At 60.0% G+C, this 60,948-nt stretch overlaps 5 protein-coding genes across 18 annotated transcripts in view; 3 read left to right on the top strand and 2 right to left on the bottom strand.

Annotated features, from left to right (window-relative positions):
- The first annotated feature begins 386 nt into the window (after positions 1–386).
- DBNDD2 (dysbindin domain containing 2) lies at positions 387–6,970 on the top strand. Its single transcript, XM_027473105.3, has 4 exons — positions 387–547; positions 4,714–4,869; positions 5,379–5,516; positions 6,373–6,970. The coding sequence occupies exons 1-4, from the start codon at positions 505–507 to the stop codon at positions 6,579–6,581; spliced, it is 546 nt and encodes a 181-aa protein (XP_027328906.1). The 5' UTR covers positions 387–504; the 3' UTR covers positions 6,582–6,970.
- A 1,077-nt stretch (positions 6,971–8,047) lies between these two features.
- Positions 8,048–13,870, top strand: PIGT (phosphatidylinositol glycan anchor biosynthesis class T). Its single transcript, XM_027473100.3, has 12 exons — positions 8,048–8,252; positions 8,945–9,122; positions 9,666–9,793; positions 10,416–10,516; positions 10,633–10,719; positions 11,059–11,146; positions 11,229–11,326; positions 11,599–11,764; positions 11,862–12,062; positions 12,599–12,764; positions 12,901–12,984; positions 13,368–13,870. The coding sequence occupies exons 1-12, from the start codon at positions 8,063–8,065 to the stop codon at positions 13,618–13,620; spliced, it is 1,740 nt and encodes a 579-aa protein (XP_027328901.3). The 5' UTR covers positions 8,048–8,062; the 3' UTR covers positions 13,621–13,870.
- A 1,285-nt stretch (positions 13,871–15,155) lies between these two features.
- On the top strand, positions 15,156–22,659 carry BLCAP (BLCAP apoptosis inducing factor). 2 transcript variants are annotated; one of them, XM_027473076.3, is made up of 2 exons: positions 15,156–15,328; positions 20,937–22,659. In XM_027473076.3, exon 2 carries the CDS (start codon positions 21,020–21,022, stop codon positions 21,281–21,283), a length of 264 nt encoding a protein of 87 aa, XP_027328877.1. In that variant the 5' UTR covers positions 15,156–15,328; positions 20,937–21,019; the 3' UTR covers positions 21,284–22,659. The 2 variants fall into 2 exon arrangements, with proteins under 2 accessions (XP_027328877.1, XP_005023946.4); XM_005023889.6 differs by lacking the exon at positions 15,156–15,328 and adding an exon at positions 16,895–17,640.
- A 3,529-nt stretch (positions 22,660–26,188) lies between these two features.
- Positions 26,189–53,662, bottom strand: SRC (SRC proto-oncogene, non-receptor tyrosine kinase). 10 transcript variants are annotated; one of them, XM_072026558.1, is made up of 14 exons: positions 53,432–53,640; positions 37,447–37,515; positions 35,330–35,579; positions 35,002–35,101; positions 34,528–34,545; positions 32,017–32,115; positions 31,476–31,579; positions 30,402–30,551; positions 29,795–29,950; positions 29,507–29,686; positions 29,349–29,425; positions 29,058–29,211; positions 28,781–28,912; positions 26,189–28,663 (listed from the first exon to the last, which is right to left on the bottom strand). In XM_072026558.1, exons 3-14 carry the CDS (start codon positions 35,568–35,570, stop codon positions 28,455–28,457), a joined length of 1,620 nt encoding a protein of 539 aa, XP_071882659.1. In that variant the 5' UTR covers positions 35,571–35,579; positions 37,447–37,515; positions 53,432–53,640; the 3' UTR covers positions 26,189–28,454. The 10 variants fall into 10 exon arrangements, with proteins under 10 accessions (XP_071882659.1, XP_071882663.1, XP_071882657.1 ...); XM_072026562.1 differs by having other exon boundaries at positions 37,447–37,512; XM_072026556.1 differs by lacking the exon at positions 53,432–53,640 and adding an exon at positions 48,443–48,665.
- A 2,532-nt stretch (positions 53,663–56,194) lies between these two features.
- The window catches only part of MANBAL (mannosidase beta like), an 8,646-nt gene continuing 3,892 nt past the window's right edge, over positions 56,195–60,948 (bottom strand). For all 4 annotated transcript variants that reach the window (XM_027442976.3, XM_027442979.3, XM_027442977.3 and 1 more), the window contains one exon: positions 56,195–58,670. In XM_027442976.3, coding sequence (XP_027298777.2) covers positions 58,563–58,670 — 108 coding nt within the window. In that variant the 3' untranslated portion in view covers positions 56,195–58,562. The remainder of the gene's footprint in view (positions 58,671–60,948) is intronic.

The following is a 60,948-nucleotide window of genomic DNA, read 5'->3' as shown; positions in this document are numbered from 1 at the left end:
TCAGCTGCCCGTTTGGGGAAGAAAAGCAAAAAAAAAAACAAAGCACAGGGAGCGTGAATCACAGGCACGCTCCCTGCCCTGCCACAGGGGCTGCTCCACGCGTGGGGCAGAGCCCCCAGCTCCCCGGCCGGCTGCCAGCAGGCTGCAGAGGGGCTGACACTGCCCAGCCGTGCCCCCCACCCCACCCCGGGGAGCAGAGACCCTCCGGGGGCACCAGCACCGCGGACCCCCCCTCCCACCGCCCGGGACCTCTCCTCTCCATGAGCACCGGCTGCTGCGCGCCGCCCCCCTTTTTCCCCTCGCCCCTTCACCCCAGCATCCCCATCCTCATTTCGGGGGTCCCGGGGGGGGGGGTCTCCCCGCTGCCGGTCCCCGCCCGCCGGGGCCGGGCTCGGCGGCGCCGCCCCGCGCAGCGCCCAGCACCGCCCCGCAGCGCGGCATGGGCGAGCGGCGAGCCGCGGCGGCCCCGATCTGAGCCGGCCCGGCAGCAGCAGCACAAGCCGCATGTCGGGCTCCGGGGCTCGCAGCCGCAACCGGCGGCTGCCCGGTAAGTACCGGCCGCCAAACGGCGGGGGGAGCTCGGAGGGGTGGGATGGGAGAGGTCTGGCAACGCGGTCCCCCCCCCCCCTCCCCGTCTCCCCGTCCCGCAGCGCAGCCCGTGGGTGCTCCTTGCCCCGCAGCGCTGCTCGCCTCGAAGCCTGGCCCTAAAAACGCCGCCCCACAGCCCCCGAGCCCCGGTGCTGATCCCCCTGCAGCCCGGCTGCTCGGTGAGGGGCTGCCCGGAAAGCTCCGTGCCCCGGAGGGGGATGCGCTGCGGGGGCACCTGCACGGAGACAGCCCGAGCTCGGGCACCTGTTGGGCCACGGGTTTGGGGCGCCCCCCGGATCCCCCCCGAGCACCCGGAGGAGCGGGTGCCCCCCCTGCGGTAAGGGTTGGGGTCAGAGGAGGCCGGGCAGAGCGACAGCAAGTGCCAAGGTGTCGGGGGACAGGGTGCCGTAGCCCTGCCTTGCGTCCGGTCCCTCCTGGTTCCCCGTCCTCCTTCGGCAGGAATTGAATCAGGGCCCCGTAAATAGCAGGGTCTTATGACACAGCCTCTGCTGGGGAAAGAGCTCTGGGCGGCAGGGATATTTTTAGTGCCGAGACGCAGGGGATTTGGAGATCGCTCGGAGGAGCGCAGGCGATGAGACCGCTGCTCAGGCAGGGGCTGTGCGGTGCCGCGTCCTCCCCGGCTCCTCACCCCCTGCTTTTCCTAGCGAATGGCTCTGCCAAAACCACCGCCTCCCTCGCGCTCGCCCGCTGCGTTTCCTCTCACCGGGGCCGGGGTTATTTTTTGCTCGGCTGTGGCACGAGGTCAGGCGTGCTGTTTGGGAAGGGCCCGCGCAGGGAATTCACGCTCGGGCATCCCCTCCCCACCGCCGTTCCCAGCTCTCCCCTCCGGCTGCTTCTCCCGAGGCTGAGGGAGCCGAGAGCCCTTGGGACTTCCTCGTGCCACCGTGGTTTTGCTGGGGCAGGGTTGATAGGGAAACACTTGTGAGCTCTGCGGGGTGTCCCAGAGGATGCTGAGGTGGCCGAGGAGCTGTCTCTTGCTCTGCTCCCATCTCCTTGCAGAGGCAGGGAGCGCGAGGTGCATCCCAGCCAGCGGCAGCGGGGTGCCCCTGACCGCTCCAGAGGTGCACGGACACGGGGTTGGCTCCGGGAAAGTGCAGGGAGAGGGGCAAAGGAGGCTGAGCGAGGCTGCCCCAGCTCTGTAGGGAACGAGCCCACGCTCGGCACAGCCTCTCATTTAATCTGCACCCCTCGCCATCGCCCCTCTTCAAAGAAGGTCCTGAAAAACAAAACTCAACTGCCTTGAAACTTCCACGAGGTATCAGTGAGCTGCGGGCTGAAGAAAAGGCCGTCCCCATCCCCTCTTGGCCTGGTGCCTCCACTAACGAGGCTTCTCCCACCCCCAAGCACACCCCTCCCATTCACCAGCACAGAGGGGGGTTTGTGCTGGGATCCCGGGGACAAGGAGGAATGGAAAACTCATCTCCTCCCCGGGGAAACGCAGCCAGACAAGTGAAACGCGCTCAGCTCCCAGCGTGAGCGCCGCCTGAACACCTTTCCACCGCTGCTCCCTCGAGCTCCGTTCTGCTTCGCCCCGCGCCAGCCCCATCCCAGGAGCTGCTCCCCTTCCCTCCCACGGCAGGGAGGATGAGGACGGGGCAGCTGGCAGCGCCTCGCTGCCCAGCCAGCCGTGAGAGCCGGAAGGATCTGCAGGCAGCGGGGTGCTCGGGGCCGGCCCAGGCGCGCGGGAGGTTCAGCCACCAGCGGGGAGGGCCTGGCTCTGAATGCAGATAAGCCTCCGGCCCCTTGGCTGAGCTGGCTGGAGTAATAACCATGACAATAGTAATAAAAGGCAGGCCACCAGCAGGTACTGACAAATCCCCCGCGGTGCACAGGGACCGCATTGTGCGGCCGAACGTGTCCCTCGGTGGGAACATGCCAGCCGGATGAGACAATCCCCGCCGCTGACAGGCAGGGAGCGTGACCGGCCGTCACATGGGGAAGGGCAGCGGCAGGGAACGCCGCTCTCCTTTATGTCCCCAGCCAGGGTTGCTGAGTAGCAGCCACACACTAGCGGGGCTGTTTGCTCCTCCTGTGCCCGGAAAGGCCCGGGAGGAGGGGGAAGGCTCCGTCCCCGACTCTCACCACGGTCACGGGTCTCAGGCCGAGCCCAGCGGCGCAGCTGCCGGTGTGACGGCCACAATGGCATCTCAGTGCTCGTGCCCAGCGCCCCGGCCAGAGCTCACAAACAAGTTCACAAACAGGTCCTGCTCATTTCTCCCGCAAGAGGAATCCCGGCCTGCCCTCCCCGTGCACCCACAGGAATGCTGCCACCAGCACTGTCCCCATCGCGCCCTTCCGATGGGGATGGACAGTGAGAACGTGAACGGCGAGGGTCAGCCACGCTCACAGCACTACAGGCAGCACCTGCCAGTGTTTTAGTTTATTTTGCATAATTTGGAGACTTTCCACCTCACCTTGAGATTAGGGCCCCTTTGGGAAGAGGCTGCACAGAGAGCTGCTCCATCCCCCCGAATCCAGGAGCCTGAGCTGAGACGAGGCGACAGGCGAGGGGTCACGTCCTCCTGCTGATAAAAAGCCGGCACAGTGCGCTCTGAGCCCAGCCCGATGAGCTCTCCTTAGCCCTGAGGAGCGTGACGAACTGTGGGCTGTTTGCCACAGATTTGGCACAGCTGGGCTGGGGGGCAGAGCTTTGACGGGACAGGGCTGGCTCCAGCAGCAGCAATGCACCAGCTCTGTAATCAGTGCCCTGGTCACCTCCGTCCCTGTCCCAGTGCAGCCCCTCCTTGTCCCTGGCTGAGCCCTGCTGCAGGTGGCAAGGCAAAACCTTCCCCTGCGCCCTGTGCTGGGGGGCAGCAGCACCCATCAGCTGCTGGTTAAGCAAAGCTTATCCTGGACCGTGCTTTGGGGTTCAGCTGAAGGATGTCCCTGAGAACGGGGTGCAGAGGGCAGAAGAGCACCGAAGGGGCTCTCGGGATGTGATATTTACCTCCAGGACATCTCCCCAGGCCCGCCGCCTCTCTCCCATTGTGGTCCTACCCCACCAAATGTTGCTGACAGCCCCCCACTGCCCTCGCCCCTGCTCCTGCCAGACAGGGTGGGGATGCTGAGCGCTGGCTGCTGCTCGGCTCCCTCCCTAGCTCGGAGGAGTGGAAGGTTTGGGCTGTGCTCAGGCAAAGCAGGGGATGTTTGTTTGGTTCCCTTGGTTACTGCACTGCCTGCTCCAGTAATCACATTTTCCTTGTGCCGGCCGGGCCAAGAGCTGCAGAGAGGAAATGTGGAACAACTGAGGCCAAACACCAGCCTGGGAACAGCCCGGGTCACCAGCCACGGCCCCTCCGTGGCAGCTGGGTCCTACCTGCTGCGCGTACCCAGCCCCCGAGGGATGCACCAGCTCCTGGGATGCAGCAACAGGCTCACTCCTGCTTTCCTTCAGCAACTGCCCAAGGGCTCCGTCGTTCCCGTGCGAGCCAGGGACTCAAGCACCGGCGCTGAACTGCAGGAGGAATTACAGGAATGAAAATGTTTGTGCAGGCAGAAGCCAAGCTGGCTGTGCAAGCAGGGGATGTGAGCGCGGGAGCCTGCGAGCGTGGGTGCGGCTGTATTTATAGCGCCGGTGGCGGCAGGGGTGGCAGCAGGGGTGAGCATGTGCAGGGCTAACGAGGTTCCTAATCCCTTTTGTTCCTTATGCATTCCTCAGCCCAGCAAGTCTGGAGCACTAACGCCAATTCTTGTTCCAGGGAGTTTCCCCTGCCTGTTGATGTTCACAGGCAGCCCTCTGTTTTGTCGCAGGAAAGATGAATTCCGAACATGTGCAAACCGGGGCTGACCTCACACCAACACCCTTTCCCCCCTCGATAATTTACTTCAGCAGCAGTGCAAGCAGCACGCGGTCCCCCAGCTCCTAGCTGCCCTGAATCTCAGAAGGGAGGTCTGAGGCTCCGGCACAGCAAGTGCTGGTGGTGCTGCCACTCCAGCCTGTCACATCCACTCAGGGTGACTGGATCACTGTGCTCTGAAAAAAAAAGCAAAGCAGAGCAGAGGGGAATCACCCACGCCCCAGCACAGCAGCACCGTGTGAGCTGGGGCAGGCAGGAGGGCTCGGACAGCCCCTCCTGGCCTGACCCTCCTCGCCTTCCTCCCCAGCCGACATGGAGCAGGGGCAGCGCAGCCTGGACACGGAGCAGATGCAGCAGCAGCAGCTGAAGCTCCGGGAGCGGCAGAAGTTCTTTGAGGAGGTTTTCCAGCACGACGTAGATTTCTTCTTCCCTGTGTCTCACCTGCAGATAGAGCACCGGAGACGTGAGTGCTGTGGGCACCGGCACGGGGCTGGGGGTGTTTCAGGGAACTGGCACAGCCGCTAGAGAGGGGTTGGGTGTCCCCAGTCTAAAGGCAGCTGGGGACGTGCCTGTCCCGCACGGACACAAGACCACACACGCTGCGTGGGGGTGTACGTGCGGATTACTCACACCACTTCACCAAAGGCACTGAACTTGGGTGCCCTGTACCCTGGCTGGCTCCCTGCATAGTTACTGCTTGAGACAGGCTCCTCCAGACAGCAGCTTGGGACAGGAGCAGGGGGCGCAGCGAAACAGCAAGGTTTTCCAGAGGGATATTTTAAGGAAAAAGGATTCTCCCGGGGACCTCTTACCAGCAGGTGGAATTCAGTTTCCCACTGCAAGGCTGCCCTCCCACTTTGGGGTCCTGCTCGGCGTCTGTGGGACAGACAGACCTCACCCCACAGGCTACGAGTGCCCTTTGCCTGGCACTTTGCCTTGCACTCACCTTTTTGCTGGCCTCTCTCTCCGCAGCCCCCTTGGGCAGCATCTCCTCCATGGAGGTGAATGTGGACGTGCTGGAGCAGATGGACATGATGGACCTGACAGACCAGGACACCGTGGACGTGTTTCTGGGCTGCGGGACGGAGGAGAGCAGCAGTTCTGGGCCAGGTACAGGCAGCCAGAGCGCTTTGTGGTGCAGCACGGGAGCTGTTCCTGCCCCCAGCATCCCCCCAGCAGCTCATTCTTCAGCCCTGGCCGCCCTGCTCTGTCAGTCACCCATCCCAGCGCTCAGCGTGCCTGCGTACACGCACACCCCCTGTACAAAGACAGCTCCGTAGTGTCTGGCCAACTGTGAGGCTGGCCAGACTTCACCATGGGCTGGTCCCTGCCTCTACCCACCTCCACAGCCCAGAGGTACGGAGCCTGTAAATGTATTTCACTGCAGAAGACCAGAGAGCTCAGACACTTCCCAGAGTCTGCGGGGCAAATTCTCTTGTCCTGAAGCTCCTCCAGAGCAGCCCGCGTCTTGCCATTATTTTCTAGGTCCCCACCATGCTGCAGAGCTCGCTGCACTCAGCGGGGAGGCTGTAGGAGCCCTTCTCTCCCCAGCCAGTTCCCATACTCCAGCAGCAGAGCTGTGCTGAGGTCCCACAAGCAAAGCCTGGGGTGCCAGCACCCCACGCACAGGCGCTGCAGCGAGCCACCAAGGCCAACCCAAACATCTCCCTGCACATCCTGCCGACAGCCTCACGCAGCACGGCTCCGAGCCGCGCCTCACGCGAGACAGAAACGGCTCCGCTGCCAAAAATGGGGAAGGAATGCGAGGCACGGCCTCGCGCCAAGCCGGGGGGGTGAGATGGGGAAGGGCCAACCCGTGGCTCCCGCTGCACCTGAAAGCGGCGTGTGGGAGGGCAGTGCAGCCCGCAGAGGAGCAAGGTGCTTTTGTGGGGATACCCGTGAAGTTCGGGGAGCAAGAAGCCTCCAGAAGCCTTTTTCTTCCTTCTCTTACCTCTCTCTGCTCCAGGGGCAGACGCCAGCCAGTGCCCAGAGGAAATCACCCTGCCGGTGCCCAGCGCAGCCGAGACCAAGTCACGCATCTCCTCCACGTCGTCCGTCTCCACGGATCCCAACAGCTTGGACACCAGCGAGGAGGGGGCCGAGACCCCCGTGGTGCAGTCGGACGAGGAGGACCTGCAGGAGGACAGTCCTAAAGAGCAGGCGGCCAGGAGCTAGCAGCCAGCTCTGCCCCGCTCCCAGCCTCCTCTGTATGGACCTGCCAGCCTGGAGGAAGGAAGGCTGCTGGCACTCTAAGCCCCATCCTGGACTGCTGCCCTGCAGGAGAGGGGAGATGTTTCCCCCCTCTCCCTCCACAGGTTCTCCTGGCAGCCAAGGGAGAAGGAAAGGGGTGTTGTTAGGCTCCCAGAATTAACTCTTCAGGCTTTGCTGCTAACACTCCCTGCTTCATTCCCCCCCCGAACGCTCAGTATCCCACAGTCCCTCCCACACCGTTCCCAGAAAGCCATCCCTTGGGATCCCAGCTCCCCCGGTCGCACTGACAAGGATCCTTTCCGGACAAGCATTTAACAACAGCAGACACAACAATAACACTCCTGTCTAACCCAGCAGCGGGTGCGTGTCTTATTGGGAGACAGGAGCGCTGGGGATGAGGGTTAGGTGCGGGCTGCAGGAGGGAAGATGATGGTTAGGTGGGGACTGCAGGGAGCTATCCCGTGCCAACCAGCTGAGAGGAGTACTTCAGCACACGCAGCACCAGCAGCTGTTGCTCCCCAAAACTAGTACAGGGAGCATTGTCCCGGCTGGAGGCTGCTTTGAGGAGTGCCGGAAGAACCATCGCAGAGCTGCTGCCTCTATCAGTGGTTGCAGGCCAGGAAAGTGCTGTCGCTGCTCCGGCTGTGTCAGCACAACCGCAGTCACCCTGAGGGGGGAAGGAGCCTGCGAGATAAGCAACTGGATCCCGGCAGTGCCATGCACCCCTGCTGCTTCCCAGGGGAGCTCTGAGCTGCTTGCCATGATCCCTCCTGCACCAGGCAGCCGTGTGTGGAGGCTGCTGGGTCTCTGGGGTAAGAGGAGCGGTGAGCTCGATCGTGTCCTTGTCCCAACGCTGTCCCGGCATGACCTTCCTTGGGGTGCCCCCATCTTGCTGGCGGCTGGTGAAGGCAGCGTGCATCCAGCTGGGTCCCTGCCTGAAGACAGCCGCTGCCTCTGGAAAGAGCTCATCAAGGGGTGAGGGGGACCGGGAAACGGAGGGGCAGGCTGGGAAGAGGAGGATGTTGTGGGGACAGGGCTGGGACACGGGGACAGGGCTGGGACATGAGGGCAATGTGAGCCATGAGGATGAGGACGGTGTTAGGGCACAGAATCACCCAGGCTGGAGAAGACCCCCGAGGTCACCCTGTCCAGCCCCTGACCCAACCCTGCCCATTCCTCCGCTAACCCCCAGCACCCAGCTCTGCACCCACACGTCCTTTAAAGACCCCCGGGGACGGTGACTCCACAACCCCCATGTGTGGCACAGCCGTGACGGGGACAGCCCTGTGACACGGTGACATCCCTGTCCCACAGCACTGCCCCATCCCTCGCCCCTCAGGGGCCGGCCCCGGCGCCCCCCTCCCCACTAGGCCCGAGGCCGCCATGGCCCCGCCGCGTCTCCATGGCAACGGACCGGAAGCGGAAGCGCTGAGGCCGGGGCCGCCATGATGGCGGCGGGGCCGCTGCTGCTGCTGCTGCTGCTGGGGGCGGCGGGGCCGGGGCTGGGGGCACCGGGGCAGGGATCGGGGGCGGCGCTGCGGGAGGAGCTGCTGCTGAGGCCGCTGCCCGCGGGGGACGTGGCCGCCGCCTTCCAGTTCCGCACGCGGTGGGACGCCGACCTGCGGCGGGGGGCAGGTAGGGGCCGTGACGGCACGGGAGAGGGGGGGGGAGGTCGGCAGGGGTGTGATGACGTCATGGCGGGGGGAGGCCGCGTGACGTCACGGCGCCAGGCGGGGACAGCTGGTGGGGACAGGGAGGGGGCACCGCGAGGTGTGGGGACACGGGGATGTAAGGGGGATGGGGACAATGACATAAGCAGGCCGGGGATGATGACGCAGACAGGCCGAGCCACGATGACATGAGCAGGCTGGGGACGATGACGTGAGCAGGACAAGCCACGATGACATAAGCAGACCAGGGGATTGTGACATAAGTAAGACGAGCCACGATGACATAAGCAGGCCAAGCCATGATGATGTGAGCAGGCTGGGGACGATGTGAGCAGGACTAGCCGTGATGACATAAGCAGGCCGAGCCACAACAACGTAAGCAGGCCAAGGACTATGATGTAAGCAGGCCAAGCCACGATGATGCAAGCAGGCCGGGGATGATGACGTGAGCAGGACGAGCCACGATGATGTAAGCAGGACTGGCCATGATGACATAAGCAGGATGAGCCACGATGACGTAAGCAGACCAGGGAACGGTGACTTAAGCAAGATGAGCCACGATGACGTAAGCAGGCCAAGCCACAATGACGCAAGCAGGCTGGGGATGATGATGCGAGCAGGCCAGGTTGTGCTGGCCGGCACTGACGCTGCGCGCAGTCTCTCACTACAGGCTCTTCCCGAAGGCGCTGGGGCAGCTGGTGGCGGCGCAGGGCGTGCGGGAGCTGCACCTCGCCCTGACGCAGGGCTTCTGGCGCACACAGAGCTGGGGGCAGCCGCCCCTGGGCGCCCCCGCTGGTGCCGAGCTCTGGGTCTGGTTCCAGGACTCCGTCCCCGAGTAGGTACCCGCACGGCGACACTGCAACCACGGCACCGCCGGGTGTTTGGGGTCACAGCCCGTGCTGGGTGGGAAGTGTGGGCTGCGGGAGGCAGGGCAGGGCGGGCGGCAGCACTGCTGTCCTCTCCCCGGGGCCTTTCTCACTGGGGCTTGCCTGGAGCTGGAAGGGGTTTGGCAGTGTCTTGGTGGAATAATGAGCCCGTAACAACAGGGGCCGTGGCAGAAAAGGCACAAAGGGCAGAGCGGTGCAGAGAGAGAAAGCTCTGGTTTGCTAAAGGAACAAGCAGTTCCCTCACGGGGCTCTGTGCTGACAACCCCCTCGCTGTGCTGTGGGGTTACGTCTTGAGCTCTCATCCATGACTCGCTTCCTTTGACTCCCATCCCATATCTGCCACCGTTCCCTGTCGCACGTTTCCTCTGGCTCAGCCCAGCAGCTCGCTGTGGGTTTGCAGAGCTGCCTCCACCCCGCAAGGGCTGTTGAACGGTGTTGATTTACCACCTGTTATCCCGAGCTGCTGAGTAAACTGATGTTTGTTCTCACAGTGTTGACAAAGCCTGGAAAGAGCTGAGTAACATCCTCTCGGGAATCTTCTGCGCTTCTCTGAACTTCATCGACTCCACCAACACGGTCACGCCAACAGCGTCCTTCAAACCCCTGGGCTTAGCCAACGGTGAGCCCGACCCGTGTGTGCCTGGGGGCCGGCTTCGTGCTCTTTGTCCCCGGCTTGAGTTCTGCCCCGTGGCACTGGGGGAGCCCATGTGCGGGCCCTGCTCTGGCAGCGTTTGTTCCCGAGCTCACAAGTCACTGCGATGAGGTAGCCCTAGAAGGGGAAATCCGGTGTCCCAGAATAAACACCGCACAGGCTGCTGCTCTGCTAGCTCGCCCAGGAGGGGTGGGAGAACAAGCGTTCCCGTTTGGTTCCCTGCCAGCTAGCACTGCTGCCAGCTGCAGCAGAAGGTATTGGAGCACGAGGGCACAGACAGCAGGGGTTAACCTGTTGGAAGCATTTCTTCTCCCTGCTGATGAGACTTACGCTTGAGCAGAGGAAAGCCACAAGCAGCACGTGGCTCCCAGCCCCTCGGCTGTCTCTCTGAAAAGCATTTTACAAAACAGAGAGTGAGAACTGCAGGATTTAAGGCCCTCAGAAAAAAAAAACTGCCAAGAGATACCCTCACCTAGTCTGTCCAAATCACCCTGAACAGAGTAGGATCTATTCCTGAAGGAGTTTGTGGCATTTCGGGCGTATTCAGAGCGTGTCGTGCCTGCTGTTAACCCCCTGCCTGCCCTCCCAGGGACGGATCACCGCCTGCTGCGCTACGCTGTCCTGCCCCGGGAGGTCGTCTGCACAGAGAACCTCACGCCCTGGAAGAAGCTGCTGCCGTGTGGCTCAAAGGTAACGGCGAGTCCTGCTCTGGGGAGCTGGGGGCAGTCCAGCAGCGTACACCGGGAAGTCTCGTGGCCTTGCAGGGAGCAATTTGCAACCAAAGTTTTGCTTCCTCTTCCCCGCAGGCCGGTCTGGCCGTGCTGCTGAAGGCTGAGCGGCTGTTCCACAGCAGCTACCACTCGCAGGCCGTGCACATCCGCCCCATCTGCCGGGTGAGTGTCGGGCTCAGTGGCTCCCTCCTGTGCCTCCCTCCTGCAGCAGCTGGGCCTCTCCTGGCAGCCCAGGGCTTCAGGCACTGAGGAGAGGCTCGACATTTGGGAGCTTTCCCCAGGGCTCTGTTCTAGACAGCTTTAATGCCCCCAAGAGCACACCAGAACCCTTTTTGCTGTGACTTCAAGGTGACCCTGCTTTGCCCAGCTCCCGTGCAGTGGGTTCGGTGGCTCACCTTGTGCCCCGCTGGGACTCTTGCAGTCCTGCTGTAGTTCGAGCTCTCTCCTGCTGCCCTGCCCTTGTGGAAGGTGCGATCAGAGCCACCTCTTTCTCTTCCCCAGGATGCTTCCTGCCTGGCTGTTTCCTGGGAGCTCAGGCAGACCCTCACTGTGGTCTTTGACAGCTTTACCAGTGGCCAAGGAAAGAAAGGTAAGCTCAGCACCAGCATGCTGTGCCCCCAACCTGCCCCGAGCCTGCCTCACGCTGCTCTCACTGACTTTCCTTCCCACAGACTGGTCCTTGTTTAAGATGTTCTCTCGCACCCTTACTGACGCATGTCCTCTGGCATCAGAGAGCAAGGTCTACGTTGACATCTCCCCTAAGAACAAGGTAACACTCCTGGACTTACAGGCACCCTGCTCTCTGCTCAGCCACTTCACGTGGCTGTGGAGCATCGTTGCCTCCACACTCCGCACAGGCTGGAGACCTCCAGGGCTGCTGAAGGGCTGCAGTGCTCTCCTGCCTCTGAGCAGGGCTGCTCTGAAGCGCTCAGGAGGAGCGTGGCAGTGTCAGCAAGCGTGCTGAGCTGGCCACTTCTGAGAGGGGCTTTGCCAGTTACTACAAGAGGCACGTCCCTTTTCATGGCCAACTTGCTTTCTCAGGAAAAAGAGCTACTGGAAGTGACCCCCACTCCAACGTCTTTACATGAAGCTGTTGTGCAGGGAGACAAGAGAACCTACGCGGTCTACGACCTGCTCAGCCCCTCACTCTTCAATTCATCCCGCAGCCTCAACGTGCAGCTGAAGTGGAAGCGGCCCCAAGACAGCCGTGAGTGACCGGGGCGCTGTTCCCCCTGCGCTGTCTCTCCAGGCCCAAAAGCACCTGGTGTCAGCCCCTGATTCCTGTTTCTTTTTCCCTTTTGCAGAGGAGCTGTCAACACCCGTGCTCCACGCTCAGCGCTACGTGAGCGGGTACGGGCTGCAGACTGGTGAAATCAGCACTCTGATCCACAACACTCACCCCTACCGGGCCTTCCCCGTGATCCTACTGGAGACCGTGCCGTGGTATCTGCGGCTCTACGTGCACACCCTGACTATCATCACGAAGGGGAAGGAAAACAAGCCAAGTGAGTAGCTGCTCCCAGCAGCACATGGCATCCGAGGCCCTTGGCACGAGCAGCTCATTCCAGAGATGGTTTAGCCCCTCCCTTGAGCCTCAGCTATAACTGGGGAACAGGACTGGGAAATAAAACATCTTAGGATGTTTTCCCAGCCTTTGGTTCAGCACTCGCCGCAGATGAGGCTTTATTAAGTCCATTCTCTAAGAGTCCCTTGGGCAGTGTTTCATAACCCAGCAAGAATCTAAAGCAAAGGACATTGATTTTTTTGCAGTTAAGGAAGCTCGATGTAAAACTGATGAGTGGATGATGTTTTACATTTTTACCCTTTCTTATGAACACCTAACTTCTGTGGGTCATCAGTGCTAAAGATCAGCCAGATTTAGCTTTAACCCATGCTTTTTGTTACTTGTTACATCTTCACTTGCCCCGAAAACTTTTCCCAGGACAGTAGAAGCAAGAGCACCCACCTAGTGAGATCTCTAGGCAACGTGAGGCTGCACAAGTGCCACTCCACTGCCACTGACGGGTGTCTTTGGGGCTAGGTTATATCCACTACCAGCCAGCGCAGGACCGCAAACGGCCTCACCTGCTGGAAATGCTGATCCAGCTTCCAGCCAACTCTGTCACCAAGGTCACGATCCAGTTTGAGAGAGCCTTGCTGAAGTGGACAGAGTACACGCCTGACCCGAATCACGGATTTTACGTCAGGTAAAGGCATCGCTCAGGTCCTTGTCCCCTTCTGGGCTTTGTGTAGGGCTGGCTACCCAGGTCTCTGGGGCTGGGAAGAACTCGTGCTGTCCCTTTGCTGGCAGGACTGACAGTTGTGTGTCCTTTGTCTCCTTAGTCCCTCTGTGCTTAGTGCCCTGGTGCCCAGCGTCATTGCAATGAAGGACGTGGACGTGGAGGAGAGCCCGCTCTTCGCCTCGCTGTGAGTGTTCCTGTCCCCAGGAGAGAGGGGCAGTGTTGCAGCACGTGGGCTGGTTGCAGTTACCCTATCTGGTCTTCACCAGCCTATAAAGACTCGTGGCTCCTTGGGGAGCTGCTGCGGGACGTTCTTGATGTGTCAGGAACAGCAGCCCAGGAGCCCTTCCGAGGGGGGCTGCTGGCAGGGGGGTGACTACAAGGGGCAGCTGGTGGTGTGAGTCCCCGCAGCCTCTTCTATGGTCTCCCCTGAGATTTGGAGGTCCCGGGGAGAGCCTGGCCCCTAAGGGGCTGTGAGCACCTCCAGAGGCCACCCAGCTCCAGCGCTGGTCAGCACGAAGTGGCGGTCCTGTGCAGGGTGGCACTGACTCTCCTGCTCCCCCTCTCCAGCTTCCCTTCCTCCGATGGCTCCAGCTATTTCGTGCGCCTCTACACGGAGCCGCTGCTGGTGAACTTACCGACGCCGGACTTCAGCATGCCCTATAACGTCATCTGCCTGACCTGCACCGTGGTGGCGGTGTGCTATGGCTCCTTCTACAACCTGCTGACCAGAACCTTTCACGTGGAAGAGCCGAGCCGGGGAGGGCTGGCCAAGCGGCTGGCTAACGTCATCCGTAAGTTCAGGGGCGTGCCGCCCCTCTGAGAGCAGCCGGGGCCGCTGGAGCAGGGCACAGCAGCAACGTGCTGCTGCCTCCTGTCTTTGCTGCCTACATCTCTCCTGGGTCCTACAAGCTGAGAGCTTGCTTCCAGAATTAAGATGGAAAAGGGCCCTGAGCGCAGTAACCACTGAGCTGCACTCGCACTGGATTAGGAAATGTGCAAGCTGTCTGTTTGGGTGAGGAGTAACTTATTTACCAGGAACAATGCTGGAAGTAAACTTGAGCTGTTTTGTACATTTGTGCTGCTCGTTGGTTTTGCTTTCCTGACCCCACAGGCAGAGCTGACCCCAGAAGACACTGCTAAGTGTCCAGCAGACTGCTGTGGTCGGCTAGGGGAAGATGCAGATGGTCTGGGGGTCAGGGGCATGACCTGCACTGCAGGAACGGCTGCGTCTGCTCTGCCAGCACAGTTCTGGTTGCCACATTTCACTGCCCTCCTTCCAGCCTCTAGCACATCTGAGCCAGTTTGCAAATGAACCTCCAGACTGGGTCTGTGAACTATCTGCTTGTCCCCTCTTTCATACCAGGAGGTTATTTCCTTTTTTAAAGAAGCCAGGAGCAGAGCTTTCACTCGCAGTGTTTTGAAACCCCTCCATCTGCTTCCCCTGCGCAGCAACTCACGATCCTCCATCCCTTCCCATGAAGCTCTGCCATATATCTCTGCCTGTCTGTGCCACACGGTGTCCCCAAAGCCTTGAGGAGCCTGGGCTCAGCACCCTGCAGCCCTGGGCTGGGAGCACAGAGCAGGGGCCCCACTGAACACCCTCCCCAGGGTGATTTTGCTGCTGGTTGCAGGGTGGGCTCAGTTCCAGGGGTACACCCTTCGCACCTTAGATGTGGTGACAGGAACAGAGCTGAGTGCGGGCAGGGAAACAAAGCACAAGAACCTCAGCATTGCAATGAATTCCATTGAAACTGCATTGAATTTCATTGACATGAAAACACTGCCGTGAATTGCTCACAGCAACTGCCCGAAAGGACGGTGTGGGGGCTGGGGGTCGGCCTCTGCTCACAGGTAACGGGTAATGGGACCAGAGGGAACCAGATGGCACCAGCGGAGGCTCAGGCTGGCAATGAGGAGCCATTTCTGCTCAGAAGGAGCAGCCAGGCACTGGGACGGGTTGCCCAGGGCGGTGGTGGCGTCGCCATCCCTGGGGGTGCCCTGGGGCGGGTGTTTGGGGACGGGGTCAGCGGGCGGTGGAGGGAAGGGGACACCTGGGGGGGGTGACCCCGAGCAGGAGCTGCGGGCACAGCCCCCAGGACCCCCCAGGACCCCTCCAGGCCCCCCCAGGCTCCAGGGACAGCCGCAGCGCCCCCATACCCCCCCCCCCCATATCCCCCCTTATACCCCCTACACCCCCCCCAGCTCAGGCGCGCTCCCGCCCGCCCCGCGCACGCGCACTGCCCCTTCCCCCCCCACCCCCGGGGCCGCGCATGCGCGCTCCCCTCCCCTTCCCCTCCGCCCGTGGCCGCGCAGGCGCAGTGCGCGCCCCGGCGGACGGAGCGGCCCCGCTGCCGGGGGCCGGGCAGGGCGGGGGGGGGCGGCGGGGCCCGGGGGGGGGCTCGGGCTCTGAGGCGGCTCCGGGCGCTCCTCGGGGCCTCCGCGGCGCGGAGGGAGGCCCCGGATGGCGGCCTGAGGGGCAGCGGGACGAGGAGGAGGAGGAGGAAGGAGGAGGGAGGAGGCGCCGCGCCGTGAGTACGGGGCTGGGGGGGGCCGTGTGGGGCAGGGGGGTGCCGGGGGGGGCTGAGGGGGGGCGCTGAAACCCGGCCCGGAGCCACCAAGGCGGGGTTGGGGCAGAGGGGCCGGGCCAGGCCTGCAGGTCGCCATCCCGGCCCGTCACGGGAAGGGCAGGGGTGGAGATCCGGGGCCGCTGGGGGGTGAGAAATGGGCACAAAGGGGAACGGGGCTGGCAGCGGGTGCAGGGCGCAGCGGGCCCTGATCCTGTCAGCTGCTGCTGGGAAACTGCTGCCTGCTGCTGCCCTGCTGCTGCCTGCTGCTGCCCGACTGCTCACGGCCACAGGTTTGTCGCCTCTGCTGCCCACTGTGCAGTGACCCCCACGGGGCAGGGCGCTGTGCTGGCTGCACACCAGCTGAGCGCTTCCCCAGGGGGACAGGGCCCAGGGAGCGGCTGTGGAGATGGTAAAGAGGGGCTGCAGGGAGCGTCCCCGCTCCTCACGAAACGCACGCTGCTCCGGATCGTCCCCAGCTTGAGAAACCAGAGCGCTTTGTAACCCCCGAGGCTTGGTTCGTCAAGGAGGCGCTGCCCTTTTGGGAAGTGTTCGCAAACCGTCTCGCACCATTGCCGAGTCTCCCTCGGGTGTTCCAAGGCTTGAACTTATCAAAGAGTGGCACAAAGCCTTGGCCAAAAGTTGAAGACTCACTTTTTCCAGCTGAGTCACTCTGGCAGAACAAGCATTTAAAAGAAAAAAAAAAAAAGCATAGAAAAATAGTGGCAATGACTGAAATAAAAGCAGAAGTTAAAACCCTGTTGCTACAAATAAGACTTAACAGTTTGAACAGTTATGGCCCTGAGTTGTTTCATTTGTAGTTTTTTTTTTTTGGGAGGGCTGACATCTCGAAAGCTGGTGCGCCGATATTTTTTGTAGATAAAAAGGCAAAAACCAAACAAACACCCTTGTCACTTGATAGCTCTTTCACCTATTTTTTTCCCCGGCGCTTTGGATGTTGTGTGCTTAGCAGCTGTTTTGGACACCACGCAGTATTTGAGAGCTGGCTTCAAACACGCGCAGGCAGCAGGAAGCTCTGCCCACACAGCAAGCTGCGTGGCTCTGACAAGGTCCTTGATTTAAACTCTTTTAAGCAAACTATGGTACAGGCAAGCCTTATACATAAGAAACTCAGGTGCGAGGCCCCGAGGCATGCTGTAAGTACACCACGCTATTTAACTGGAGAGATTTGTATCTAGACGTGTGGCTTTTAACTCCCAAGCAGGAACTTGGGCTCCTGGGAGAGGGGGAGATTGGCATCGCCACACACAAAAAGGAGTTGTGCAGCCTTTTGTTGCGACTCTGGGTGACTGGGTTGTGTAGCATGGGCAAGTTTTGCCTTCCTTGTGGACACCACTGGCTTAGCAGCTGCCTCAGTGAGGTCTGAACAAGCTTACCTTTTAAGTACCTCGAGTGATTAGTGAAAGCCAGCTGATTATTCTGTCCCGGCATTTGGCTTGTTAAGGACTGAAGGCGTTCTTGAGAAACACGTAAACTTGGTATTGGCCTCCTGATGCAGCACGTCTGTGGTGTGTGAGCACTTCTCATCCTTCTAAGTGCTGAATTATCTCGGAGAATACCAAGGAGCAGCTTGCGAGCTCCTCAGATGGATTTATTGTAAAGGTGAACGATCCATTGCAAAACACGAGGCTTGTGCTGGGCTACTCGCTTTGGACTTGTCCTAATTAAAGTTTTGTTTCTGGGTGGGAAAGGTGTGCCGGGCTTGCCTGGGAATTTGCAAACCCTCCCCACGATCACATGCCAGTCCCACCTGCTCGTTTTGAATGGTCTCGGGAGGGCGGAGGAAGGACCGTGAGCACGGTGGAGACTGATTAATAGGCGTGTGGACAAGTATTGGTGTGCGCCTGCTGCCGAGGCGTGCGGGGAACTCCCCACGCTGCTCCTCTGCCTGCGGGAGCTGGCAGGGAGGCTCCGGCAGCACAGGGAGATCAGAGGGGAACCGCAGAGCGCTGGCTGCGGGCAGGATGGCAGCAGCAGCACGTGCTGTGCTGCAGAGGGGCTCCGAGCAAGTCTGAGTGGCGGAGGAGCTGCGGAGGAGCGAGAGGAGGCAGTGGTGGTGCGACGGAGAGGAACTGGCTGGTAAACACGAGCGGCTGCCAAGTCAGATGACTCGAGCCCTCCTGAGGGGAGCAGGACACCAGGCCGGCTGAGGAACCAGATGAGTCAGGCAGGCAGGGGAGAACAGGAGCAACTGGTTGAGGAAAAGCAGGATGCGGTTGTGAAATGGAGCTCGCAGAGGTGCTGCTGGGTGACAGGTAATTATTGGCTCGGGGACACGCGGTAATCTTTTGCTTGGATCATGAGGAGGGGACAAAGAAAACAAGGGAGGAATGTCTCATTTGCAAGTTTCACCTGCAGATCTAGGTGAGCATCTAGGCAAAACTGCTATGACAGCTTCAGGAAGGGACTCGCTATCCTGGGCACTAAGGAGAGTGCCATTTCCCTAACGAGCTGGCAGTGGGAGACGTGGCGTCTCCCTAGGAAGGCCTCTGCAGCGTGAGGAGCGAGAGCTTGGGAAGGGAACGCTCATTGCCAGCTGCGTACAGGAACCTCCAGCAAAGAACGAGGAAGAGCGTGCGTCTTGAGGAATACAGAGCTGCAGGATTCTCAAGCAAAGGTTACCTTATCTAAGATCTGCCAGATCACACAGACTGCAGGTTTTCAGCCTTTAACTGGTGGGTAGCTAAGGGGCAGAGGAAAATAAAGCTTACTGCAGATACAAGGCTCAGCTGCTGAAACACCTGCGTTTGTTAGAAGTCTGAGAGCTTTGCAGATTGAAGGGCACTGCCATAGAAACTTCACAGTAAAAATAACCACCATTAAATGCTTCTTTATTCTGCAGAGTGCTGTTATTGATTGCTACGAGCAACTGGCTCCTCCAGAAAATATCAATATTTAAGAACGGGTAACCTGTTCTGAGAGTGGCGTGTGTAGGAAGGAGCCTGCCACGATGAGAAGGCCAGGCCCTGGAGTTCAGTGCAGCTGTCACGAGTTTTAATTATACTCATGAAATGTAATCAAGTGCAGTTTGAGAGCCAAAGGCTTGGTGGTTGTAGCATGGTTACATCCGAGGTATTTATGACAACAAGCCTAGATGATTCTGGAGTTTGTACTATGATAGACACGTTGTCCTAGGCTGATTTTCTTATCCATCCTTTGCTGCGGAGACAGCCCGGAGCAGTTATCTGTAGGCACAACGCTAAGGCTTTAGGAACGGGTGACCTGAAGACTGCAGCACAAGTCCAGCAAGAGAAGTGGAGCTGACGTGATCTCAGGGCTGGATTTGGCCGCAGTGTTGCATGGTGTTCATGCAGTGCTTTGCCCTGCCCAGTGTTTAAGGCACTTGGGAGGGAGGCTATGGGAAACGTCAAGTGGAGAGCACTCAGGAGGATTAAGCTGGCCACATCACTGATTTAGCACAACTTGGTTGTATTCAGCGCAGCGTCATCCTGGCAGGACAGGAACTGAGAGATTGGGCAGTGTGGTTCAATTACGAATCTGTTAAATCTGCTCTCTGAGCACTTCCCCTTGGAGAAGTTACCCAATGCTCCAGCAGCACTCATACTCCAGAAAGAGCTCGGTGATGTGCAGAGGCTCGCAGAGAGCATGTTTGGCTGTGGAATAAGTGATCAGCATTCCCAGATCATCTGCTCACAGATGAGGGAAACTCAAGACTTGCCCTTAAAGATGTGAGCCGCATGAGATGGGATTAACACTGGGATTTTATTCCTTTAACTCCAGCCACATTGCCGTGTAAAATAACTTCCTTATTCCTCTGGCTGCCTAACGGAACCCCAGCTGGCCTCTCTGCTGGAGAGCACTCTCTTGCAGGACAGCCAACACAACGTACTCCCCCCAAATACTCTTAATCTGTTTGCCCTGGTGGGGCCTTTGGCCTGCATTCTCTTTCAGTACCACTAGCATCGATCCTGCTGCCAGGAACAGGGCGATGGCAGCGTGCATCCTGCTCCCCACACCAGAGCTGGTCGGTACCAGGGAGCTTCCCGAGCTGTGAGGCACGGGCCTGACCTCAGTGGTTTTTTTGGAAGAGACCCATTTGTGGTTTTCTCTTGGCTTTTCTGTTCAGTCCCTCGTTCTCTCTCCCTTTGCCAGGAAATCCCTTTTCCTGCCAGCAGGAGCCAGAGGACTGTGCTGTTTGTTTACTTTCTCACTCCTTCATCCTACCAACCTTCCCGCCCCCCAGTCCTAATCCGAACAGGCTTGGCTCAGCCCTTCATCCTCCTGACAGCATACCTCGCAGATGAGTATGTTCAGATAAAAGGATTGCTGCCAAAAAAGCTGTTCTGGCCAGGCTCTGGTTAGTTGGGGTGAGGCTGGGGCTGTCCTGCCCATCTTCCTGCATCTTGCCTGCGTGTCCCCGTGATGTGCTGCAGGACAGCAGGGAAGAAGAGCAGGCTTTCCAAGCTGGGCCCTCTTGCAGCATTCCCCTGTGTGCTTTTGCCTTTTAGGGGCAGTGAGCTAGGAGTTGTTCCACAAACTGAGGGAAATCTTATCAGTTACTCTCCCCAGCGATACTGACATCTGCTAACCCGACCGGCTGCTGCTATCCCACACTGCTCAACTCCATTCTTCCGCCCTCTTTCAACAGCTCTGGCTCTGTAAGAACACCTGTAAGGCATTTATTATTTTTAAAACCCTCTAAAATACTTGAAGATGTTTGGCTTAGAAAGAAAAACAACACAGTGTAGTTGATCCAGTTGCTAAAGATAGAAGTGCATTTTCTGGACCGCTAGTGTGCTGCCATCCCTGCTCAGAGAAGCCCTTGAAGCTCGCTGCTTCCACAGGGTTTTGTAATAATCCAAGAAAGGAAATCCTGTGTTTACAGCACTTATGAAAATTGCCATTTTGAGACTGTCCCCTCCCCTTTGATCCATTCGCATGCTTTGTCTTATCTGCCTTTAGCTGATTGGCAAGGGTTGTAAATCCCTTAAGCAGGGACGGTCCTCTCCTTTGTTTAGCAGCACGGACGCTGTCGGGGCTCCCCCGGGCAGCTACGTGCCGAGTTCAAATTTTCTGCTGTCCCCATAGCCGGCTGCAGTGGGGCTGTGCCTGGGGATGAAGCATTTGTGTGCTTAACACTCCCCAGAAGCGTGGCTGAACACCAAACCAGCCCTTTTTGCTTCTTCCTTTGCGCCACCTGTGAGTTTACCTCTCGGTTGCACATTTGTACCGTCACTCAAGACTTTGGACAGCCTTGTAGAAATACAGGTGTAGGGAGGCAGCTTGTTTCCTCTTCTGTTGCTTCCCCCTCCACCTTTCTTCCCCTGCACTATAAAGAAAAGGGTCTCAGGACTGTTCGCCAGGGTAAGAGCCCGAGAAACAAAGCACGCAGGGGATACGCTGCTGTGTCAGCAAGAGGTAATCGTGTCCCCAGCTCCTCCCTCAGGAAGCAGGGAGGGTGACACCAGAATTTCACATCAGGGGTTTGAGCATCAGCGTGTGATGCTTGGGAACGCGTGAACTGTGCAAGAACTGCTGTTGGTCTGTTTGCTGAGTGTCTCTGACAGTCTGACATTTCACATCCCTACAGACCAGCCCACCCGAGGAGCTGCTGAAGACCGCTGGGAGCACACCTGCCTGCTGCTGCCGCAGGGCCCCCACCAGCCGGACACCATGTACTGCCTGCAGTGGTTGCTGCCTGTCCTGCTCATACCCAAGCCCCTCAACCCAGCGCTGTGGTTCAGTCACTCAATGTTCATGGGCTTCTACCTGCTCAGTTTCCTCCTGGAACGGAAACCTTGCACGATTTGTGCCTTGGTCTTCCTGGCAGCTCTGTTCCTCATCTGCTACAGCTGCTGGGGGAACTGCTTCTTGTATCACTGCACAGGATCCCAGTTGCCGGAATCAGCTCATGATCCCAGCATCGTGGGCACCTAGAGAACGATAATCTTCCAGTCTGCTGACAGCTCTGGTTTTGCTTTTTAAAAAAAAAGGGGGGGCTAGGGAGGAGGGGAGGGGGTGCTAGGCATGTGACTGGAGTAAAACCAGCCTGTTTCCTGTAACGTGTGTGTGGACCTGAGTGGTAAATTCCTGACCAGCCCTCCCACTCTGCCTGTGAAATTTGACTTGTTTACTGTGTGAACTCTGGCAGCACCACCTGCTTTTTTAGAAGCAGAAGTCTTTTTTTCTTTTTTCCCTTCCCATATCACTGGGAACGGACACCAGCCCTCCTAACTGAGAACTGGTAGAGGAAAGAGCTGCTGGCCTCTGCCCAGCTGTCGCGTGGTGGTGGAGCTGCGTGGCTCTTGTCTGCATTAGGCCACGGTGGTCTAACTCAGGGCTCCCGGCCCTCTGATTCTGCCCAAGTAGCTACAGGAGCCTCTCCATCTTTCTGTTTGCGGGGAGCCAGCCTTCCCGCCTTGCTGATCAAGGGAAAGCTCGGCAGCTCGCAGATGCACTTGGCCAAAAGCTGCTGGGGCCAGAGGCAGTTGAGTCATCTCCTCCCGCTCCGCCTGCCAAAGAGATGCGCGCACTGCCCAAGTGCTTTCTGAACTACTTATGCTCCGAGGTCATAGCCTGAAAGCCTCAGTTGTGCTGCTGCTTTTATAAAGCCTCACAGGCAGCGGAGACTGCCGCTTCCCCTGCTAGATTTCCAGGGTTTACTGAGGTATTGACTGTTGGGATTAAAAAAAAAAAAAAACTGCTATGCTGCAAGACGTGGGGTTTTCACAGCTGCCACGAGCCTCACCCCACAACGCTCGCCGCTAGCCCGGCAGGCTGCGTGTGGGCAGGGCAGGAGAGGGTCCCGAGGAGGAGGCACAGCTTGGAGCAGCGGCTGCTTCAGCTGCTTTGGGTGACTGTTCTCAGGCCAGGGGTGACAGAGGGTGCTGGTGCTGTGCGCTGGGGAAGGAGAGAGGCCAGAGGGGCGCCCGCTGCCTCCACCTCCCCTGGCAGGAGGATGTCAGGGCTGGGTGGCAGCGGGATGCTCTTACACAGCCGCTGCTGAGAGCTCTGCGCTCACTGCTGCCTGCAGCAGCGGCTCTCGGGGCAGCCTTCCCTGGGGCAAGGGGGTTTGCTGATGAGCAACCTCGGGGGTTAACACAAAGCTCTGTCTCTGCACTGGCCAAGGGTTCCCTCTCGTTTGCCATCTGTTCATCTTCACTTCAGTCTACGAGTCCCGTAGGGGAGAGCAGCACAAGCGGCTGCTGCTGTCCCGAGGAAGTTCGAGCTATGAGGTTGTGAAACTTCCCGAGTATTGTTTGTTCATTGCACAGCTGTTCAAAATGTTTAATAAAGCTTTATAAACTTTGGTCTATGGACTCCTGCCCAGCGTGATGCGTTCGCTGCTCATTGCAGATGCCTCAGCCCAGCAATCACGCGTCTCTGCATTGTTTTGTTCCCGGCGCTGTAATCCCAGCCTCTAGCAGGAGGCAGAGCCTGTCAGCCCTGCAGCTCCCAGCACCGGCTGCACTAACAGGGTAACCTAACCCAGGCTGGGAAACCTACAGGCAACCCCTAAAACTAGCCCATTTTGCACACAGCGCAGGCGGCAGCTTCTGGCTGTGCCCGTATTGGTGTGACAGATCCTCACCGTTCCCTTACTCGCTAAGAAACCCAACCCCAGAGCTGTGTCCTGCAGTCCTGCTGACCCCAAATCCCACTGATCCCAGTGCCAGACGTGCACCCGAGGCTGCCCTGCGGGGTCCCCCCAGTGCTGTCCCCTCGCTGTGGGCAGAGACGGGGCTGGGACCCAGCTGCTGCACGTCCACCCTCGCTCCTGAGGACACCAAGCCCAAATTGGAAGGCGTTCAAGGCATATCAGTGTTTGCCCGTCCAAAAAAACAAGCGTGACACATCCTCAGGAATAGAGGTGGCAGCCCCGTCACCTGTCAGGCTGAGGGGAATCCCAGGAGCTGCCGTGCTAGCTACAGTGTAAATAAAAATAGAAGGGAAAAAGGAAGTCCTCTCATTGGCAAGTTGTGACAACACGGTTGTCTGCACTCTGAGCAACTTTTATTTATTTAAGCTAAAAGGATTTTTTTTTTTTAATTTAAGCTAATGCAGTCAGTTTAAAGCTATATTTTAGTTGCTAATGAGCCAAGATGCGCTCTACTGCAATTTAAATAAGCCCTAGCCACGAAGCCAGACAGCCCTGGGTGAGAGCGAGCCCTGGCTTCGTACACCCAGCCCAGCCCAGCCCAGGACAGGGCTTTGGGCTTCCCCTTCTGCCAGACCTGACCTGGGGAGAGAGGCACTTCAAAAGAGTGCAGCAACCGGAGATCCCAAACTGATGCGTAGGAAATCTGCTTTTTACAGCACTCCCACCCCAAACGCAGTTAAGGGCGCGCTTTGATGTGCACATCGCCCTCACCGGGGCACTGCCTGCCACCTCTCAGCGCGCCGAGATGCAATCTTCATCTCCAAGATAGAAAATTAAAGTCACTTCATCGCGGTCAGACAGAAAGCCTCGGGCAGGGCGAGGAAGCCAACCGGGTCTCACATCCCATGCTAATGCCCTGATCCCCAGCTCATCGAGGCCGTGAAAAACCAGCCTGCAACTGCAGAACAGGTCAAACCCGACAGCTTTTGGAGAGCAGCACCACGGCTTCCCTGCCTGCGCGCCACGGGCCGGGCTGAGCCCACAGGGGCGCGGTTGTGGCTCCTCCGCAGTGGCTTTTGTCCCCCAGCGGGGTGTCCCTGTCACCGGGGGGTCCCTGCGTGGCTCCACGTCCTGCCCAGCCCAGGCACTGGCCGGGAGGGATCTGGCACAGAGCACACCTCGGCACCTGGCTTTGCAAATTGCCCATCTGCCTCGCGCTCCCCGGCTACGGGGGAGCAGGAGCCTTAAGCTACTCCTCTGCCTTTCCATCGCAAGGAGATGGTTTTCTTTTCTAGGTCACGGAACAGATTGGTGGCACTGCAGGGTCAGGGCAAGGAGAAAAGAAAAAAAAAAACACCAAGCCAAACTCAGATCCCAGCGATCAGAGCTGCAGCGGGGCTGGCCACATCTCGGGCTCCCCACTGCAGCTTTGGGACCGGGGGCTCCTCTCCTTGTGCCCCCTTCCACACCTCTCACCTGCTCCCACCAGCCCGGGGCTGGCCCAAACCCTGCTGGACCCAGGGAGCCACCAGCATCGCTCCGGGCCAGCCCTTCCCCTGCCTGCGCCCTTTGCTCCCGCTCCTTGCATGAAAGGGGCATTTTCCTCGCCCTCGGCGGCTGGCAGGAGCTAAGTGCAGCGGGTGAGGACTTCAGCCTGTCTCAGGAGCCCAGAGATTAACCCTCAGCAAGAGGGCTGCGCTGTGCCTCCGAGCAAACAGGCAGGGGGGTGAGGGAGGACCCCAGCGCCAGGACAAACCCTCAGCATTTTCCACCTTCACCCTCCAGCAGCCTGGATCAAGAGCTGGGACTTGACACACTTTGGAGAAGATTAAGGGGGTGCTCAGGCCAAGCAGAGCGCATCCTTTCCAGCAGCCCCCCAGCAGGAGCAGCCCCCTACCAGCGCCCGAGCCCTCTCCCCAGTTCACGAGGCAAGGCGAGAGCACAAACAGCGAGATTAAGCCTGTTAGAGGAGGTGAGCGTTGTAATCCCCAGGCACGTCTGCCCGGCTCAGGATGGGGACATGTGGTGGGGGCTCCTCCTCACCCCCCAGCCCAGCAAACCTCTGCCCCCTCCAGGGACAAACCCCAGGGCTGCAGCAGCTTCAGCCCCCCCCCAGCACACAGGGGGCTCACCAACACCAGATACTGCCTCAATCGCTTAAGTGCTTTAAGGAGAAGTAAAACCCAAAGCGTTAAGCACCAAGGACCACACATGGCTCACTCACCGGCCCCAGGAGAGCACCGCAGGAGCGCAGCACGTGGATTGCAGGGCACCAAAACCACCCCACACCGCTGAGGCTCAGCCACAGCCCTGCTTTCCAAGGGCCCATTCCCACCGCACCGCTGGTACAAATCAATTACTTAATCACCAGCTGAGGGATCCCAATCAGCACCCACTAATTACCCTAATGAAGCGAGCCTGCTCCTTGCCAGCCCACTGATCCAGCAGGCTGCAGAGAGGAGCCTTCCCTCCCCAGCCTGGGCTTTGCCACCCGCACGGCCCCATGCAGAAAAGGATTTGGGATGGATGGATGTGGGACAGGAGCCGGCTGCCATCCCAGTACAGCCCCTGCCTCCCCTGGGAGCTCACCCAGCACCAGCAGCCAGGCTTGCTGTGCGCAATTCCATGCAGCTTATATAAATCAGGGGGCTGTAAGTGAATATAAAGGTGTATTTCGTGCTGGCTGTTACCCAGGGGTGGATTTAGAGCTCTGGCAGAGCAGGAGGGATGTGATGGAAAAGGTTCCCCTTGCTGGAGGCAGCTCTGGTCCCCCCGAGCCCAATCCCAACCCCAAGAGGCGCACAGCATCCTGCAGGGCTGCGCACCGAACCTGGGGCACATCGCATGGAAAAGGCCCCCCCAAAACCCCAGGAGCCACACAGAGAAGCTGCACGCACTGTGGTAACCACCGACCCCCTACCAGGGATGCCAAGAAGCCCTCTCATACATGAGCTACGCTTTTTTGTTTGTTTGTTTTTGTGAGGTCTGTTTGTATTTAATTATCAAATTGCAAAGTATTTACAACAACATCAGAGTTCCGAAGCATCTCCGCCCCCCACCACCCACAAAGCTGGACGTTTTCAGGTTTTTCCAAAGTTTTATTATTATCCAAAAAAAAAAAAAAAAAAAAAAAAAGCTAAATATTTTACTTCGACACTGAAAAAGGCAGGTGGGGAGGAGGGGGAGCTGGGGAGAGAGAACCAGAGCCACACGTTCTCTGCATAGTCGTCTGGAGATCTTACAAAAATGCTGTTTTAAAAAAAAAAAAAATTACACCAGCAGAAAATCTCTCGTACGGGATTATTGGCCCAGCGCGTCCGTGCCGAGGAGCATCGTGGGGTAGGGGGGGCTCCCCTCTAAATGACCGGCTTTGAAAACAAATTGACAGACAGGAGGGTGGCGGCGGGGAGGCTCTGAGCCTGCGTGGCCTCTGCTGGGGCCAGCAGCAGCAGGGACTGAAGGGACCCCAGGGCCAGCTGCAGGAGGGACCCCAGGTCCCACCCCGCACACACGGTCAGACGGACGGACACGCAGACGGACACACAGACACATCCCCAGCCCTGCGCCGTGCTCCTCCTGGGTCATTTCCCTGCCTCCTGCCACCAGCAGTCCCCAGCCTCTCCCTGGCCTCAAACCCCCGGGGCAGGGAAGAGAGCCCAGGGCGGTGCTGATGCTGCCGGGCCGTTCTTGCTGCTGTGCCAGGGAATGAAACACCTGGGCTGGGAGCACCCCGGCCCGGCTGTTCGCTCACGAGAACCTGTCCGTGCTAAGGAAAACAAAAGGTCACACACTAACACGTGCATTCGCCTTCTCTCTCCCCAGCTCGGGGGTCCGATCCGTCTTCTGCACATGGATTTAGAGCTTTAGGAGCCTTCTCCTGGGGATGGGGATTCTGTGTCCCACCCATGGTTTTGGCACAGGCTGCCCCTTGTAGCACTGAGGGGCTTCTCCGGGACCCATCAGCCAAACGGCCACGAGGCCAGAACTAAAAGACCTCAAAGTGTGACGGTCCCTGCACGAACGCAAAGGTGCTGGGGGAAGGAGAGGCTCCGAGTCCCAAGGTGGTTTTAAAAAAAATAATCCATTAAAACAGTCGCTGTTCTCCAAGCCAAAGGCAGGATCTCTCCATTTGTGCCACGTTCGAAGGCTTCACGATTAAAAAGGAGCCACCAAGCCAGGACTCGTTCAATAAATAAGACGCTGGGGAGCTGCAGGAGCGAGCGGGGGGCTCTGCCCTGCTCCTACTGGGGCGAGGGGCAGGAGCAGCCCCCCCCGGTGCGGCCCCAGCACCTTCCTCGCCTGGTTTTCCACGGGTGCTGGGCCAGCAGTGAGGGGTTCTGCTCAGGGACAAACGCAGACAGAGACGGCGGCGTGACGGCAGGAGGAAAACAAACCCACATGCAACCTGTGGGGCTGGTGGGGGGCGCGCGGGGGCTATGTACAAGGGGGGTGCTGGGGCTGTGCGCGGCCCCTGGGGTTCAGCCTGGGGGGAACAACGGGGGGGTGAAGCTGGGCACGGGGACGCAGAGACCTCCGAAACACAGCCAAGGGCGCGGGGAGCCCGCAGACACCCGCCTGGCACAATGCTCCCCAGCAGCCCAGCCCCGGGGGGGGGGCAGCTGGAAACGTCCCAGTGGACAACCACATTGCAAAAAAACCGAGTATTTCCCCCAAAATGCTCCTCTGTCGTGTGTCCCAGCCCCGTGGTCTCGATTTGGGGTTGGCGGGCGGCAGAGGCATAGCGTTGGGTGGAGAAGCCCCGGGTGGGCTGCACGGGGCAGGCGAGGGCTCCGTGGGGTTCCTCCCTCCTTGATGCCGATCCCAGAAGCGACGAGGCACAGCCCTGGGGACAGGCACGGCTGGAAGACTCGACTGTGTGCCCAGGGGGTCCCACGGGACGGGGCGGGCAGCAGGGCCCCAAGCAGGGCCGGGTCCCACTCCCGGCATGAGGATGGGCAGGCACTGGAGGAAGGAGCCCCAAGGCCAGCGTCCCGTTGGCACCATGGGCCTGCGGGATCCTGGGGCCTGGTGCCTCACAACGTCTGCTCCCCAGCTGCATCCCAGTCCAAACCAGCGCTGGCGTGCGCCTTCCCCACAGCCAAACGTCTCTGTGAACACCTTTGGGCAAACGAGAGCAAAAAGGGTGGGCGGAGGGGCAGGGAAAGGGAAAATCGTGGTGATTTTAAACCAGGGAGGGTGCAAGAAGCCGTGGCCACATGTCTGAGGCAGGAGGTGCCGTCCCCTGATTTCTCTGGGGAAAAAGCCTCCCAAAAGCCAGGCCTCTTGGGGTGTGTGTGTGTGGGGGGGGGGGTGATGCCCCGCCAGCCCGCTGCCCCGCTCTCCCTCCTGAGCCGGTGCCAGCACCCTTGGGCTCCTCTCGCCCCGTCGTTAATCAGGGGCCAGCAGTCTTAACGAGCGACGGGGCTCCCCAAAAACGGCCCCCTCGGCGGGGAGGCCGGCCCTCCGCGCCCCGCGGCGAGGTGTCCGGTGCCAGGAGGAGCTCCAGGTCTATAGGTTCTCGCCGGGCTGGTACTGGGGCTCTGTGGAGGTGAAGTAGTCCTCCAGGAAGGCCTGCAAGTACTCGAAGGTGGGCCGCTCCTCGGGGTCCTTCCTCCAGCACTGGCACATGAGGTCGTGCAGCGATTCGGGGCACTCGGGCGGGCAGGGCATGCGGTAGCCCCGCTCCACCTGGTCCAGCACCTCCCTGTTCACCATCCCTGAGGAGAAAGGGGTCGTGGTGCTGAGCATGGGGGGGCCGGGCCGGACCCCGCATCGTGCCCACCACCACGGGGGGTGGGCTCGGGGCTCGGTGCCCCCCCGGTGCCAGCTCTCACCTGGGTAGGGCACTCTGCCCTTGGTGGTCAGCTCGGTCAGCAGGATGCCGAAGGACCAGACGTCCGACTTGATGGTGAACCTGCCGTACAGCGCCGCCTCCGGGGCCGTCCACTTGATGGGGAATTTGGCACCTGGGCGGGGAGGGAGAGTCAGGGGGTGCTCCCCCACCCTGGCACAGCCCCCTCCAGCCCTCCCCAAGGGACGCCAGGCACCGAGGGACCACCCCAGGGGACAAGGGGACAGCACAGCACGTCCTGCGGGGACTGGGGGCCGCACCTTGCCGGGCCGTGTACTCGTTGTCCTCGATGAGGCGCGCCAGCCCGAAGTCGGCCACCTTGCACACCAGGTTCTCCCCCACCAGGATGTTGGCCGCCCGGAGGTCTCGGTGCACGTAGTTCATCCTCTCCACGTAGGCCATGCCGGACGCGATCTGCGGGGCAGGGCACGGGGCCTGAGGCTCGCGGGGGGGACACGAGGAGCCCCCCAAGGGGGGACGGCTCCGCAGCCAGGCCCGACCCAGCTGATGGGAGCTGGGGCATGGGACTGGGGGGGACACCACGAACCCACCTGAGCTGCCATATCCACGAGCTGCGGCAGCCGCAGGTACTTGCCCATCTCGCCCTTGAGGAAGTCCAGGAGGCTCCCTGCGAGGAAGACAGCGCTCAGCATCCTTCGGCAGAGCGGAGCCACCCGACTGGGCCAGCCGGCGTCCCTCCCGCGCTCACCTTTGCTCATGTACTCGGTGACGATGTAAATGGGCTCCTCCGAAACCACGGCGTAGAGCTGGACCAGCTTCTCGTGCCGCAGCTTCTTCATCACCTGGGCTTCCTGCAGGAAGGCCTCCGGGGACATGGTGCCGGGTTTCAGCGTCTTTATTGCCACTCTGGTGGTGCCGTTCCAGGTCCCTGGAGGATGGGACACGTTTATGGGGCCGTGTCCCCTGCCTGCTCCCCCCAGCTGGGAGATGTGGCGGGGACGCTGCGCTGGGGACACGGGGCCGGAGCGGTCCTTACCCATCCAGACCTCTCCGAAGCAGCCCTGCCCCAGCTTCACCTCGAGCCGCAGCGACTCCCGGGGGATTTCCCAGGCGTCCTTGGCGAGCCCCTGGGTCTGGGGCTTGGAGGTGGGGCAGACGGTGGTCAGACGGTGGCACAGGCCGTCGGCGTGTTCTAGCGGGGGACAACGTGCGGGTGATGCTCTGGCATTCAGGCACGCAATGGCTTCCTTGCAAAACACCTCAGGGACCCGCGCCCAGACCCCTTCCCCTTTCTGAAACCCAAGCTGTGTTTTTCATCAGGTGCCCCCAGCCTGGTTTGGGGACCCCCTGCAGCAGGGGCACATCCATCTTGGAAAAGACGCCCAGGACCACCAAGTCCGAGCGTCCCATCACTAAACCACATCCCTCAGAGCCACATCCACGCATCCCTTAAACACCTCCGGGGATGGGGACGCCACCACCTCCCTGAGCAGCCCGTTCCAGAGCCCGACCACCCCCTACACGACAAGATTCCTCCCGACACCCAACCTAAACCTCCCCTGGCACAGGCACGGCGCCCTGGGCATCACCCAGACCCCTGGGACGTGGGGCGGGGGGGTCTGGCCACGGCCCCGGGTACGCACTGGAGTAGTAGGCCACCAGCTGCTGCAGGCTGCCGAACTGCGTGCGAGAGGTGATGTAGAAGCCGCCGCTGTCCAGCTTGCGGATCTTGTAGTGCTTTACGTTGAGCCCCTTGGCGTTGTCGAAGTCGGAGACTGAGAGGCAGTAGGCGCCTGCGGGCAAAACCCAGCGGCTCAGGGGCTGCGTGGGCACCAAACCTCCGCGGGGGGAGCAGGACGGTGCACGCAGGCTGCCGGTTTTACCCCAAAAAGCCCTTTTATCTGTCATTCACAACTGGTGCAACAGCCGAGAGGCACCACGAGGAGCAGGGATGAATGCAGCAATAAAGGGGCAGGGGCATGGGGGAAGGATGGGGCCGCAAGGAGCAAAAGGGAAGGTTCACGCTGCTGCCTGCATGAGCTGTTTCCACTGGAATAAGGCAAATGGCACCACGTTCAAAGCACCAAAGCAGAAAAAAAAAACACATCAAGGAGCTTTTCCCAACGGTGCATTTGGAGCCAGACTAAAGCACGTTTCCAGGTAAGAAACGGCATCCTCGGCCAGCCAAACCCCGGAGATCAAACTCACACAATCAGGAAGCACAAAACAAGGATCAAGAATTGTTAGACCTGAAAGGAGGGCCTGAAAATTAATCATTGCCTTTGTCTGGTTGCTCACAAGCAAGAATTTGACATTACATGGGTGGCAGGAAAAAAAAAAAAAGTATTTGTGAGACAAAAAAAAAAAGAACAAAACCAGAAAAAAGCCAGGGAGAGGACGTGCTGCTGGTTCCATTCCAGTGTTTTGGAAGCCCGTGGGTACAGGGGTGAGCAAACCATTAGGGCTGGGGTGGGTAAAAACAGGGCATCTCTGCCTCCAGCTTGGATGCCGGGAGGAGAGTGTGGCAGAAAGGGGACAAAAAAGGAAAAAAGGAAAAAAAAGGAAAGCAAAGCAGCAGCTGGGTGCTGCACAGGGAGCAAACCCCGGAGGCACAAATCCTGGTGGCAGACGCTGAGCACAGAGGGGCCAGCACCAGGATGGGGCCGGCACGCAGCGCAGAGGGGCGGGCACCCCGTGTCCCTGCAGCCGGGGCTCACCTTTCGTGGTCTCACTCTCCCGCACCAGGAAGGTCCCCCGGGGGTTTTCGGGGTTGAGCAGCAGCCGCTCGGACTCCCGGCGAGTGATCTTGCCGAAATACCACCTGCGGGAGGGAAGGCACAGGCTCAGCGCGGGGCCCCCGTGCGCCCCTTGGATTGGCGAGCAGCCATCCTGCGCCGCCGACCGCGGGCACCGCTCAGCGCCTGGGCTCCAAAAGCCTCCCCAAAAGGAGGGGCAGCCCCTGGGGCACCCCAGGCAGGAGCTGGGGGTTGAATTCCCCCACCATGGGCTCTGCCACCAGGTGGGGACAGTCTGCGGAGACGCACGTGGATTGGAAACCAAACCAAACCAAACCAAACCAAACCAAACCCAAAAAAAAAGCCCCAAGAAATACAACAGAGCCCCTGCAGGTTTTGCCCAGGAGGAGAGGGATAGGAGAGAGGGAAAAGCGCTCGGTGGGTGGTGGTTTTTCTTTTTCTTATTGCTTTTTTTTTTTTTTTTTTTTTTTATAAAAAGAACTGTCTAAAAGATGGCAATTACTCTTCAGCCTGGATGGAGTCTGAGGGCGCGACATAGTTACTGGGGATGTAGCCCGTCTGTCCTGTAGTGAGGGAATGAGCCAGCCACCAGTCACCTTCCCTGCAAGAGAACCAAAACACACTCAGTGTGAAGCCAAAAAGCCCCCAAGCCCCCTCGGGCCGTGCCCTCTCCCACCTCCGGGCAGCGTCCCCATGTCCCTAGAGGCACGGGACGAGCAAGCAGAGCCCAGCCCAGGGGGGGACAGCAGCGAGCAGCACCTGCACCCAGCCCCGCAGCAGGACCCTGGCACGCAGAAAGACCCCATGGAGACCCCAGGGCACGGGGCAGGAGGGTGGCAGCAGAGCCCAACCTGCCCCAAATCAGCCCTGGGAGCCTGTTGGCACCGGGCAGGCCCCGCTGCCACCCCCAGGACAAGCAGCATCACCACGGTGCCGGGGTCACCCATGTTCCCAGCATGCTGTGAAATGAGGGGGTCTCCTGCCTGGAAAAAAGGCCGGAGAGCCAAAAAATCCCTTTGGAGCCCTCTGAATTTGAGCTGGGTCTGGCTGGAGATGAGACGCGACGGAAACCCCAGTGAGCAGTTAAGCGGGGAGCAACAGGCAAAGGGGGAGGGAGGGGAAATGGGGGAAAAAAGCGACAGAATGGCAGCGATTAAATAAAGCACCAGAAAAAAAAGAAAAAAAAACAACAACAACAAAAGAAGGCAGAATTTGTTAAACACAGGCTACTCAAAGCAACAAAAGGGATCAAATAAATAAGGACTGGAGCAGGCTGGAACTGAGTGAGGTGCTCTTTAGGTGCCCTTGGGACGGATCCAGCAGGCACAGGGCAGCCGGGCTCGGCGCTGGGCACAGGGGTCCCCCTGCAGCCTCTGCCGAGGGCTGGTGGTGCTGGGGCTCAGCCGTGGTCCACAGCTCACCGAGCATCTCCAAATCAGGCACCCCAGGCCGGGATGTGGCTGGAATTTGGGCGATGGGGAGAAACCTGCCCTGAGGTGCTTCAGGGTGCGCTCTGCCCGGCTCATCCCCGAGTGTCCCAGTGCTGGCCCCAAGCAGCCAGGGCTGAGAGGAGGTGGCCCCAGGAAGGTCTCGAGGTGCTGGACCTCAACTGGTGCAGGCACAGACCCCATGAGCCTGACCCTGGGGAGTTCAGCCCCCCCACCCCGATCCCTGCACAGCTCCACCTCGCCCCAGCCTGCGTGCCCATGGCACGGGGCGTGCTGTCCCCTCGGTGCTGTCCCCTCGGTGCTGTCCCCTCGCTCCTCGTGGCAGGGGGCACGGAGCTGCTGCCCCCACCTTCCCCGGGCCGGGGTCAGGGGCTGCTTCGGCTCCTTTCCCACGGGGCCGGAGCAAACATCTGCCTGAGAAGCGCCCGGATTTTGGCTCGGGGCTTTATTCCAGCTCGGGCTGGAAGGCTGCAATCTGGGAATTCGGCAAAAGCAAACTATTCCAAAAATGTCTCAGCGGAAGGGGAAAAAAAAAAATAATCACCATCATCAAAACAAAGCATTTCAACAATTCCCTGCTTGGTTTTACCCAAAATACCCCGCTACACCCCCGCTGTCTGCCAGCGGGCTGGGAGGGGGCCTTCTTTCGGTGATGGGGTGAGCGGATTTAGCCCCTGGGGAGGCCGAGGGTCCCTGCTGGGGCTCTGCAGGACGCAGGAGCAGGGAGGGGGGCGATGGGCTGCAAACCCAGCCCCAGTACAGCAGCCACCAGGCAGCAAAACCACGGTCTCCCAGTCGTGCCGAGCAGCGTGGTGCTGCCCGGGGCCTGGCTCCCTTCCGAGGTCTCGGCCACAGCAGCACCACGAAGCGGAGCAGGAGCCTGGGGTAGCTCCCTGCTGGGGCTGGGAGGTGGAGGAGCACCAAACACCCCAAACTGGGGCTTTCTGTGCACCACTGAAGCCCTTCATGCAGCACAGCCCAGGCTGCACGGACTGAGCGAATCCCCATTAATAAACGATGAGCGTGGGAAGGAGGAGACCAAGGACCGAACTGAAAACCCATCTGTGTGGATCCCCACGGGGCAGGAGATCATCCTTCTGCCTTTGTGGGGCTGGTTTTGGCCCCCAGGTTTCAAGGTGGCAGCAGCGGGGACAGCGAGCTGAGTGCGCTGCGCATCGGGACCGAGCACGCAGCAACCTGAGGACTGTGCCAGCCCCCGGAGCGACTCACAACAAATAAAGAAATAAATTAAAAAATGCAAAAATAAAGGCAAAGAAAAAAAAAAGAAAAAGAAAAGACCAGGAAGGAGCAGAAACCCAAACGAAACAGGACTGATGAGGGGTGCCAGACACAGACAAGGGGTTCAGGGCCAGCTCAGACCTCCCCGGTGCAGAGCTGCCAGCACGGAGGGGGCTCTGCGTGCTGCCCCGCTCGCCCAGGGAGGTCAAACGTGGCCAGGCACGGCCCCTCCAGGCAGCCCCTGCTCCCTCCTGCTCCCACCCACGGGCAGCCCTTCACCAGGCAGGTCGGCAGCAGCAGCAGCAGCACCAACCCTCGGTACACACCTGACGTCCACTTTCCTCCTAACGAAAGCGTGGCGGGCAGGAGAGAAGAAAAACAGTCAAGAGGGAAGCTGAGGCCACAGGCACCGCGGAAGCACGAGGAAAGCATCTGGGGAGTGGAGGGGGGGAGTCCAGGCAGACGAGAGGCAGCTGAGCGCTGACGGGGACGGGGGGCAGGCGGGGACGTGGCCCCGAGCTGGGGACCGGCTCTGGGACGCGGAGGTGGCTTGGTGGCAGGGCTGCGAGGCAGCGGTGCCCGGCAGCGGGGGCAGGAGGATGGGGGAGCATCGAGCACCCCCCAAGCCATGGCCTCTGATGCCAGTGGCCTCGGACACGTCACTGCTTCCACACATGGCTCCGAAATGCCCCTTGGAGTGTCCCCGGGGACAGCCAGCCTGCCCGAGGCTGGGCTCGGTGACCCCTCTGGAGCCCTCTCGAGGGGGTGAAGCTTGGCCACAGGGGCACAGGGACACTCACGTGTTGTTGACGATTTGGAGGCGTTCTCCTTTCTTGAAGGACAGGTCCGTTTCGGTCCGGGACTCGTAGTCGTAGAGGGCCACGAAGGTGGTGACTCCGCCTGCGACGGGAACCGCTCGGGGTGAGCGTCACCACCCCGCAGCACGGCACCGGGGGACCCTCCTGTCCCACCACCCTCCCACCACCAGACAAAACACCTCCGCCAACCCAGCCCAAAACAAAAAAACCTCCTTCCAGAGGAGAGGACCCCGCCACCACCAGGAGGAGCTGGAACCAAACCCAGCCAGACCCAACCGCCAGCACCCGAGGGTGCCGGGGCCGCACTGACCGGCCAGCGCCCCAGAGCGCTGCGGCGACGTGACGGTGTCGGAGGTGTTGAAGCCTCCGAAGAGCTTGGACTCGGCTGCCATGGTCCCGAAGGAGCGGCTGGGGGTGCGATGGGCATCGGGGGCAGCCGCTTTGCTGGGTGTCTGCGAGGCTGGGTACCCCCCGTGGTGGGTGCTGTCGGCCGGCTCCAGGCTGCGCCGGCGCTGGCTGGGGTCTTTGGGTTTGCTCTTGCTGCTCCCCATGGTCCCGGGCTGGAGGAGGCAAAACAAGGCAGAGGGCTTTTATTTATTATCATCGTCATCATTAAGCTGCTTCCCAGGGGTTTTGCAAGCTGCCTGCCCTCTAGGAAAAGAAACAAAACCCCCCGAGGGTTTCCAAGCACCAGCTGCCGCGAAGCCGGGTCTCCTGCCCCTGCCCCGGGGCGGCATCGCTGCCCCCCCAACACCCCCGCTGCCCCCAGATGAGGCGGGTGGGGAGAAGTCACACAGTGTGAGCTGGGGAGATGGAATAACAGCACAGCCACCGAGGAACGCCAGGGCCAGCCCTGCTCGAAGGAAAAGGCTCCTGGACACTGGGGCGAGCAGCAGCGGGAGCCCCAGGGCCACCCGCACGGGGATGCTGCGGGGCCATGGCTCTGCTCAGCACTCGTCAAAAGCTCATCAAAAAAAACAAAAAAAAAGAAATCTTGCCAAATCTCCTGGTGCCCCAGCGCCCCTCCTGCACAGCGGGGCAGTCTGTAGGGCCGTGCTCCCTCACGCACAAGGGATCTCTGCTTTATATATAGCCCTGCCTTCCCTGCCACTTCGGATCCGGCTCTATAAATACCTCCAAGGTAATGATAGAAATGAAGGAAGGGAATTATTCGCAGCCTCCCAAGATGGCAGGATGCACAGCAGTGTCCTGCAGCTATGGAAGGAAAGATTTAGGCTAGGGCACGCAGGCAGGATGGAAAAGGGAGGCGGAGAAACCTCTCGACAGGGAAAAACCGAGCAGGTGAGGAGCAGAGGAGGCACCGGCGCCCGTGGGGCACGGAGCAGAGGGCGAGCGGCTGCAGCTCCCTGCCAGGCTGTGCCCCACGGAGGACTTTCCAAGCCAGAGCTGGGGCTGCTCCCTCCTCCAGCTCCCTCCCCATGCTCAGGGCTTGGTTTGACCGTCAGGGCTCGTTTTCCAAGAGAGCCGGCTCCTAGCAGGGCCTCAGCCCACGCTTTGGGGAGTTTGGAGCAGAGCGGGACGGGAAGGTCGGATACAAACCCTGCACTGGCAAATTGTCACCGCTGGCACGCTGGTGGTGGAGACAAGGGGAGAGGCTGCCCCATAAATAAATATGCTTATAATAAATCAGAAATGCTTGAGCAGAGGTGCAGGAGAAAGTGGGTCTGGAGAAAAAAAGCAGCAAAGCCCCCTCCCGTACCAAGAGCCACCCCCCGGTGCTCTCCTCCCTCCGCTCACCTCCGTGCGGGGCTCGGGCACCCGCTGGCACTCCCGGGGCCCTGTGGGCTGCCCGGGGCCGGCAGGGCTGTGACCACGGGGCTCGTGACAGCCCACGCGCCTCTGAGCAAGGCGTGCTCACAGCTTCCCCTGGCCGCGGCACTTCCCCCAGCAGGGACACGGCGGGGACACAACCGGGACACGGCCGGGATGGGCAGCGGACGGAGCGCGGCCCCCATGGGGGTGGCTGTGGGGACAAGGGGGGGGCTCCTGGCCCCCAGCAGCACTGCCGGGCAGCGGGGTTAAAGCAATCGGGTTGCAAGAAGCTGCCCACCACCCGCAGCAATTCCCCTGGAGCTCAGCACCGCTCCTGTCCTCAGCCGGGCAGGATTTGGGGCAGGGCTTCCCCCCGAGGTGCAGGCGGCGGGCTGGAGAGCTGCCAGCATTCCTCGCGCTCGCCTCCGACGGATCACAGATCGGAGGCGGCAGCTCTCCTGCGGGCAGGATTAGCACCCCAGGCACGTCGCAGCCTGCAGGGACTCCTCTCCTTTCCTCTCCAGGGGCTCGGCACCGCTGACAAATTGCGAACCACCGCGGTGCTGAGCTGCGAGGTTTCAGCTCCGGTCCCCGCGGGACCAGCTCCTGGGGGCACCCGGAGATGGGGAGACCCCCCCCGGGGTGATTCCTTACCTGTGTTTTCCAGCTACAGCCTGGCCGTGGGGTTGTGGGGGGCTGCCAGCGGCCTCAGCTCAGCTCCTGCTGCAGACAGAGGGACGTTAGTGGCCCTGTCCCCGCCGCGTGGGCTGCTGCACCCACCCTCCTCCTCCTCCTCCTCCTCCTCGCCACCCGCCCACCTCGGCGGGTGCCCCCAGCGCGGGGCAGCCAGCTCACCCCCGCCCGCTCTGCTCTCTCATGTGTGAAGAGGGGACGATTCTCTGCTCCACTTCATCGCACCCACCCAGAGAAGGGCGAGGAGGCGGCGGGGGCAGCCCCGGGCCATGCACGGCGGCGAGAGGGCAGCAGGGACGCGCGGCTCCCAGGGCGCCCCAACCCGCTGGGGGGTTTTTTTTTTGGTCGTTCCCCAAAGGAGGAGAAGCAAAGTCGGCACCACGGGGCGCTTCCAGACCCATTGCTCCGTCTAGGACCGGCCACAGGGACTCTGGGCCACCAAACGGGGACCTTGTCCCCGGGGACATGGGTGGCCCTCCCCGCCCCCAGCAGCACAGCCAAACCGCGGCGTGAAGCCCGCACACACAGTCCTGGAGCACCTCACGCTGCTCAGGCCCTGACTCAGCAAGAAAAGCGTGTTTTCACCCAAATTCTCAAAAGGCACAGATTCGTATTGCAAGTGTGGGTGCTGAGGGGACGTGCAAAACACGCTGCTGTCTGGCAGCAGCAGCCCAGGGCAGAGCTTTGGGTCCGAGCAAGGAAAGGCTCCCCGCAGCCGGGGGCTCCCCACGTGCCAAACACGCAGGGCTCAGCTGCAAGGCAGCCCCTGCGGCACCCCCAGATGGGCCACGGCCCCCACCAGAGGGACGCTGCCGTGCCAAAAAGCCAGACCCCAAGCTTCCCTTCGCCTCCAGGGACACCGCACACCGCAGACGGGTGCAGACGGAGCAGGCACCGAGCTTTTCCCCACGCCACCCTGCCCAGCCACGGCCTCCTGCCTTCACGCAGGATCCCTGGGTGTTGGCAGCATCACACCACGCAGCTCCACGGCAGCTGCTCCGGGCTCCTTATGCTCCAAATTTGCAGCACGAGGCACAAACCCGCACAGGAGCCGCAGCCCGCCGTGTCCCCCCCAGCGGCCGGGCGCCGTGCCGAGGATGTGCCACGCTCTGGGTTTATTTTGCGCCCCTTCCCCCCGTGGCAGTAAGTTTTGTGGCTATTTTTAGTGCATTTGATGAGGGTAACGAGCAGCGGCTGATTGACAGCCCTTTTACGACTTGAATGGTTTGTAATTTGTGCTTGACTAATATTCGCCGCCAATAATTGCACAGCGGGATGGGAGCTGGGGGAAGCTGCAGTCTCAACTCCAGGCTGCAGCACATACAAATAAGGCTGCGACGCGCACGCACGTGGCGTCCCCACCGCCCCGCGCCGTGTCCCCACCGCCCCGCGCCGTGTCCCCAAGCACTGCCACGTTCCCACGGTGGCCCCGTGGGAGCATCCCTCGGGTGGCGAGGCGCTCTGCCCCGCAGCCCTCCCGGATCCCCAAATGCTCAGCACCGAGTTCCCCAGTTGAAGGAAGCGCCCTGAGCTGCCCCGCTCAGCTCGGGCCCCATTGCGGCCGTGGCTTCCCCCTCCCCTCGTGCCGGGGGCAGCAGAGCCCCCACACAGCACAGCCGGGGCTGGGAACACCGCCTGACCCGCCCGACACCCCCAGCCCTCCCATACCCACATCCCCAGGGTTTTACTCCCCCCCCAAAAAAAAATTAAACGGCGAGGTGGGACGCACGGAAAGGCTGCCTCCTCCGCCCTACCTCGCAGGGGTGCTCTCGGAGAAGCAGCAGGGGGGGAAGCTCGGGGGCCAAGGCGTCTCCTGCAGCCAGGGGGCTGCACCCAAATGGCTGCAGGATACAGCGCAAGTTGTAAAAGCCACGCCGAGAGCAGGCTTGGCGACGCAGGGCGAAGCGATCTTTCTTTTTTTTTTTTTTTTTTTTTTTTCCCAAAGACACTAACAAAAGGCACTGATTGGGAGCAGACAAAACACAGAAATACCAACGTTTGCCGGCTTCTGTGTAGCAGGAGCAGAAACCTTGGGAAATTCTGCGACACGCTGGGGGCTGGGGCCAGACAGGGAGCCTTGGGGAGGGAGAAATCGCCGGCAAAACAGGCTCTGGCCTTGGGGCTGCTGGAGGGCCGGGTGGGTGCCCAGCAGGACACGGTGCTCCAGGCATGGGGACACCACGCCGGGCAGGGACATCTGCGCAGTGACCCCCCCCAAGGCTTTAACGCCCCCCCTAAAGAGGTGATGCTTCCTTCCCCTGCAGCACGGTTGCAGGGAGGCTTCTGCCAGCCCTGCCTGGGAGAGCTTTGCATGAAGCACGGCCTCAAACCCAGCTCAAACAAACCGAAATCGGAGCAATCACCGCAGGTACAGCCGGGGGGCGGCGGGCAGGGGGCCGCCAGCAGCCCCAGGCAGGTTCCCCCCTCACACCCGCCCGCTTCAGCGCCCTGCAGAGCCCCCGCGGGATGAGTAACGGCACCTGTCTGCTGCCAGACTGAAAAATGAAGCGCGCAGGGCGGCGGGGACACAGCGCGAGACAAAGCCGCCTCGTGGTGCAGCGCCGAGCCCACCGGGGGCGAGCAGAACCTGAGGGAAGGAGCCAAAAGCCCAGGACACGGCCCCGAGCCCACCCCACGCCCCTTGCCCACGCCGGGAGCAGGGACGGGCTCACGCACGGCACAGAAAAATCACCTGCTGGGTGTGCCACCAGGCAGGGAGCGCCGCGGCTGGAGGCGGCCGATGAGTTGCTGTGAGCCCCCCGTGCCCGTCCTCCAGCAGCCCCCTCCCTGATTTTGGCAGGAGACGCAGCCCCAGACGCGCACATGCAGCTGCTGCCCCCAAATGGGGGGCTCGGTGCCAGGGATGCCCCCGAAATTTTGCTTCCTCCCGCTGCAGAGGCGGCACCAGAGCCTCGCCAGCCCGGCTGTGAGTGGTGGCACCGGGATGGAGAGGCTGGGGGCAAATCCCAGGACACGGACACCTTGTAGGGCATCCCAGTGCTGGGGACGAATCCCAGGACACGGACACCTTGTAGGGCACCAGGACGGCAGCAGGGCACGCAGCTGGGGGCCAGCAAACGGCAGCGCAGCCCCTGGTGCACTCGGGAGCACCTCACTGCCCTGCCCGGAGCTCGAGGCCCCGGCACAGCAGCACATCTCCGAGTCCCACGTGCTGGTGAAAAAAGGGGGGGCTGCTCCCCCAGCTCATCCCAGCTCATCCCTCCCCACCACAGCACCCCAGCCACCCTTCCCTGCCTCCCCCAGGAGGAATCCTCCGGGACAGAGCAGGTCGGAGCCGGGGCAGAGCAGGGAGGGATGCACGCAGGGGGGTCACAGCGCCCGGCCCCGCGCTGCCGCCCGATGCGAGGAGCGGCCCCTCCCTTAGCACCCTGTCAGCTCCCGTTAAATTTAGAGCTATCTTAATTAAAGCTGCACAGCCCAACCTAGCAGGGGCCAGCAGGTCGTGACAGGGCGAAGGATAATTAAATCAGCCATACAAATTCACCCCCCCTCCCCTCCACGCACGGGGGAGAGTCACGTTCGGGAGCAATTTGGGAATGTGTCAAAACACGAGTTAGGGACCAGACCAAAGCCCTGAGAGGCACAAAGCAGGTGCTGGATGTTTATCTGGCCAAGAAACTCAGAAACATAAAAAAAAAACAACACAGAGAGGTGTGCAGGGAGGCAGGGACACACTGTGCCACCCCCACCACAGCGGCGGGGCCAGCCCTCGACAGTCAGATTTGGGTTTTGTTTCTTCGAGGCGATGGGAAGCAAGTTGCCCAGGCAGGCAGGGTTTCAGGGGATGGCTCCGCACACAGCCCGGTGCCCCCCGGTGTCCCCCAGAGCACCCCAAAGCCAGGCGAGGGCAGGGAAACCCTGACGGCAGGCGCCCTGCAAGCTCCATCTTGCTTAAGGCTGGCAAGAAAAAAAATCACACGGCTGACCTCCCAAACTCCCTGCCAGCTCCCCGGGGCGAGCAGGGTGCCAGCACCTCGTGTTTTCTGGTGTTTTAAGCCTTTTGCTGCCCCAAGGGCTCCTCCCCAGCAAGGGCAGAGCAGCGGCTTTCCTTAAAGAAAAGCGGGATCTGGGCGTAATCCCAGCGCCGCAGCACCTCGGGCGCGGTTACGAGGCGCTCGGGGGATTTCTGTGCTGGGAGAGGTTCGGACACCACCTGCAGCAGACCCGGGCACGACAGAGCCACGTCTCCAAAGCTTCAAACCGGGCAACAAATCCAGCCCCGGGGCTAAGAGCTGAGGCCACCACTGACCTGGAGCCAGGAAGGTGCCAGCCCAGGTTCCAGGGCTCCACCAGCCCCGTGCCCGTGTCCCAGAGGAGGTCCCTGGGTTCAGGGCGCTGTTAGGAAGTGTTTGGGGCAGGGCATGGCCCCGCATCGCCTCCCGGTGCCTCCCAGCCCCGCTCACCCCGTGCTTCCAGGATCCCTGTCGGGGCACGAGCCAGAAGCAGCGATTGCCAAACCAGCTCCAAGAAATTCATTCCAAAGCCCTTGGCGTGCGTTCACCTGAAGCGTGCTTCTCCCAGACAGGTGATGAGGGCACCCTTCTCCTCCTGCCAAGGCCGGGAGAAGCAGAGGGAATGCTCCCAAGTGCACTGAACGCCTGCGGGGCTGGGCAGCACTGATGGGGAGCCGGGACCAGCACCAGAACTGACGGAGCCATGGGGCAAATCTTCCCAAAACCGCCCTCCAAAGAGACCCCCAGAACGCTCCTTGTCAGTACCAGCCCCAGGGGCTCCCCCCAGCTCCCGTTTCCCGCAGTCCCCCTAAATGCACGTTGTTCCCATCCTCCCCCCGAGCCTCCCTGGGGGAAAAGAGGCCGGGTGGCAGCGGGGTGACCCGGGCTGGCCTCTGGAGGAGGAGCACGAGGCCGGGGAGCTCAGTTCCCCATTGCTGCCTCCCAGCTGCCGGCTCCAGGATGGCTGCAGAGAACGGAGCTCGCTTCTGCTTTCTGCGAGGAGAGAGCCCAGGGCTCCCTGTGGGACACCCAGCGCCCAGCCCGGCTGCTGGGGAAGGGAAGGGGCAGGCAGGCAGCAAACGGCACGGATCGGCCCCAAACGGCGCTGCCTGCGGGTGCCGTGGCTCAGGGGGTGCCGCACCGGCGTCCCCATTGCGTGGCCGTCCCCCCAGGCTGAGGACGCTTTTTCAGGCTGAAAAGCTCCAGATCTGAGCAAGCTGCAACCACCCCGGCCACGCTGGCGTCACCGCCGAAACATTTCCCCGCTGAGCAGAACCAGCCTGGCCAGTCCGGCCGGCAGCCGAGCTCCCGGGGCCCCCCCAAACCCCTGGGGGCCGCTGCTCGGGGCGCACGGCCCCTGCCCCGCGCAGCCCCCGCGGGACCCCGGTGGCACAAAAGGCTCCGAGGTGGAACAAGAAGCGGAACGGTGGCTGCGGGTGGCCAGGGCAGCGGGCACAGCCTGGGAGCACAGCGCAGCTCTCAGCACCACCACGCTCTGCCCTGAGACGTGCCCGGGGCGCCTGGACCTCTCCGGTGGGGACAGCAGCCCCCACGGGCACTCCGATCTCCGGCACCATTTGTCACCAAGACGAGGTGACCACCTTTGGGGGCACCAGAGGAAGCTCGGCACAGCTACCGGAGGGGTCTCAGGGGGTGAGCTGAGATCAGCCAGACCCACACGGTGTTTCTGTGCCTAAAAAAACCCCGTGCTGGGCTCCCCAGGTGTGCCCCAGCTGCTCCCGGGGTGAGCGGGATGCCCGGAGCCAGCCGCGAGGTGCAGCCCAGCCGGTGCTCGCCGCAAACAGATGCAAAACAAAGGAAAACGCTGAGCTGGTGTCTTTCATCCTGCCGCTCCGGGAGGGGAGAGCCAGGCCCCGTGCACGTCCCGGCCCCGTACCGCTCGCTTGGGTGCCCGGAGCCCGGCTGGGTGCTGGGCGAGTGGCAGGGACCAGCCCGGGGCTGCTGGCACGGGACGAGCTGCGGGCACACGGGCACCTCGAGCACCTCCTGCTTTCCATTGCCTCCCGTCCCCGGCAGCTTGGACACGGCGCGGCCACAGCACAGCACCAGGACCCCCTGAGCCCTGCGGCCGTCAGCACCCCCGGCAGGGCCAGAAGGGCTCCCAGGAGCTGCAGCACGCACGGACGTGTGCGCACACGCTCCTGGCACCCTGAGCCCGTCCTCCCCGCGGGCTTTCAGACCCAGCAGTGAGCTGGGAGCACCAAACCGATCCTCACCGCGGGGTCTTTGGGGTCACACACGTGTCCTTCCCACCCGATCTGGTGGGATTTGGGCTTTCCCATCCGATCTGGCCCCCCCTCGGCACCACAGGCACTCACCCCAGGCAGCAGCCCGGCCACCACTCAGTGTCCCCAACTCATGAGGACGTGGCCTCTTGTCCCCTGGCCTCTTGTCCCCTGGCCTCTCGTCCCCTGGTCCCTTGTCCCGCCGTGGTGGCAGGGCCCAGCCCCACGCAGAGCTTCCCAAGCCCCCCCGGGCTGCTGGGGCTCCCCTTATCTCACGCTGGAGGCAGCCGGGGAAAGGAAAGGGCACGGCAGAGCAGGGAGTGACTCCGAAAGCTGTTACGTTTGCTTTTTTTTTCCCCTGTTTTGTTTCATTTTGGGGAAGTTCCCCACCACACGGCTCCACCCCAGGAGCATCCAGACCCCAGAAGGCGCAGCCCGAGCCTGCAACCACGGGGACACAGAGCTGGGGAGGGAGAAGCCGAGCACAAAACCAGCTGAGCTGGGGAGGGAAACCCTTAAAAGTCCCACCCGGGGGGCTGCTGGCGGGGAAGCAGCGGCACGCCGCGTGCGTAAGGTCGCGTTTGCCCAGCTGCAATGGGTCTGGATGGGGAAACGGAGGCAGGCGGCTGGGGAAGCGAGGCGGAGCAGCGAAACTCGGGCAGCCCTGCAGCCCCCAGCTTCTGCCGAGCAGGCTGCGAGGGGGAAACTTTTAGGATGTGGCTGCTCAGACACACGGCAGCCCGCAGGCACGGGGAGCTGCTGGGGCCGGGCAACGTCGCTGTGCCGGCGGCTACGCGGCACCGACCCCGCTGCCAAACCCCCCGCACGGCCGAGCGGACACCACCCAGCTCAGCCCACCCGAGGCTGCCCCGAGCCGTCCTCTCCCACCTCAGCACCCCAAACCCTGCCCTTCCCAACAGCTCCCTGCCCCCGAGCTGGGGCACCCGTGGCCATGGGGACCCCGCGGGGGAGGAGGGCGCGAGGCTGAGCTGAGCCCGGCTGCCCCGTGGCGTTTCGGTGCCTTGTGGCAGCACCGAGGGAAAGTGACACAAGTGTCCCCGAGTCACGCAGGGCAGCCCTGCTGTGCCCCTGCCCGGGGACAGGCACGGCAGGACGGCTGTCACCATCCGGCGATGGCAGCAGGGTGACAGCGGGGGTTTGGTGCCGGGGAGAGGCAGGGGATGGGCGCAGAGCACAGGCTCACGAGACCGCCCTGCTGCTGAGAGCTGCGCTTCCTCATTTTCCTCCCCAAAGCCCTCTCCCACGCAGCCAGGCACCGAGATGAGCCTGCTGACCCTCGGGTTACACCACCGGGATTTCGGAAACTCCACCGCATCTCCACGCAACACCAAGGCAGCCTGGAGCCGCGGGGCTGGGGCAGGCTTCTGTAGGGTCTGAGGCAAAACCTCCACCCGGATCCCCCTTCCCCAGGGTTTCTCCTCCTTGCTCCGTGCACCGCTCTCATCCTCCCCGAGACCCAAGGGTCCCTTTGCTGGTTTTCGGGCGCTGCCTCCACAGGTGCCCCCCGTGCCCTGCAGCAGCCCCAGCAGCCCCCGGCGCGTCCCAAGCGCTCCCCAGCTCGGCTCCTGGGGAGGCAGAGGGCAGCGAGGAGATCCGTAGCCTCGAGGGAAGTCAGCGCGAGACGCAGATTTACAGGTCCTGGTTCCTGGCCCAGGTTCAAACCACATTCGTTCCCGAAATCTGTTTCGGCGCTTTCTTTTCCGAGCCGTGCACGGCAGAGGCATGTGCAAAGCGCCGCCGAGGGCCTCGCAGCGAGGCCGCCCGTGCCACAACAGGACCCGGGCGCACCTGAGCTGCGCCGCAGCCCACGCGGGTCCAGCTGTGCTCAGCCAAACAAAAAAACACCCCCCCTCTTTTTCCAGCCCTCCCGACTGGACCTCAGGGTGGACTATCTCATGGCTCACTGCCAGTTTAAAACATCAAGGGCCAGAATTATCGCTTTTTCCTCCCCCCCTCTGAGGCACGCAGGTTTCTGCTCCCGGACGGAGGCTCCGGCACAATGCGAGCCCCGGGGGAACAGCTCCGAGTGCCCCCAAGTCAGAGGAGGTGGAAAACAGAAGGATGGCAGAATGGAAAGGGTGACAACCCGCGCTGCAGTCACACGGCCGGCACGGCCAGGAGGGCAATTTCCACGCCAAGAGCTTGGAGCTGGCTGGTGAGCACCGTGCCGCGGGGAGCCTGCCCGTGCCGGGCACACACGCGCTGCTCCGGCGGGGCTTCGAGGGCTCGGGGCTGAGAGGCAAAGTGCTGAGGAAGCGAGGTCAGACGGGAAATTGTTCCAGGAGATAAAGGAACGAGTTAGAAGCCGAGCAGCAGAATAGGCAGCGCAGGAAACAATAGTGCCTCAGATAGCCCCGCGTGCTTCCCCCCGCGAGGCCGAGCGGGCAGCGCTTGGTGGAAGCGATGCTCTCATGCTCTTCCCCCCTGAACACGCCGGGAGGAAGCGGGGGCTGTTGCTTCAGCTGGGCTCGCTCCAGCTGTTCCCCTGTCGAGGCGTTACACGCACTCACTGGTGGCTATGAGGAGTGGCCAAGTCCTCCCTGCCCCTACCAAATACCAATTTCATGTGTGAGCGGCTTCACCAGTCAGGCACAGCCCTGGCTTGGGGCGTGCAGGAGGGGCAGGGGTCCTGGGGGGGCACAGGAGCCCCCAGCTCCATCCCCTCTGCTCCCTCCTCGCCTCCACGAGCCCGGTGAAACGCTGCTGCTCGCCCCGGGCCAGCCTGCCCTGGGGAGCACCAATGTCCCCTCCGTGCCACCACGGAGTTTCCTGTCCCCGCAGCGGAGCCTCTGCAGCTCTCGGCCACCGTGAGCCACACACAGCTCCTTCCCCTTCCCAGCCCTCGCTGCCTCCCCACAGCACCGAGGTGATCTGCCTTCACGTGGGACAAAGTCATTAAAGGGCAGAGATATCGTTAGGGCATCTCCAGCGCTCTGTGAGGCCGCTGAAGACCCAGACAGGGAACAGCGGACTTCCCGTCACCGCCGTGTCAGCCCAAGGATAACCCCGTCCCCATAAATAACCCCGTCCCCAAAATCCTCGGGCTGGGGCTTGGTGAAGCTCCCTGGACAAGCCCCTGCCCCACTGCTTAAGGCTCAAAGCCTGGCCCTGGGAGCCAGCCCATGAGCTGAAACAGAGCCCTCCTGTGAGAAGCCAGCACCGACGCCTGTGGTGCTGGGAGCTGCCCTGCAATGTTGGCGACGTCCCCCCGTGCGTCCCCATCGCACCTCCCCGGGGACTGGCGGTGACATTTTGGTGCCTCACGGGAGCCCAGGCACGCGTTGAGGTGCTGATGGGGTTCCCCGGGACAAACGGCCCCCAGCCCCAAAGGCCAGACCTCGGGGGAGGTGGCCGTGGCTCGGTCCCACGCCCGCGCGCTCGTCACCGCTGGCGGTGGGCGCCTCAGCAGGTCGGAGAGGAGGGACAAAACCCTCCAGCTTCCTGCCTGCCGCACACCTCCTCCTCCTGCGGGGAGCACCAGCCTGGGAGGAGGGAAAAAAAATAAATAAACCAAGCCTTTTGTTGCCACCCTCGTGCAGCTCGGCTGGTGGACGGCACTGCTGGCGCGCGCTGTCCCGTCCCCGCGATGCCAGCACCGCACCCCGGCCCCAAATGGCACCGGGCGGTGGGACCTGTCCTGGGGACCCCCCTGCACCGAGCAGCCCCACCATGTCCCCTTCCCTCGCGTCGTGTCCGGAACAAGCCGCGACAGCCCCGTGGCCCTATAAGCTCTGGGGTGGCCACAGCAACGCACCAACACCCCATGGGAACGGCACCCCGAGCCCCTAGGGCAGCGCGGGGAGGGGACCGAGGTCACTGCCCGGCTGCAGATGGGGACCGAGCACGTTGGATGCTGCGGACCCCCCGGTGGGTTTCGCAGCTCTTTGGGGTGACGCTGCACACCACACCGGGTCGGCACCCCGATACGGCCAGAGGAGCCCAGCCTGGCCCAGCTTTGGCTCTGCTGAACCCCGTGCTGCTGCGACGGGGACGGTGGGGACAGTGGGGACGCGCCAGCGCGATGGCTCCCAGCCACGCGTGGCGACCGTGTCGCCTGGGTGGCCATGGAGGAACTCGGCGGGTGGATAAAGGGATAAAGCCCTCGGTGGGGCCACCCCGGGCACCGCAGCCTCCCGCCGGGCTGCTCCCCGCAGCATCGCCCCGGCCCCACGCGGCCCCCCCCGGGGCTGGACGCGAGCCCCCCAAAAATCAGCGGCGAGCGAACCCTAGGAGGGAAAGGGATGGGGAGACATCAAAGCGAGGAGCGGGGGGGCGATGAATATTTCATGTCCTGGCCTACATTCGGCCCCGCTCTCCCCGCCCTGCGCTCCCGGGGGTCCCCCCGCAGCCCCTGAGCACAACAAAGGGGAGCGCAGGCAGGCGGTGCCGCCCCGCCGGACCCCGCTGCACCCTCGGCACCCCCAGCCGGGCTCAGAACCGCCCCAAACCCCGACCCTCGGCATCCCCCGGCAGACCCCGACCCCAAAAACCCCGCGCATCCTCCGCTGGACGCCCCCCGACCCCACAAACCCCACAGACCCCACAGACCCCACAAGCCGCCCGCGGGCACCGCCGCCCGGACCGACCCCACCGCACGGCGGGGACACCCCCAGCAGCTCGGGGGGGCTCCTCCCCAACCCCCCCGTACCCCATGGGGACCCCCCCGTGCCCCATGGGGACCCCCCCCCTCTCCAAAACCGTGCGCCCCCCGCTCACCTCCCCCGTGCGCGCCCTCCGGGGCTCGATCGCGGCTTTGTCTCCGTGCCGGGGGCGCGGCCGCCGCCCCCCCCCGAGCCGTGGCAGCCCCGGTGCCCCCCCCGCAGCCCCGAGCCGAGCCGAGCCGGGCCGGGCCGGGCGCTCAGGGCTGCGCCGCCGGCAGCATCGCGCAGCGCCGCCGCTTCGCTCCCGCCCCCGCTTCGCTTTCCAACCTCCCCCCCCCCCCCCCCGCCACCTTCTCCGGGGTGTGTTTGGGGGGGGGCAACCCACAGGGAGGAAAAAAAAATAAAAAATAAAATAGGAATATGGCAGCAAACCGGAAACGGCTATAGGGAAAAAAATAAAAATGCAGCCCCTCCCCTGTATTTTTTTTTTTTTTTTTTTTTTTAAGGGAGAAGGCTCCGGGCAGCCGGGCTCCGCGGGGTGCGGAGCGGGGTGCGGAGCCTCCCCCGCCTGCGGCTTTAGGGGCGCGCCCCGGCCGTGGGAGCCGCGGCCCCGGATTTGGGGGGCTCGGGGCCAAGGGGGGTTCAGGGTCAGGGGGTCCTGGGGCCCGGGGGGCTCAGGGCTGAGGGGTCTCGGGCTGGGCGCAGCACGGAGCTGGTGGTGGTGGTGCTGACCTGGCAGCCGGAGGTGGCACCAGAAGAGAGCGGTGATTTTTTGGGGAGGTCAGAGCCAGGCCGTTGTGCGTTTTGGTGTACGGCCCCGGAGCAAACGGCTGTTTGGGCGCAGATTTTGTGCTTGGAACCGAGACCGGGCACCTCCATCCCCGGGCTGTCCTGGAGGGCTGCGATCCACCGGCCCCCAATCTCCAAGAGGAGGCAAAACCTCAGCGGGGAGGCCCTGTGGGTGCAGCGCTGGCCGTGCCGTGTCCCATGCCATAACAAACACGAGTGGGGTCTGGCCGTGTCACCCCCATGGCTGCCCCCATGCTGCCCGACCCGCAGGGTGGCTGGCAGCCCCCCCACAGCCCCCATCAGCCACCCACGGCGTCTCCTGGTGCTCCGCAAACCAGCGGGGCAAAGCAGCCCGCTCCGTAAGCCCTGCGTACCCGTTGCCCTGTTTTATGAGGCCGTGGCAATCCGCGGGCCGTATTGCCACATCCACACCTCGCCTGCCACCCCTGCCCACCCCAGGGAACCTCACATCCACCCGAGCGGGGATTTTGGAAAGCCCCCCCCTGGCTGAGCGAGCTCTGGCACTTCAGAAGCAATTTGGGAAGTTAAGGAGGTTCAGGGAACCATGCGGCGGAGCTTTCCTTTCTGTTTCCAATCCTCCCCCCTCGTTCGTTTGAGTTATTAAAAAAATATTTCCTATGACACAGCCGAAGGCCAGCGAGTCCATGAGTCACCCGGAGTGAGGAGTCACGCACGCACTGATCCATCTCCGCCGGCCAGCGCAGCGCCGAGGGGCCCTACCTGGGAGGAGCCGCCGCTGATAAAGCTGGCGAGGGCCAGCGCACCCCATGCCAGCTGGTTTTGGGGCAGCAGCCCTTGAGACCGTCCCAAAATGTGGCCTGGGTTTCCCCCGAGGCTTTTTGGGGTGCCACTGTGCAGCCCGGCAGGCACAGGGAGGTGTTAGGGAGGGATTCCTCCACCTGATGGAGGGCGCACTGCGCGTTCCACTCATCAGGACATAAATCACACCATGGGCCCCCTGTGCTGTCTCCCAGTGGGATGTATCCTGGCCTTGTCCCCGCTGTCCCTACCCCAATGGGACAGGGCTGTGCGCCCCCCGCCAGCGCCACCTCCCCTGGGGGAGCCCAGGAGCAGCCCCATGGGCGGCTCAGCCCCAGCCCCGGGGAGCTGCTGGGGGTGACTCAGCCTCTGCTTGATCCAGACCCGAGCCCAAGATGCAATTATGACTTATAAATATTTGAATTTTGTTTTCCTCTTTTGCAATCGGCCCCTTTTCCACCCGCGGCCCTGCAATCGCGTTTCCATCTCTGGCAGCGCCGGGCCGTGGCTCGGAGGCAGCGCGAGGCGGCAGCGCCTTCAACGCTGCACCGGGTCCGCGCCGCAGCCTCCCGCAGGAAGATGCCAACGTGCAAATTTCACGTGGCAAACAGACACTCTTGAAAACCAGCCTCTTATCTTTTGGGCTCCCGTTCAGGAATGTGCCCTCGCAGGACTCTGACATTAAGCATGCAGCGCTGGCGATAACGCGATTTAAAACATTTGGGTTTAAGCAACTCAGCACGCCCCGGTGCCTTCCTGGCTCCCAGCTGAAGTCCTGAGCCTGACGGTGCTCACCTGCAGCCCTGCTGCTCTCCTGCTCCTTCTGCCGCACTCCCAATATTTGTCTTCAAACAGCCCGAGCCACGACTGGTGTTTCAGCCAGCTCGGGACTCCAGTCTCTTTCCTGAAACTATTCTCCTCCTTCTCACCTTTAAACACCACCAGAAAATAACACATGGGAGAGGGGAGGAAAGTCATAGGGACTGAAACCAAGAGAAAAGCGGGTTCTTTCAAATCAAAACAATCCTTGTACCTATCACCGAGTACTTCTGGTGGCTCACTTCGCTGCACATCTTGGTTTCCTCTTAGAATTCCACCTTGAGACAAGCACAGGTTTGCTTGCACATTTTTTTTTTTTCCTGACCTTTAAGCAAGTTTCAGCAGGAGAAATAACTGCACGTGGTTTTTCCCCCTTTAGGCGTGCTGTGCACGGAGGGCGCGTTGCAGCACCCGGTGCTGCCGTGTTCCTCCCCAGCGAGCTCCGAGGCTCGGCCCCGCTGCTGGGGACATGCAGGCTGCCCAGGGCTGCAGAAGCCACCAAGCTCCCAGAACGACCTGAGCCCCTTCCAAACCCTCCATGGGGCTCCTAAAATCAAGGCAAAAGGGTGCCGCTGGGGTCCCATCACTGATCCAAGCCCTGCCTTCCCCAGCGTAGCCGGGGATTTACAACAGAACAGCCATTCATCTCCAGCCAGGTTTATTTTTAAGCATCCCTTTGGCAAGCACGAATAAGTTTTGTTTCATGGATTCCGTTCCCGAGGCTAGCTGCATTTTGCACGCTGCAAATCCCTAATATATTTGCATGAATTATTACTATTAATAATACAATGGCTGCGTTCGAGATGCTGGACAGGCGCAGAAGCAGCCACGGCTGCGTCCCCGAGCTTTCCAGTCTTGCAAAGAGTGAGTGTGCGTGGCAGCAGCCGGCCAGCAGCAGGAGAGCTGCGGTGACGAGCTCAGGGGCTGACTTAGGCGTACTGAGGGGGATTGAGCAGAAGGACTGTCAAGGCACGAGCTACTTGGCAATATTTCATGGCAGAAATACTAATTCTGGCCATTCTGCCCTGCACCGAGCACTGGGGCAGCAAGAGCCGGTGTCTGGCAGGCTGCGTGATGAAGGGGGCAGTGGAAGAGAAGTCACCAGGAGGGCTCAGGACCCGTCCTGTCCCTTGGCACGGTGACAATCTGCTGCGCTGGGGACCCTCAACCCTGGCACCGAACTGCACGAGCCAGGAAACCTCCCTGCAGAGTGCCCCGGGGACCAGGACCGCTGGAAGCCACTGGCTTGTTGCCGTCTGATAAGAAGGCACCAAGTTCAGCAGCTCCGCGTGCCCAGGGCAGCCACAACATTCCCCGTCGGGCTTCAGGCTGATAACGCACAACGTTTCACCAAGAGCTGAACCAAGCATCTTGGAACAGCTCGCTCAGGCCGAACTCCAGCACTTTCCACTTCTCGCCTCAGTCCAGGAGAAAAGCCGCCCACGAAACGTTAGCATTTCCCAGCGGTGGAAATTCTGCTTTTTGGCCAGCCTCGGCATCAACAGCAGAGAGTGGCTCAGAGGAGCCCGGGGAGGAGCATCCGGATGAGATTTATGGCCCTCTTTCCAGCCACCTTGCGAGCGGAGCAGCTGGGGAACGCTCCCAGCCGCCGGGCGGTTCAAAGCTCTTGCAGCCACCCTGGCGCAACAATCCCCGGAGCCGAGGGCGTGCGTGGGGACGTGGTGCTGGGACACCCCCGGGGGGCAGAGGAGCCCCCGGGGCACCCGTCTGGGCTGCTCGAGGTCCGGCAAGCGGCTGCGAGCTGCATGAAGCGAAGCCGGCACAGACACGAGGGTGTTTCCCCCGAATCGCCCAGCACCGGTCCTTTGAGCGAGGGACGGGCCGAGGAGGCCAAAGTCTGAGTCTGACAAATTTAAACCACATGACGTTCGGATCCGCGCTCAGTTTATGGTGAACTAAGCAAGGAGGGAGGCAGGGGAGCAGTTGGCAGCTCCCCCGCGTCTCTCAAAACCTGTTCCCCTGCAGTAGACCCCCGGGAATGCTTGGACATCTCCTCCAGCCACCCAAGGCAGCAGCTGCAGTGCCAGGAGCACCCACCCGTGGAGCCCACAGCCCCGGGCACCCAGGGACAAAGCCGGGGGGAGGCGACCAGGCCGGCTCCTGGCCCCAGCAGGGCGCAGCCACCTCTGGGAAGCGGCCGGAGCCTGGCACTGACACAGCCGCCGGGTCCCCGAGCGAGGGGAGCACCTGCGCCCTGCAGCAGCTCGCCCAGCCTGCGCCGCCTGCTGCACTCTGGACTTTGGCTTTGTGTGAGAGGCATTTACGGGCTCAGGGTGGCTTTTGCAGAAGCAGCGGCCAGAGGGAAGGTGGTGGGAACTGGCTTTGGAGCCAAGGGCACCTGGGCCGTAGTCTCAGCTCGGAGAAGATGCGTGACGCCAGGCCAGGGCTGGTGCAGAGCTGGCACACAGAGACCCCCGGGACCTTTTGGTTAAGAAGGAGGGGACAGTTCAGGGTCAGGCCCCACAAATAAGGAGTGCTGCATTTAGCACGGAAATAGGACATCAGTAAAGCCTAGCACTGGGGATGACGGCCCCTCGACTTGAAAAGGCGTGAGGAACTGAGAGACCCTCAGCCCCTCCGCCCACACCTGGGAGCTGAGCTCTTCAGGTGCTGCAGAGCGGTCAGCCAGGCAGGAGAGGTCTTTACAAAGGAAGCAAAACAGACGTGGTCCAAAGCGGGCTTGCCTCGTACCTACCTGCCAAAAAGGACGCCAGAGCGCACGGGGCACAAGCTACCATGGGCTGCGAAGCAGAGAAACTAGAATTAAAAACAGGCTCCTTCTCTCCGGGCTGGCTGATCGCGCCTCAGCCAGCAGCGTGGTGACGTGGGTGGGAGGCAGGCTGGCCCTGAGCCACGGGGGAACCTGTCAGCCTCCGCTCCAACCACCCGCTGCGCTGCGCCGCGCCGAGGGGCTGCGGGCGTCTGCTGCGTGGCTGCTCACGCCTCCGGCGCGCAGGGTGCAAAGAGCATCAAAGCCACACAGAGGCCTCCGGGCGCCAAATGGAACTGGGCAAGCTCAGAGCAGGGAAGCAAACACGGCGAGAGGTTTGGGGTTGCACAACGCCGATGTGTGCGTGTTGGCGAGGAACGGATCTGAGCAGCACAGCATCGCGCTGGTGTAGCGCAAGAGCTCGGCAGCGTAATATTTAATTGCTGTAACTCCTCGTAGCTCAAGGGTAGGCTGAGGTGCGTGGCACGGCTCCCTGGGTGCACCCAGGGCCGAGAGCTGCCTTTTCCCCAGTTATGCTGAAAAAATAGTCAGGAAAGGGGGAACAAGCTCAAGGGGCTGATCACAGGTGACACCCTTCTTCCTCCTGGGCTGCTTTCTCTCCATGTTCTTTGTATCAGTCCTTGCAAAGCGAGGCGATTCTCTGTCACTGGCAGTTCAAATTGGGCTGCAAGGACTGAAGAACTGCAATGGACATCAGCCTACAGGGTGGAAACACCAAGGGGGTGCTTGGGGGTGAAATGAAGTGACAGAAAGGCCACAGACTGGGGAGAACAACTTGAAACATGGGAGCGTGAGCTGAATTTCAAGGGAGAGATGGGAAGCCCAGCTCATCGCCCTGCACTTGCCAGCCCAAGCAAGAGCCATTTTAGACAGACCAGCTACTGCACTAGTCCACACAGCAAACACCACAAAACAGCCCCAACAATAGTCACAAACTACCAGGTACCAGAGAAGAGCAGGAGCTTTCACCTGCAGTAACTGGCAATTTCAGAAGAAACGCCCAAGCAAACACTGGCTAGCACCAGCGTCTCTTGCAAGACAACCCCAGCCAAATAATCCCTCCTGGTCTGGGGAGGATGAGGAGGGTCAGATCCCTCCAAACTGCCAAATCTGGCAGTCAACCTAATCATCAAACAAGCACGCGTGCTCCCTACGCCATCACTCACCATTCATCATCCCATTTTCTCACTGTAGTCAGTCCCTGATGCCTCATGAGTTTAATGAGCAAACTAACTAAATCAATACGCTCATCTTGATCCCCACAGGCCGCGGGCTGTGAACAACAGAATGTCTGCCTGGAAAAACTGTCTGCCTGCTAGGGGGGGTCCCGAGAGGGAAGGCCAGCACCCCAGCTCTTTGGACATCTCCGCCTAGGCTGGCCAAAAATTAACATGTGCATGTTCAGCACTGCCCTGGGAAACAGAGGTACCCAGCAGCTCCTCTCCTACAGCCTCGTTTTCTCCTCAAGTATCACATACAGCCTCACTGCCCCCTGAAATCCAGGCACCGAAGGGATGTTTTCGCATTCTTGATGACAGGGAAATCATCTTAGCTGATAGCCTCTTCACGGGGGCCGACTGGCAAACATCAGTCCTCTTCAAAGACGGCCTCGGGCTCTTCAGCTCCTGTCAGCAGGGAACCTCACCGGAGTACCTCTGAAGCAGAGAGAAACGTGTGTATGAGAAGGAAAGTAAATTAGGTCTGAACAAGATTAACAGGGATTTAATTGAACTATGTGAACTGGAACTCCAGTCACGAGCTACTTATTAGGCTGTCTCGGGGGATTGTGCTGCTTGCACCGGAGGAGCACAAGGATGCTTTGTGAATGAGACAGCTCACGGGGACAGCGATGGCCACAGCTCTTGAGATGGGTGGCCAGAGAAGGAGAGCTGCCTGAACGCAACCAAAAACGAAGCAAAAAGATGTCTCAAATCCCAGCCATGTTTCTTCTTGGCCTGTTGAGGGAAAGGAACTTGGTACTGCCCATCAGCAGAGGAAGCCCAGCTCCCAGCCCGGCTCTGGCCAGGAGCACAAGGCGCAGCTCACAGAGGCGCTGCTGGCTGCCTGGTATCTGGAGGCAGACATCTGAAAGCCTCCCCTTCAATAAAAGGGACTTAATGAAGTCTTCAGCTCCCTTTGGGATGTTAATTACAAAACAGCCTGGAGAAAAGTGCTTGGGAATTAAAGGACTTACCACACTAGTCCTTTCCTTTCCTGGTGAGGGAACCAACAGTGGCACTTGCCAGAGCTCGCCTGCTCTTCCCACAGCCCAAGAGCGGCCACCGGGCAGCTCCTTGCTCCAGCCACAGAAACCTGAGCTACCACGGAGCTTGTGAAAATCCCCATTATCAATCTCCTGAATCCCCACCTAATCCCCTGCTCATATTACTAACAAATGCTGCCTTTATTTTGGAACCTTCAGGTGGGCTCTTGGAGCCAAACTCTCTCATGAGAGGCAAATTAATTTAGCCATTGCACCATTTCCTCCTGCCAGGAAGGTGAAGGTGTTCTGGGAGATAGCTCGCTACCTCCAAGTCAAACACAAATAGACGCATGCCTGAAAGTATTAACTAACCAATTTCTCGCAGATTAAAGGATCTCAAAGGCTTTCCCTTAATGGATCGCTTTTTATGAATAGGTTATTTATGTCTCTGTGTTCCTACATTCTGAGAGCTCTGGCAGCTTTCACAGAAAACACACAGAAAGAGGCAGCAAAATTTGAAAGAGTTTTTTGTAAAGAAAGATATTCAGGTTGTATTTATTACACATTTCAACAAAAACTAAAATACACAGGACACTGGTAATTTCTAAAGACATAGGGTAAGTTCAGTTAACAAATACATTGAAATAGGTATCAAGCTGTTAGAAACAAAGTGAAAATACAACACAATCCCACTTCCCCTTGACAAAATGAACCCCCAATGTCCATGATTTCCACTTAGCAATGAGCAGTTAAGCCTCTAGACAGCTAGACAAAGATGTTGATGTAGTAGCCCGCCATTCCAGGGTAACCACACAGGGCTCATCCCTAACTGGTTCTCGGCTGTGGAAGCACTTCTGTATTTTGGGTAATGTGTGCACTACTCTTTCAATATTTACAGTTCTGTGAGAACAAAGCAATAGAACCCACCTTTAGGTAACCTGCAGAAAGACCGAGTTGTTAGATAAAACAACCACCATCCTCATTTACTAAAAAGGAAGTGATTTACAGTACCTATCCAGGGAAGGGCAACACTTTTCTTTCCCCTGCAGATCACAGACAGGAGCACAAGCCCGTAATGGAAACTCATAGCACAACATTGTTCTTTGTTATTTGCGTGGGAAATTTTTGTAATGTTTCTTTGTACTGAGAACTCAAAGCATCTTTAGAGTGCTTGTGTCTCACATGCTTAGTTCTGTTCTCCTAGTATTGCCTTTAAGTAGTTCAAAAAAAAAAAAAAGGGCTGAATTTCAAGCAGCACTCTAAGCTGGATTTTAAGGAGCGCAATGGCATCAGCATTCCGGTTCAGAGAAGCGGAGAACGTGGAGCAGGGAAGCAGGAAGGGGCTGGAATCAAACTGGCACTGGGATCCACCTGGCTCACCCACCAAAAGCAGGAAGGAGCAGAAAATGCGGCCTTTTGCAAACCGATGGCTTCTGCAGACGTGCTGCTAAGCTTCTGTTAGAGCCCACACGCAGCACAGCGCTGCTGCCGTACCCAGGCTCACAAGGCATTTGTGAATCGAGGACGGGAGTCTACGTATGCAAAAAGGATCGCAGACTTGCAGCCCCGCCAGAGAAGCCTTTCCTTCAAAGCCGCTCTGAACCCTGGGTGCGCCTAAAACAGCAGGTTCTCCTCCCATTGACTCATTCGTGATCAAACAAACCAAGATGTGAGCTGGCATCAGGAAGCTTGAGCTGCCCTACAGAGACTCCGTGGCTACGTCACCACCTATCTCTTTCCAGTCCTGTCTAGCCATATTTAAATCTAATACTAGATTGTCCCTGGCCCTGGAGAGCCAGAGCCTGAAGGAACTTAGCGTACATGTCTCTTGCCATAGAGTCATGCTACACAGCCAGCTTACCGCATCTCCTCAGGCTGAGATCCTATTTAACTTCAGGAAAAAAATCAACAGGAGGAGACGCAGCGCACTGTGTAGCAGGTATGGCTGGGAGGGTGTTTGCAAATTCAACAAACCCCAGCTGTGTTGAAATGGAGCACACGGTTAAGGCTCAGCTAGCTCACAGGAAGGTTTATACACAGCACGGCGAGGCAGTGCTGGCTGATGCACGACAAATGCAGCGCTTCAATTCCCCCACCTCAGAGCAGCTTTTCTCCACCAGGCAGTATCTGGTCCTTCCAAGTTCCCAAGCACATCCCATTACTCTAGGCGTTAAGCACCTTCCAGAACGGTGATTCCTGTAGTCACTGCAGTCTCCACCACAATCTCAATTCCCTGAAAGACTCCTGCTTTCAAGAAAGGGAATAGAAAGGAAGAGTACATGGGTGGGGAATAAGAAAGAGGTAGCGACGCTGAGGAAATGAAAGCTTTCATCTACAGCAGTCTGGCATCTGATGAGTTATTACCTAAAGAATTAAAGAATATGACAAAGCCATTATTATTGAGCCATAAAACGCAGCTATGTATTTCAGACTAGATGACAACAGAGATGAATGCAAAGCTATGTAGTGTGGTATCCTTGATCCATTTGATCCTTCTGCCTTCAAAAAACACAACACAAACCGGTATCCAAAGTAGCAAACCCATGCTCCACCTTCCACGGGGACTGTTCTACAAATCCTGGCCAGCATTGAGTAGATAGGACAAGCCTCTCCACCCATCAAAAATGACAGAAGTCACTTTGATGGTGACTGATAAATTAATCATGTCAAATGAAGTCCTGGATATGTGAAGTCCTCTTTGCTTTAAAAAAAAATAAATCTAAGGCAGAAGCCCTTCCCTTCCACTTTTATAAGTTCCTCTCCCTTGTCCCTGAAAGCTATGAAAGCAATGCCAGAAAACCATTTAATATAGTTAGTTGCCTTTGATGTCATCTCTGAGGAAGCATGATTACAGGTGATTGTTTTGTCTTTTGAGGTTCATCGGTCAAGCCTTTATCGTTTCTTCTTTGTTTCTTTCTTGGGTTTCTTGCTTATCTGCGGAGCACTTGCCTTTGGCTTCTTCACTGTCTCTGACGTCTTCGGCTCAAAACTGTCCGAGTCCTGCAGGAATCAATCAAGAAACAGTAACTTTTTAACAGTTTGCTGACAGCTCACTTTGGGAATTTGTGTGCAAGCCAAAGGAACAAGTGCTGGGTATCTCTGTTGGAACACGTCTTTATCAAACCGAGCCGACATTTAATGAGACTTGAGCAGCACCGTGTCTGCTTCTTCTGCGTGTGCTTTTTGAGGAGTGCAAGTTCATGCCCAGAAACAGCTTGTTACCAGAGAAGCTGTTGTAAGTGTAAGTGTCTAAATCAGGCTTTGGAGAAACACAGTACCCCAGTTTTAACGGCAGAAAGAAAATCAACACTAAATGAGAACTATTCAAACTAGGAAAATGAAAAGACACCATAAAAATCACCAGTATGCATGGTAACATGCCATAGGTATTTCTGCAAAATGTTAAGCCTCATCCTGTGCAAGACAAAAGGTAATCCTCAAAACAGCAGTACGAATGTCAAGTTCAGAGCCACTAAGTCAAGCCTGAAATTCAGGGAGGGAACCAAAGGCAAAGCTTTCTTCACCTGGCCTAACAAGGAGTCCTTAGGCATCCAGCTTGTTTCCTTCAGGGGAGATGACAGATAATACTTCAGCCATGGGAAATAAAGTCTACTTATCTTGTAAAAACATAAGGGAGCAGCGCCAGTCTCATCTGAGAAAGCACACACACGCAGATTGCCTGCTTCCATTAAATGCATTTGAGTACAAATATTGCTTTAGCATCTTGGTTTCTATCAGTCAGAGCTTGCCAACTGGAAAAGGACACACAAAAAATGGCAGAGCAAGACGTGCTAGTTTCAAGCTTCCAAGACAGAGCTCCAGATAACAGAGGGGAAGGCAAGTATCTGACAGGATCCTTTTAATCAAGGAGCTCTGTTCAAACACCTCTCAAGTCACTGGGCTATTACAGTTCACATCTGCGTGGCTTTCCAAGGAAGGAGATTTGGCTGGCTTTCCAAAGGCTGTAATCAGCGCACAGGGAGCTGGCAGGCTCCGGAGAAATGGAGCAACACGCAGTTATTACTCAAGGATGCAGCGTGGTGCTGCCATAAAGCGAACACTGCTGCCTTCTAATGTTCAAACCAAGGTAGTCTCCAAAACCTGAAGCCTCCAAAACAGAGAAGCCAATCTGTACCCTACCTGGACTCGAGCACCATTCCCAAGGTTTGGAGGGATGGTCTTTCTTGTTTATTGTCTTGGAAATTAATCACAAGGGCAGAACGTCAATAGGACAGCATGGAGGAAAAAAAAAAAAAAAAAAAAAAAGAGCATGCAAATAACAAAGGATGACCTTAAACAGGAACAGGTCCTTGAGCTTTATCACTTTAATTGGAGGCTTGGTCTTCAGCTTCCCACTTCAAACTAAAACCGTCACTCTTCCCGGCTTTCAAGAACAGCCATAAATATATAAAGGGAAGCGATGGACGCAGATGGGTGGGCTCTGGTGGCTGCAGCAGGACTAGCAGAAGGGAGCATGCACCCAGGCCAGGGCATCAGGAATCCAGTGCGTCAACGCACCTCCACATCCCCCTGACAGTTAAAGGTGAAAGTTGGGCCATGAACTGTCCTACCTGAGCTAGAGAAGAAAATCTCATTCTGCCCTCTCTGTTGTATAGTTTTAACCCCCCAGACTGCTGTTATCAGAACACATCGGCCAGAGCCTTTTTCCTTTGCACTGTGCCTCACCCTCAGGCGTTCCCTTCTCCAGCTACCCTAGGCATATTTTGTGTCCTACAAGCTCCTTTACAAGGCAGGTAACATCAATTCCATGTACTGCTGAAAATCTCCATGCTTCCTCTGCACAAGAGGGTGCAAACACAGCAACAGAGCCTGAAATCAAAGCTTTCCATTCTGAGTTGTTACTGAAAATAATACCAAATACCATGCATGTTTAGAGAAAACCTACATCAAACCAACAAACTTGCAGCCTGAAATACTGCCAGCTCCACCAACACGAGCGTTACCGAGCACCTGGGGCTCTTGTATCACAACAGCTGGGTGGATGTGGGTCACCCCACTGTGGCCCAGTTTAAAAGTAAACAGAAGATAGAATCAGAGCTCTGTAGCTCACCTCAACCTTTCACTTCAACATTCTCTTCTACGAACAGCAAAGGGCTCTCTACATGCTGGCACAGGATTGAGCGCCAGGACTGAAAACTGCCTTCTTGGCATTCAAATACACTCAACATTTCACCTTGTTTCCAAAAATCATACACAAACAAGAGCCCTACACCATTTTCTGACAGGCAATCCCTGCAAAGGGGGCGCCCTGCCTGGC

Source organism: Anas platyrhynchos, chromosome 21 (genome assembly GCF_047663525.1).
Source record: "Anas platyrhynchos isolate ZD024472 breed Pekin duck chromosome 21, IASCAAS_PekinDuck_T2T, whole genome shotgun sequence".
NCBI classification, from domain to species: Eukaryota; Metazoa; Chordata; class Aves; order Anseriformes; family Anatidae; genus Anas; species Anas platyrhynchos.
The sequence above is the reverse complement of the archived record's forward strand: the minus strand, read 5'-3'. Positions and strand labels throughout refer to the sequence as shown.

Excerpts from the sequence above, each read along its gene's own strand:
- PIGT (XM_027473100.3), top strand. The coding sequence starts at position 8,063 with ATGATGGCGGCGGGGCCGCTGCTGCTGCTGCTGCTGCTGGGGGCGGCG. Across the intron at positions 10,517-10,632 it reads TGCTGCCGTGTGGCTCAAAG|GCCGGTCTGGCCGTGCTGCT; the intron begins GTAACGGCGAGT and ends TCTTCCCCGCAG. Across the intron at positions 12,985-13,367 it reads AGCCCGCTCTTCGCCTCGCT|CTTCCCTTCCTCCGATGGCT; the intron begins GTGAGTGTTCCT and ends CCCCCTCTCCAG.
- BLCAP (XM_005023889.6), top strand. The coding sequence starts at position 17,544 with ATGAGTCAGGCAGGCAGGGGAGAACAGGAGCAACTGGTTGAGGAAAAG. Across the intron at positions 17,641-20,936 it reads GAGGTGCTGCTGGGTGACAG|ACCAGCCCACCCGAGGAGCT; the intron begins GTAATTATTGGC and ends ACATCCCTACAG.
- DBNDD2 (XM_027473105.3), top strand. The coding sequence starts at position 505 with ATGTCGGGCTCCGGGGCTCGCAGCCGCAACCGGCGGCTGCCCG. Across the intron at positions 548-4,713 it reads CCGCAACCGGCGGCTGCCCG|CCGACATGGAGCAGGGGCAG; the intron begins GTAAGTACCGGC and ends CTTCCTCCCCAG. Across the intron at positions 5,517-6,372 it reads GAGCAGCAGTTCTGGGCCAG|GGGCAGACGCCAGCCAGTGC; the intron begins GTACAGGCAGCC and ends TCTCTGCTCCAG.
- SRC (XM_072026558.1), bottom strand. The coding sequence starts at position 35,570 with ATGGGGAGCAGCAAGAGCAAACCCAAAGACCCCAGCCAGCGCCGGCGC. Across the intron at positions 35,102-35,329 it reads GCGCTCTGGGGCGCTGGCCG|GCGGAGTCACCACCTTCGTG; the intron begins GTCAGTGCGGCC and ends TTCCCGTCGCAG. Across the intron at positions 29,951-30,401 it reads GCTGGTGGCCTACTACTCCA|AACACGCCGACGGCCTGTGC; the intron begins GTGCGTACCCGG and ends GTCCCCCGCTAG.